General features: G+C 38.5%; 2 protein-coding genes across 7 annotated transcripts in view; both read left to right on the top strand.

Annotated features, from left to right (window-relative positions):
- The first annotated feature begins 29,723 nt into the window (after window positions 1–29,723).
- LOC107780458 (uncharacterized) lies at window positions 29,724–32,338 on the top strand. 6 transcript variants are annotated; one of them, XM_075225759.1, is made up of 6 exons: window positions 29,724–29,921; window positions 30,245–30,289; window positions 31,294–31,565; window positions 31,675–31,758; window positions 31,835–31,897; window positions 31,978–32,338. In XM_075225759.1, the coding sequence occupies exons 3-6, from the start codon at window positions 31,307–31,309 to the stop codon at window positions 32,028–32,030; spliced, it is 459 nt and encodes a 152-aa protein (XP_075081860.1). In that variant the 5' UTR covers window positions 29,724–29,921; window positions 30,245–30,289; window positions 31,294–31,306; the 3' UTR covers window positions 32,031–32,338. The 6 variants fall into 6 exon arrangements, with proteins under 6 accessions (XP_075081860.1, XP_075081861.1, XP_075081859.1 ...); XM_075225760.1 differs by lacking the exon at window positions 30,245–30,289 and having other exon boundaries at window positions 31,302–31,565; XM_075225758.1 differs by lacking the exon at window positions 30,245–30,289.
- A 35,749-nt stretch (window positions 32,339–68,087) lies between these two features.
- Window positions 68,088–72,089, top strand: part of LOC107782074 (dihydroxy-acid dehydratase, chloroplastic-like) — an 8,249-nt gene continuing 4,247 nt past the window's right edge. The window contains exons 1-3 of the mRNA XM_016602903.2: window positions 68,088–68,812; window positions 70,164–70,235; window positions 71,746–71,793. Coding sequence (XP_016458389.2) covers window positions 68,264–68,812; window positions 70,164–70,235; window positions 71,746–71,793 — 669 coding nt within the window. The 5' untranslated portion in view covers window positions 68,088–68,263. The remainder of the gene's footprint in view (window positions 68,813–70,163; window positions 70,236–71,745; window positions 71,794–72,089) is intronic.

Genomic DNA, 72,089 nt, shown 5'->3' with positions numbered 1-72,089 from the left:
TGACAGTGGAAAATCACTTCTACGTTGTTAAAATTTGGAAGATGAATCATAGGTTTGCTTGGTTTTGAACATGGCAGTATGAATATAAAACGTTGCCTTTGAGCTGATATTAGTTTCTGTCGAAATAGGCTCTCATGAGAAGTCTGCTAGAAATGCTAAAATCATTTTGTCTGTCTATGTGCGCTTTCCTTCAGCTGCTTACTTTTGTTTGAAACCGCAATTTCTGGAAACTTGGTTAAAAGCAAATTTCTCACATCTAATATTGCTTGGCTAAGGAATATTCACGGTTTGTCATTTTCCATGTTAAGTATAAGTTGGATGCAAGCTTAAGCTCTTAAGATTGACTTTGAAACTGTTGTCAGTCATCTGTTGGAATTCTTCCCTTAGCGTTCGAGTTCTCTGAGATGCTAACATGTAGTTCATGCGTGTCTATACAAGAATAGTCCAGAAATCCATGATACTGCTTTTACATGCCTTAAAGTGCTGAAACGTGATGAAATGGTTTTGCTAGATTCTTTTAAGATATGTTGCAACTCTTGGTTTAGAATGAATTGGAATGAATCAATCATTTCCTTTAGTTTACAACCACGAGCCAAGCTGTTCAGGTTTAGCTTAAGCTTCAGTTCTCGTTCATAGATTTTTCTTGATGTTGGTTAAGTTCTCTCTGTCTGGTTTTAATTGGGTGTAGAGTTCTATTTGCCTTATTCTGCAAAAAGGGGTAATGAACCTGGTGTTCTCATGTCCATATAGATAAATTGAAGGCTTCTGTTATAGTTTTAGGGGTCAGTATTAGCCTGTGTGCAGAAATGCAATTGGTTCGTAGTCACTGAATTTTGGGTTTGGGAGTGTGGTGACACAATGCTTGCTATTTAAAGTGCATGAGTCCTGTTGCTTGTCATGTTCTCTAAAGTCGTTTTTCCTGATTTGATTCGAACAACTAGTATGAATTGGTATTTGATGATATGCTCTCATGTACTGAAAGTTATGATTTCGTAGGGGCTGGGGTGTTTGAATAAGTGAACTGAATAAAGGTTGTCCTTACATCTAAGAGAGGAATTATTATGCTAATATCCATGTTAGGAGTTGGAGTCAAGTCAGATATTGCTAATTGTATTTAGTTTCAGATTTCATCTATCAAATCAATTTGTCCCAAACTCTTGAGAAATCGTGAATTCAACTGGACCGTGGGTCTGCTTGAAATGAATTGCAGACTTTGGTCATGCGGACCAGTACACTGAGCCTTAAAGATTATCTGTTGGGCCTTGCATTGAGACTAGGCCCTTCCCTTTTAAAATCTTTAGTCTATATTTTGTTATTTTCCAATTGTAGACTTGAGTTTTTTTTTAACAAATAGAGGTCTTTGTTCGTTTTCGGTTAATTTGATTTAATAGTTAGGGGTGTACCGTGCCGAATAAAATCTCAAGTTGCATGGCCCTTGTTTAATTAATCTTGTTTATCCTTAGAACTCGAGGTGTGCCATTTAGCAAATTCCATGGCCCTCGCAAAGTGCGAACGCATAGTTGCTTTAGACACGCTCTCAATAAAATTACCTTCCTAAACTCGGGTGCGCATTGATGTGACCCAAATCCAAATCTCGACGAAGTCGAAATGTGTTGACAACCACGGGTGCATTGATTGCGACGGGGTTCGAAACGCGTTTTCACGACGTCGCAATTCTATTAAAATAAATAACGATGAAAAGCGGTTTACGAATAAATGGCACATAAGCTAGCATGTACTGAAATCAGATAAAATCAAATACAACAGTTAAGCGACCGTGCTAGAACCACGGAGCCCGGGAATGCCTAACACCTTCTCCCCGGTTAACAGAATTCCTTACTCGGATTTCTGGTCCGCAGACTGTTAACAGAGTCATAAATTTCCTCGGTTCGGGATTCAATCGGTGACTTGGGACACCATTAATCTCTCAAGTGGCGACTCTAAATTAATTAATAATTAAATCCCATTCTGATTGTCCTTTAAATGGAAAAACTCCTTTATGCCCTTTGCGGGGTGTAGGCGAAAGGGAGATGTGACAAGTAGCAGATGTTTGGCAGTTTTAGCTTCCGCACTTCTTCATTATTTAATCTTAAACTGTTAAAAAGGATAAATTGTTCTAACGTTGGCTTGCCTAGCAAGTGAATGTTAGGCGCCATCACGGTCCCGACGGTGGGAATTCCGGGTTATGACAAGTTGGTATCAGAGCACTAGGTTACATAGGTCTCATGAGTCACGAGCAAACTTAGTAGAGTCTAGAGGATCGTTGCAGAGACGTCTGTACCTATCTTCCAAAGGCTATGGAGTTAGGAACAGTGTCACTTCTATTCTTATTTGTCGTGCGATTTTCTTCTATCATTGATGATTGAACCCTTCTATTCTTGTTCTATCGTAGATGTGGAGAACACGCACCGCATATTTAGCTGAACAGCAGCCGGAGCTCCCAGCAACAGCTCCTACGAGGGGCATAGGTCGAGGTCGAGGCTGAGGTCGCGCTAGAGGTCGAGGCAGGGGCAGACCTTAGCCCAGAGCAGCAGCACCAGCGGTGGAGCCTCAAGTAGAGTTTAATGAGGAGTTTCCAGCTCAGATTGTGCTTGTCGGACCAGCTCACGTACCGGAGGGGTTCATCGCCACCCTAGTGCTTTAGGATGCTTTGGTGTGTTTGGTGGGCCTTATGGGGAGTGTGGCCCAAGTCGATACATTTCCTATGCACTGGCTATCTCTCAGGATGGGGGAGGAGCACAGACTCCCGCTAATCACACTACAGAGCAGATGACTCCCCAGTATCAGACACCAGTAGCCCCACTAGTTGGGGTAGTTCAGCCAGTTATTGCGGCACAGGCCGGTGATGGTCATGCCATGTCTTCTAAGAACTTATTGAGATTGGATAAGTTTACCAAGCTCTTCCCAGATCACTTCAATGGAGCATCTTCTGAGGACTCACAAGATTATTTTGACTACTGCCATGAGGTGGTGTGAAACATGGGTATAGTTGATACCAATAGGGTCGATTTTGCTGTGTTTCAGATAACGGGTTCCGTCAACAGATGGTGGAAGGATTATGTATCTACTAGACCAGCTGGGTCGCCTGTTCTTACTTGGGACCAGTTCTCTCAGCTATTTCTTGAGAAGTTCCTTCCTATCACTCAGAGAGAGAGTTATCGCAAGCAGTTCGAGCACCTCCATCAAGGCGGTATGTCGGTCACCCAGTACGAGATCCGCTTTGTGGATCTAGCCCATCATGTTATTCTTCTGCTTCCTACCGAGAGAGAGAGAGAGAGAGAAGGGTGAGTAGGTTTATCGAGGAACTTTCTCATCCTATCAAGTTGTAGATGGCCAAGGAGACCGGGAATGAGATTTATTTTCAGACGGCTGCTAATGTTGCCAATCGCATTGAGGATGTTCTTTCACAGGAGAGAGGGCAGGGGTCGATAAGAAGCCTCGTCATTTTGGTGGTTTTAGTAGTGCCTCATCTGGAGGCAGGGGTACCTTTGGTAGGGGCCATCCTCCCAGGCCATATCAGTAAGTGCTTCAGGCATTCCACTGTAATTCAAAGAGTAGTGGTCCTTATATGCCTCATTCTGGGAAGCCAGTCTACAGTGCACCGCCAGCTCCTATCAATTCACCTCATATTCAGAGTTATTACCGTGGTCATCCGGACCGTTTGGGTCAGTCTCAATTTCAGCAGACACAGCACCAGGATGAATGTTATGAGTGTGGTGATTTTGGGCATATTAGGAGGAATTATCCGTGATTATTAGGCGTCACGCCACAACAAGGTTCCCGTGCTATGATTCTAGCACCGGTTTCACCACCGCACGCTCAGCCAGCTAGAGGTAGGGGATCAGGCAGTCAGAAGTAGAGGTCAGGTCGCTAGAGGTGGAGTTCAAGCTGTTAGAGGTGGAGGTTAAGCCGCTAGAGGTAGACCCTAGCCAGTAGGAGGCAAGTGGTCATCCTAGGGATGTAGTTCAAAGTGGTGGGGCCCAGACCCGATGTTATGATTTCCCAGCCAGGCCTGAGGCTGAATCATCAAACGTTGTTATCACAGGTACTGTTTCAGTTTTTCCATAGAGATGCTTCAATTCTATTTTGTTTGGACTCTATTTATTCCTATGTGTCATCCTATTTTGCTTCATATCCAGTTGTGCCTCATGATTCTTTGAGTGTGTAGATCATGTCTATCATTCGTGTGTGGTTACCATTGGTGGTCTTGAGACTAGCGTAGATCTTTTACTTCTCGATATGGTTGATTTTGATGTCATTTTGGGTAAGGATTGGTTGTCACCCTATCATGCTATATTGGATTGTCACGCCAAGACGGTGACCTTAGCCTTGTAGGGGTTGACTCGACTAGAGTGGAGAAGGACTCCTGGCCATTCTAATAGCAGGGTTATCGGTTATATGAAGGCTCAACATATGATCGAGAAGGGTGTCTAGCTTATTTGGCTTATGTCCGTGATTCTAGTGCAGAGGTTCCTTCTATGGATTTTGTGCTAGTTGTTCGTGAGTTTTCAGAGGTGTTTCCTGCAGATCTGTCGGGGATGTCACCCAACAGATATATTAACTTCTGTATTGATTTGGCTCCAGGCACTCAACATATTTCTATTCTGACATACCGTATGGCCCCGCCAAAGTTGAAAGAATTGAAGGAACAGTTGCAAGATTTGCTTGATAAGGGCTTCATTAGACCTAGTGTCTCACCCTGGGGTGCGCCTGTGTCATTTGTAAAGAAGAATGATGGATCGATGAGGATGTTCATAGATTATCGGTAGTTGAACAAAGTCACCATCAAGAACAAGTATCCATTGCCAACGATGGATGACTTATTTGATCAGCTTCAGGGTGCCAAGGTGTTTTCAAAGATTGAACTGAGGTCTGACTACCATCAATTGAGGATTAAGGCATCTGACATCCCTAAGACAGCTTTTCATACTCGGTATGGGCATTATGAGTTTCTAGTGATGTCATTTGGGCTGACAAATTCCCCAACAACATTCATGGATTTCATGAACCAAGTGTTCAAGCCTTATCTAGATTCCTTTGTGATTGTGTTTATTGATGATATCTTGATCTACTCTCCCAGTCAAGAGGAGCATGAGCAGCATCTTCGGATCGTACTTCAGACACCGAGAGACAGCCAGTTATATGCTAAGTTTTCAAAATGTGGGTTTTGGTTGAGCAGTCGCTTTATTGGGGAATGTTGTATTAGTAGAGGGTATTCAGGTGGATCATAAGAAGATTGAGGCAATTCAGAACTGGCCTAGACCCATATCAGCTACAGAAATCCAGAGTTTTATGGGATTGGCGGGTTATTACTATCGGTTTGTGGAGGGGTTTTCATCTATAGCAGCCTTGTTGACCAGGTTGACCTAGAAGGGTTGCCCCGTTTAGATGGTCAGACGAGTGTGAGGCAAGCTTTCAGAAGCTCAAGACTGCTTTAACTAGCTCAAGACTGCTTTAACTATGGCGTCAGTGTTGGTGTTGCCCGTAGGTTCAGGATCTTATACGATATATTGTGATGCATCTCGTATTGTACTTGGTGCGGTTTTGATGTAGGGTGGCAAGGTGATTGCATACGCGTCACGGTAGCTGAAGGTTCACGAGAAGAATTACCCTATTCATGACTTAGAGTTGGTAGCCAATATTCATGCACTGAAGATTTGGAGGCACTATCTTTACGGCATGTCGTGTGAGGTATTCCTGGATCATCGGAGTTTGCAGTATTTGTTCAAGCAAAAGGAGCTCAATTTGAGACAGAGGAAGTGGTTAGAGCTATTGAAAGACTATGATATCACCATTTTGTATCATCTTGGAAAGGCCAATGTAGTGGTTGATGCATTGAGTAGAAAGTCAGTGAGTATATGCAGCCTTGCGTATATTCTAGTCGGTGAGAGACAGCTTGCATTAGATGTTCAGGCTTTAGCCAAGCAGTTCGTGAGATTGGATGTTTCTTAGCCCAGTCGTGTTCTAGCTTGTACAGTCACTCGGTCTTCCTTGTTTGAGCTTATTAGGGAGTAGCAGTATGATGACCCTCATTTGCTTGTCCTTAGGGACACAGTGCGGGACAGAGATGCCAAACAGGTTACTGTAGGAGATGATGGAGTTTTGAGGATGCAGGGTCGTGCTTGTGTGCCTAATGTAGATGGACTTCATGAGTTTATTCTTGAGGAGGCCCACAGTTCCCGGTATTCCATTCATCCGGGTGCCACCAAGATGTATCAGAACTTGCAGCAGCATTATTGGTGGAGGAGGATGAAGAAGGATATATTTTCTTATGTAGCTCAGTGTCTAAATTGTCAACAAGTAAAGTATGAGCATCAGAGACCTGGTGGTTTGCTTCAGAAGATAGAGATTCCTGAGTGGAAGTGGGAGTGTATCACTATGAATTTCGTTGTTGGACTCCCATGGACTCAGAGGAAGTTCGATACAGCTTGGATCATTGTGGAAAAGCTCACCAAGTTAGGGCATTTCATTCATGTGGCAGTTACCTATTCTTCAAAGTGGTTGGCAGAGATTTATATTCGCGAGATCATTCATCTTCACGGTGTGCCCATGTCTAACATTTATGATCAAGGTATACAGTTCACCTCACATTTCTGGAGGGCAGTATAGCGTGAGTTCGGCATGCCGGTTGAGTTGAGCACAACATTTCATCCTCAGACAGACGGAAAGTCTAAGCGTACTATTAAGATATTGGAGGATATGTTTCGCGCTTATGTTATAGACTTCGGATGCTCTTAGGATCAGTTCTTACCACTTGTGGAGTTTGCCTACAACAACAACTACCAGTTGAGCATTCAGATGGCTCCCTATGAGGTATTATATGGTAGACGGTGCCGATCACCAATTGGATGGTTTGAGCCGGGGGAGGCTCGGTTGTTGGGTACAAATTTTGTACAGGGCGCCTTAGATAAGGTTAATATTATTCAGAATTGATTTCGCATAGCTCATACAAGGCAGAAGAGTTATGCCAACCATAGGGTTCGTGATGTTGCATTCATGGTTGGAGAGTGAGTGTTACTCCGGGTATCACCCATGAAGGGTGTAACGAGGTTTGGAAAGAAGGGAAAGTTGAGCCCTAGGTAAATCGGGCCTTTTGAGATTATTCAAAGAGTGGGTGAGGTGGCTTACAAGCTCGCGATGCCACCTAGTTTGTCATCAGTTCATCCGGTATTCCATGTGTCCATGCTCCGGAAGTATCACGGTGATCTGTCTCATGTGTTAGATTCCAGCTCTGTCCTGAGTTATCCTTCGGCTCGAGTGTAGTGGAGAGGTCAGACGGTTGAGTTAGCTACTTGGGAGTCTGAGTCGGACATGCGGAGTATATATCCACACATTTTCACCAACCCAGTTACTTTTCTATGTTCATTCGAGGATGAACAGTTATTTTTACAGGTGGAGAATGTGATGACTTGATAGGTCATCTTATGTTTTAGAACCTAATTTTGTGCTTTGAAGCCTTAAATACCTCATTTTATCCTTCCTCGATTTGTGTGCATAGTCCAGGTATTTTTTCGGAAGACTTATATGTTAAAAACTGATAAAAATAAGAATTTTGCCTTAAAGTTTTGACTTCGGTTAATGTTTTGAGTAAACAAACCCGGATCTGTATTTTGACTGTCCCAATGGGTCTGTATTGTAATTGGGACCTGGGCATATAATCGGAATCGAATTTCGAGGTCCCTACCTCGAGATATGGATTTTTGATGAAAATTAAAAGTGTAAAGGTTTAATAATTTTTAAGAATTCACCGATGTTTGAAATTGTTGATACCGGGTCCGTATTTTGGTTCCATAGCCCGGTATAGGTCCATTATTATATTTATGAATTGTCTGTGAAATTTGGTGAGAAACGGAGTTGGTTTGGCGTAATTCAGACATTCGGTTGTGAAAATAGAAGTTTTAAAGTTTTCTTGAAAATTTCATTTGATTTGGTATTCAATTCGTAGTTCTAGGTGTTATTTTGGTGATTTGATCATGCGAGCAAGTTCGTATGATATTTTTGGACTTGTGTGCATATTTAGTTTGGAGCCCCGAGGGCTCGGGTAAGTTTCGGATAGGCTACATGGTGAATTGAACTTAGAAAATCTAGTTTTTCTGCAGTTTCAGGTGCCTTCTGGTTTCCTTCTGGTTTCCTTCTTCATGTTCGCGAAGGTACTCTCACGAACTCGAAGTATGAACTGGGTTGGGTGGATTCTTCTTCTACGCAAATGTGAGACAATGATTGCGAACGCGGAGCACTGGGGGGCCTGCTCTAAGCGAACGCATAGTGTATTGAGGTGGGGGAAGGGAAATTAGGGGTGACTCTATGCGAACGCGAGCCATGTCTCACGAACGCGAAGGTGAGGTGAGATATACCTTTGAGAACACGTGAGCCTCCCGCGATCACATAAGCCATTAAGGCTTTGCTCTTCGCGAACGCGTCAGGGTTCACGCGAACGCGATGAACACTTGACGCTCAGTAATAAAACAGTCCCAATTATGGGATTTTTGCCATTCTTTCAGAATTTCAAAACTAGAAAACCTAGAGGCGATATTTCCAAGAGATTTTCTTCCCCAAATTGTTGACAAGTGATTCTAACCTACTTTCTTTCAATTACCCATTGCATTTCATAAGTTTTCAACCTAATTAGAGGTTTGGGTAGAATTAGGGATTTTTGAAAAATTGGAATTTAGACCTCGAATTGAGGTCAAATTTCAAAACTAACTACATAATCGAGTTCGGTATGTATAAATGGATTTTGGTCCGAACCTCGGATTTTGACCAAGCGGGCCCGGGGTCAATTTTTGACTTTTTAGGAGAAAGTTTGGGAATTCTAAATTTATGCATTGTAAGTGATTCTTTTAGCAATATTTGATATTATTGAGTCAATTGTGGCTAGATACGAGTGGTTTGGAGGCGGATTCTAGGGGAAAAGCCCCGATAGAGATTTGAATTGACTGCGGAGTGAGGTAAGTATTGTGTCTAACCCTGACTTGAGGGAATTAGGAACTCTCGGACTATGTGCTAGGTGAATTCCATGAGAGCGGCGTATATGTGATGTGACGAGTGCTTATACGCCGCCGAATTACTTGTTTTCCCTGATTTTTCATTTTTCCTTAATTATTTCTTTCCATGTCTTAATTGTTATACGCTCTAAATGCTTTCCATGCTTAACTGCTACCTGTTAATCAATATCTTCTCATATTAATGATGTTAGCTCTTTTCATAGTTTTATGATTCCCTACTATTTGATTAAATTGACTTACTTGCACCTCCTAATTTTTAATTACTGGATTGGTCTCACTGTGTAGTATTACTTGTGTAGATTCCTATATTTTATAAGATTTTATTTTTGGTATTTATTGATCGTAAAGGTTCATGGTTTGACTGTTAATTTGACTGTGCACATTGAGTATTTGGTACTTATATGGTGGGATCGGGTTGCATGCCGCAACAGGTGTAATAAGGGTGTGTTAATATGGTGGAATAAGGGAGAATTCGTAACCGTACGGTGGGATCGGGTTGCGTGCCGGAATAGGTGGAATAAGGGCGGATTATTACAGTGAAATAATGGTGAATTATGATATTGATATCGTTATATAGTTGGATCGGGTTGCGTGCCGAAATATATCTATATATTATTTGATGTTGTTAATGTTATTACAGTGAAATAAGGGAGGATTTTGTGTTGTCTGGTGGGATCGGGTTGCGCGCCGCAATAACCTATGTGTTTCCATTTCTCGAGTTGTGTTGTTTTTCAATATTGTTATTTGAAACTCTAAGGATTGGTAATTCTGAATGACACCGGTTTATTCCTTAAGGTTGTAGCTGCTATTTTCAGATTGACTTTTTTATCTTGTTCCATATTTCCTTTTCCTGCCTTTATTATATACTATGTACAGGTTTTAGTGCAAGTGACCCACCTCAGCCTCGTCACTATTTCGCTGAGGTTAGGCTCGACACTTACAGAGTAGATGAGATCGGTTCTACTCAAACTACACTCTGCACCTTTTGTGTAGATTTTTGATTTGGTCCCAGCAGTGGTTATTAGCATGCTCGGATTGGACAATTGCGGACACTTGAGATACGGCTGAACAGTGCCCGCAGCTCCTGGAGTCCCCTTCCCCTTTCTATTTAGCTGTGTATTTTCATTTAGACAGCTTTGTATTTATTTCATACCCTTATATGTATTACTCTAGTAGCTCATGCACTTGTGACACTGGGTTCAGGGATTTATAGCATATGTTTGTCAGTTTTAGCTTCCGCATTTATACTTTGGATTATTGCAGCTAAATCAATTCTTCTTCATTATTTAATTTTAAACCGTTAAAAAGGATAAATTGTTCTAATATTGGCTTGCGTAGCAGGTGAAATGTTAGGCGTCATCACGGTCCCAATGGTGGAAATTCCGGGTCGTGACAGTGCAAATAAGCAAGAAATTAAAATGTTATTTGAGCTTTTGATGAAGTATAGTATATGCTTGTCAAAAAATTTGTGTCCTTACAATGATGGAAGAGCTCACTATTTATAGCTCCACCTAGGAAACAAGATCCTAGGATCAAGCCCCACGTAAATGACAATTATGAGGGCCATTAAAGAATGTGTAATGGTGGGCAGTGAATGTCATGTTCTCTATAACGGATCATGCACTTAATGTTATGGAATATTCTTCATTTAATGATACCAGGCGGCAGACATTTATTTTGTCTTTATGAAGACCATTCTTTCCGAAGACAAGTGAGGTCATTGCCCTTGGGTTCAACTTGTCTTTGGTTCCACGTATCACTTTCTCATATGATCATTAAATATGAACATATTTTACCCCATAGAGACAGTTCCCTGCTTTCTGGTGGCATAACATTGTGTCACTGGAAAGTTGGTAGAGATATATTTCTTGGCGGGAAATTCTATGACCCTCTCTGAAAAGTTTCTGACGGTTTATTAGATGCACGTCTCTCTGCATTTAATGCACTGAAGAAGCGTCACCCCATGATTCAGTATCACTTTTGCCGGTTATCGAGGTAATTATAGACACAATTTTAGCCGTATATTTCTTTGCTTACACACATCAAACTCCTTCATTTACACTTCTTAATCTATCGAATTTTCTCAAACCCTCTTTACTCAACTTTGTACTTTGTCTTCAACCCTTATTTGATCTTCTTCTTGAGAGAACTTTCCTCCATTTTCGACAAAAAATAGCTTCTTTATCCAAACACTCTAGTTCCTCAAAAACAAAGGTAAAGACGATGAGGCCACTCCTCCTACGGTGAGCACCATCATCCCAAGAAGTCTTATCACAACCAAGGACTTCGAAGAGAAGTTCCCTACTTCAAATCCTCGCACTTGGGTCGTTGGCAGATACCCTTCTTCCATTTATCCTTCCAGTATTCCTGATGTGAAGGAAGACTGTCATTGCCAAGATCTAGACATTATCGCTCCTGATCTGGAGGAGCGGGTAACCTTACCCAAGAAGGGTTTATGTATTTTTATACGTATCTCTTCACTTTAGGGCTGTTCTCTTTAAGTGGAGAGCTCGACTCCATCATCGTGGAGTTCTGCATCTGTTACCAGGTATGTCTGGCGCAAGTAAGTCCTTCTGTATAGAGGACAATCGCTTTTCTTCGGTGCCTGTGCTAGGAGATGGGAAAGGAGCTAACCCTAGCTCGGTTGATGAATATCTATTCCCCCAAGATCTTACATAGGGGAATGATAAATTTCAACAAGCGTGGACACCGTGCTCTGCTATCTAGCATGGATGATGACAATGATCGTGGGTGGATGGAATAGCTCGTTGTAGTTGCTACAAATGACATCATTCCGACCACGACTTCATCCTTTCCGAAATTATGGAACTGCACTCGTAAGTTCACCATTTGTCTTTTCTTTCATTAAAGATAGCCTCATATCGTTATTAACCCTTCTTCTTTTTCTTATTTCAGCGACTTGGTGGGTACCACCTAGGGTTGAGGCTTGGACTAGTAGGTTCAAAATTTTTTGGATGTTACTATGCCCGACACCTGCACATGGAAAGATTTGGCCCTCAACTACGGGTGGAAGGCCAAAAATCATGGTAGGTTAAACTCAACTTGATGTCTTCCTCTCGTATAAGGAAGCTGATTAACCCATTTTCCTTTGTTGAATTCAGGTCTACTCCAGGGCTCGGTTGTCGTTCCTGGGGAGGATGTTTTGGATACTCCCGCTGATGCGGTGAGGCATTTACTTGAGCAGGCATCTCTAGGCTTTCTTCTGATGCAAGTGCTTCTTTTCGGAGTCCCCGATTGGAGAACAAGCAACCAAAAAAGAGGCATTCTTTTGTGGCCGGGGAAAAAATAAAAGGGCAAGGAGTGTCATGCTCGAGTCGTCTTATGGTGTTGAGCGTCATGCCCGAGCTGGCCATATACACCGTGGTTATTGATGATAATGGAGAATCTAATGATGAGGGAGCTTCTCTACATAGAAAATGACGACCTTCATCAATTCAATAGAATGCTCAATTTGTTGAGTTAGTTACATCAATCGAGGATGATGCCTTGGCCCTCTAGGGGGAGTTTGACATGTTAGAAAATGCCAAATCTCGTTTTTGAGTCCCAGTCACCATACCTGGTATTGTGATGCTGAGTATCGGGTCCTTGTCATCTTCGGTTAATGAGCAACCAACAACCAGTACTACGCTTGCCGTAATCACTTCTCATCCTTCAATGCCATCAGTTGCATCTCCTTCTTCACCAACTCCGTTTCTTCCACCAGCAACTGCTACATTATCTCCACCGGCTTTAGTTGCGCAAGATGATGACATTCCTCTTCCTCGGTTCATGGGAACCTGGGGAAAAATTATACTGCCCCTTCAGAAGATCCTCAAATGAGGAGGAGCGTTACTCTCTTGATTTCTACCGGATGTCATCTGTTATCCCGGCCGGTGAAACTTGCTAACTATCTAAAGCCTTTAGCTTCAAAAAAAGATAGGAATAAAGTGCAAACTCTTTCTTGAGACTGTTTGTTGAATAATTCTATGCACAACGATCTTGATTGTTTCTTCTATCTTGTTATGGCAGGTTTTTGAGTTTGCATTTTTATTTTGCAGGCCAATTTCCTTGCTTCCGAGGGCCTTCAGAGGTTGATCCGTGATAAGGAGGAACTTACCTCCGAGCGGGGTCAGCTGTTGGCCGATAGAGATCAAACCACCGCTCAGTCTCTCAGAACTAGAAGCACGGGCAGCTGAGGTTGTAGAGTTGGAGGCTCGGTTGTAGCAAAGTGAGCAAGATGTAGTAACCCTTGGAAAAGAGACCGCCCAGTTAAAGGTGCAATTTGAAGAAGCTAAGGCCCAATGGACTGAGGTTCAAAATGCCATTCTTTCTGCATTCGATCGTAAGGCTGCTTCCACAGAAAAATGAAACAACCTGGAGGCAGTCTTACACTCCAAAACTAAAGAAAATGATGTTGATGAGAAGAAGTATGCCCGGTTGGAGGAAAGGAATAAGAAGGTCATGGAACATAACAAGGTTTTTAGCTCAATTGTTCTTAACCTTGATATTAGCCTCTGGGCCACTAGATCCGCGGGGGACAATATTTCTGCCAAGGTTGACCAACTTAAAGAAGAAATTCAGTGCCGAGCGGCTTCCCTCATTGTTGAGAAAACACATTCTATGTATAGCATGAGGAGAAAAACCTTGGAAGAATCTAAAGTGGGTGTCATTGACTTTGATGCCGAAATCGCAAGGCCCAGTGAGCTGGAGTTAGCTGCAAAAAGAGGTCTACTGGCCCAGCATGATGCTACCGATTCTTATTGTTCCAGTTCTGAGTTCTCGGGAACTGAAGTGGAACCGAAAGGCTAAAATATTGAACCACCGGCGGATCTGCCCATTTCTCTTGGGGCGTAGGTATTTCTCTTTATCCGAGTTCCGGAGATGCAGCAACTTAGTTTATTGCTTTCCTTTTCGAACTTTTGTACTTGTGTTGTTTGGCACACCTATTGTAAATAATAACACTTTTCTGTATAAGTTATTCTTTCTGCGTACTTTTGTTTAAATATTTGCGCAAGTTTACTTTTTGCATCTAATTATGCAAGGTTTTGGGTGTATTTTCCCCCCGAAAGCATTTGGATTTCGGGCATAAGTTCTTCCTAAATCAACTCTTTAACGTGAGGGTTTTCATAAGATAGGGTTTGCGCATATTTGTTTTTTGTGTCTGATTGTGCAAGGCTTTGGTTGTATTTTTCCCAGAAAGCGTTTGGTAGCATAAATTCTTCTGAAATCAACCCTTTAACGTGAGGGTTTTATAAGAGAGGGCCCTCTTATGTTTACGGTGCTCTTGAAGAGGAAATCTCTTGTTCATTACGGCACTAGCATTTGAAGTACTTGTGTAACTTTCAAATAATAAAATTGATTCATCATTCAGACAAGAAACAAGATATAAATAAAAGGACTTTACTTTATTCTTTCTATTTTCAAAAGTACATAAGCATTCATTGTAATAAAAAGAAATTATCATTTCTTGTGGCTAACTTGTACAACCTGTTTATATAGGGCTGGTCGTGCAGTTCTCGGTCCCGATGATACAACTATGTTTCCGGTTTCGTATTGTTGTCGTATCCTCATATCATTTCCCCTAGTGTTCGAATGCGAAGAATGCGAATGTGAACACTAGAAGTTTTACACCTTCGAGGATTCCACTAGTGAATTTCTAGATAATCTTCAATTTGATTGTCACACCTCCTTTTTCCTCACCCCGAAAAGGGATTATAGGGGAGTTTTTTTCAATTAAAGTGACAAACGAAGCGGGATTATTTTATTTAAATTAAGAGTCGCCACTTGAATTAATTTATGGTGTCCCAAGTCACTGGTTTAGAATACCGAATTGAGGAAGTTGACTCTTGTTTATGGTCTGCGAATACAGAAATCTGGGTAAGGAATTCCGTTAACCCGGGAGAAGGTGTTAGGCATTCCGGGTTCCATGGTTTTAGCACGACCGCTCAACTGTTAATATTGGCCTATTTATTTGATTTTTAAAATATCCTTGAAACCTATGTGCGTTTTATCCCTTTTAACCGCTTTAATAAACCAATTATTGTACACTTGTTTGTTTGATACACATTATGAATCATGTCATGGGAACCGTACCCACGATCTACAACATGTTTAATTTATTAAAGTTATTATAAATTGTGGTGGGTCACATAAATGTACCCCCAAATTTTAGAAATTAAACATCATAACTACGTTACGGGAACTGTACCCGTAGCTATGATAATTATTTAATTAACGCGCCTAAAGCAAACTACGAGATTTCAAGGTATTTTCTACACTAATTAAGATATCGATGTGAGGGCCATAGACTAGGTGATTGTATATCACACCTAAATTTTATTAAAGGAAAACCATTCAACCGCGGATATTCATATTTAAAGCTATTTTGAAATTAAGTATCACAACTACGTCATGGGGAACCGTACCCATAATTGTGATGTTTTAATTACATGCCTAAAGCAAACTACAAAAATTCAAGGCATTTTTACACTAGTTAAGACAATTAATATGAGGGCCATAGATTAGATGATTCAAATGTGTGAATGGCACGCCTCAGTTTTATTAAAGGAAAAATATTAAACTAAAGAAATATTAAACTAAAGCAAACTAAGGATGTTCTTATTTAAAACTGATTTAAACTTAGTAAAAGCTATAGGCTTTGGTCGTTCCCCAATCCCACGACCCCAACAATTCATTCAATCATCCATACATATCAAAATAGGAACGAGCAATTAACACACATAGGAGAAAAGAAAATGAAACAAGATAATAAAAATAAAAGCAGAAGGGTGGACTAAAATATGATAAAAGTTGCATTTAAAATCCCGATTGTATCACTGACCCCCTAATGTCCCTATTAGTTCTAAGCTTCAAACAAACCAAAACTTATCACTGAAGTAGTAGCACATGGTTGACAATTCCAGAACGTTATATTACCCTTTGAACGAATAAATTCAGCCTCTAAATAAAAAAGAATCCAATTGAAACATCATGTCTTCAACAGAAATGACGTGAGATTAATTTATCAAATGTATCAAATGTGATATAACCTTAAGATTTGCCCAAAAAACTTTATGATTAACATTGAGTAAGAATGAATTTCTAATCGCCTAAATGCATGGAATCCAGCGGGAACAGACACACTTAAAGCAAACTAGCAATGAGAAACACTTAAAACTAACTAAGCATAAATAATGTCTTAACTTGGAGCACTCAAAAGTTAAACACGAAAAGGACTCTAATAATTCAAATGAGGTTCATTTTAAAACACATAGAAAAGTCCATCAAAGATCATACCAAACAAACCATTTAAATCAAACCAGATTCATCTCCAGAGATGATGAGCACAATAGCCTATTTATCTCAGAGGCAACACAAACCAAAGGGACCAAAGCTTAAGCGCAAATAACAAAATGCAACTCCGGCAAAGATCACAAATAAAGACATTGATAACTCAAATAACAATTCAACTGAGGTCCAGTTTAAAATATACAGAAAATTCATCCAAAGGTCATACCAGCAAGCCATTTAAATCCATTTGATATCTCTGTTTGAAAATAATAACACATTTGATTCAATGGCAACATAACCTAAAGGGATCAGATCTCAAACAGAAATAATAATATGTAACTCCGGTATCTTAAACCAAATGAATGAGGCTGAGACCAAATAGAAAATATTACGAAGAAAATTCCGAGATTTAACTCACTCTTAATCTCAGCAGGGCAAGACGTGCCCCAAAGGACTTAAAACAGAGCACATTCATCATTTCAAAAGCTGACAGATTCTAGGCATTTAGTTTGTTTTAATCCAAAAATTTCATTATCATTTTAATAATACATCAAACGGGAGGAGAAGATAAGACAAGAACCTGAAAGATGCAAACTTCTTCCTAGAAATCATCGACAACGCTTCGACTACCAAACTCCAAACAAGAAAAACAAAACAGCTAGATCACAATAGGAACCACGAGCTCGATATCGAACAGCAACCAGAAATTCAAACGACCACCATTTTTGGAACCAAAAAAAATCCCAAACTTGCTATCCGAAAAAAAAAACAGTCAAAGAAAGAGTTGAACTATTTTTGTTTTATTTCTTTTCCTCTTAAATGTGAAATCGGAAATCAAAAACTAGAATAAATTTTTGTTTCTTTCTTCTAATAACCAACTAGAATCCAAGAAGGAAAGAAAATTGGAGTTAAAATCCAGAACCCTAATTTCCTTTCCAAAAATCTCTTTCCCAAAATCTTTCTCCGAAAAAAAACCTAAAAATTCCCCTTCAAAAATTGTCCTCCCCTTAAACAAAGAAAACTTACCTTATATACCAAACTCAAAAATCTCTAAGCCTCTCTCAAAAATCCAAAAACCTCCTCTGTTTGTAAACGATTTTAGGGACAAATGGAAGGCGTGGATTGATTTTCATCCATCCATGGCTCCCATTCATCCAACAAATTGTCCAGAATACAAAAATATCGTGCAAATTTGAGGGAATATTCTCATTTTTTGTCAGAAATCCGTTAGGATTAGGGTGACGTGGAGGGATGGGACTCGTGAGAGTGAACTCGTCTGAGTTTCATGCAGTTAGAACCAAGTTCGGGCGAGGGAGAAGGTGTGCAGTGTTGGAGCGCCGCTGCTGGTTTTTTTAGGATTAGGGTTTACTTTAGGGAAATATTATAAATGAGCTTATATATTAAGGGGGAGTAGGGCGGGTAAGACAGGTCGAGGCGTGGGTTTTGGGCTGGAGAAGGGCAGGTAAGGGCTGGTTGAGGGGGCTTGGCAGGTTTGGTAATTGCGCTTGTTGGGGAATTGGGTTAATTTAAAACATGGCCCAATTGGACTTAGACCCCCCCTTTTCCAATTTCGAATTCCTTTATTTTTTTCTTAATAAAAAATCCTAAATAAAAAACCTAAATTAATCTAAATTTTAAAAAATAACCAACTTCCTAAACTTTATAAAATTCCTAAGTCCTAAATCAAAAAAGAAAAATCAATAATCTGATAATTAAAATGTAAAATGGGTCATTTTTCTGATTTTCCTTTTTAATAACACAAATAATTAACTAATTAATCCTAAAATATAAAACCACAACCTAAATGCAATGCATGGTATTTTTGTATTTTTATGATTTTAATAAAAATCAAACATGCACAAAATGCAAACAATTAATACAAATTCTCAGAAAATCCTATAAAATTGCAAAAAATTGAGAAAAAGTTATTTTCTTAGATTTTATGGGAGTAATTCCTATAGGGCAAAAATCACGTGCTCACATTGGTAACAAACTTTGCTTCCTCTTAGGAATTTATGCTATCAAGCCAAAGATTATCTAACAATCCCCCATTGGCTTTCACTTATGAATGGTTAGGTAATCTCTATTCGATAGCAAACTTAACTTCCCAGTAGGAACTTTGTTATCGAGTAAAAGACTAACTAATCGCTCTGTAGTGGTTATTTGCTTGTGTGTCTTGTCATTTAAAGGTCTTATTTGTTATTGCTGAAACTTTCTTCGTAGTATGTTTTTCGTTGCTGCCTCATTAAAAACCTTACCAGAAAAACCCAATTGGGACAAAAACTGGACGAAGGAAAAAAGAGTCCAGCACATATTTTTAGTGTAGGTGATGTTCATCAGCAATAGTATCTTTTGAGGCGTGCCACATTCCAATTGCTTGGCAACTTTTCTCCATCTTGATTCTCTAACTCGTATGACCCTTTTTCGGTGATAGCTGAAACCCAGTAGGGGCCTCTCCATGTTGGACCTAGCTTCCACATGTTGAGTTCCTAGATGTTTTGAGTCACTTTCCTTAAAACCAAGTCTCCTACTTTGAAATAGTGGAAGTTGGCTCTTCAATTATACTATCTCTTTATTCTCTGTTTTTTGGGCTGTCATCCTTATATGCGCCAAGTCCCTGCATTCGTCGAGCATCTCCAAATTGACTAACATTCCTTCATTTTTTGCTTCTTAGTTTGATCGGAAGTACCTTAGGGTAGGATCACTTACTTCCACCGGGATCAAGGCTTCTGCCCGTACACAAGATAAAAAGGAGTCTCCCCCGTGCACGATTTGGTTGTTATTCGGTATGCCTATAGTACACCTGGCATCTCTTCATTTCGTTTTCCTTTAGCTGCTCCCAATCTCTTTTTAAGATTTTGTATAATCACCTTGTTCGTTGATTCTGCTTGGTCGTCTGCGTTGGATGATAGGGTGATGATGTGATCCTCTTGATTTTCAAGTTTTCGAGGAACTTTGTGACCTTTCCTCCTATAAATTATGGTCCGTTGTCGCAAGCTATCTCTTTTGGTATCCCAAATCTGCAAATAATGTTCTCCCACAAGAAGTATACCACTTCATGTTCGCCAATCTTCTAATAAGGACCTGCTTCAACCCACTTAGAAAAATAGTGAGTTAAAATCAAAAGAAATCTTACCTTACCGGGGGCCGGGAGCAGTGTATTGATGATATCCATTTCCCACTTCATGAACGGCCATGGTGACAGAACTGAGTGCAATGGCTCTGCCAGTTGATGTATCAATGGTGCATAGCGTTGACATTTATCACATTTTTCAACATAAGCTTTGGTGTCTTGTTCCATTCGGGGTCATTAGTATCATGCCCTTATTAATTTTAGTACTAAGGAATCTGCGCCTGAGTGATTTTCGCAGATCCCTTTGTGGACTTCTCGCATAACATAATTAGCTTCGGAAGATCCCAAATATCGGGCCAACGGGCCTTGGAAAGATTTTTTGTATAGTTGACCCCCCTTGAAGTTATATCGAGTTGCTTTAGAGCACAGTGCCCGAGATGCCTTAGGATCTTTAGGCAATTTCCCCTGTTCAAATGTAGTCAATAATTTCATTTCTCCAGCCCCAGACCAAATTAGTCACGTTTACCTCGTAAAAGCTATCTGCGTCGGGTGCATTAGCTGTATGACCCTACCGGAGTCCAATCCTTTCATTTCGTAGATGAGCCAAGGTTAGCTAGTGCATCTGCTTCGGCATTTTCTTACTTCGGGATGTGCATGATCAAGCACTCCTAGAACCGAGCGAACAGAGCCTGAACCTTCATTATGTATTGTTACATGTGTTCCTCCTTGGCTTCGAAGATCTTGTAGACCTGATTTACCACAAACTGGGAGTCACATTTGATTTCTATGACCTCGAAGTCCACTCCCCAGGCCAATTAGAGCCCTGCAATCAAAGCTTCATACTCTGCTTCATTGTTAGTTAGAGGAACAATTCTTATGGCCTGCCTTAGGGTTTCTCCTGAAAACGTGGTTAATACTATTCCGAGCCCAGAACCTTTTACATTAGAAGCTTCGTCTGTGAACAAGGTCCACCCTCCTAATGTCGATTCTGACACCATTACTGCTTCTTTAGCAGTCAGAGGTAAAAGTCCTGGACTGAAATTAGCCACGAAGTCGGCCAAAACCTGTGACTTAATTGCAGTCCTAGGTTTATATTCTACGTCAAATTCGCTCATTTCGATGGCCCATTTGGTCAGCCTACCTGAGATTTTAGGATTATGAAAAATATTCCGCAGGAGAAAAGTGGTCACCATAGCTATCGGGTAACATTAGAAATAAGGCCTTAGATTCCGAGCGGTGACTACAAGGGCTAAGGCCAATTTCTCCAGATGTGGGTAGCGAGTTTATGCTCCCATTAAAATTTTACTAACGTAATAAATAGAAGATTGTGTACTTTCGTCCTCATGGACAAAAATGGCACTTACCACTACCTCCGAGACTACTAAGTAGATCAACAATTTTTTGCCTTCCACCGATTTTGATAGTAATAGAGGGCTTGACAAATACCTTTTCAAAACCCTCAAAGCCTATTGACATTACGGGGTCCATTCGAAGTTGTTCTTCTTTTTGAGAAGTGAGAAGAAATGATGGCATTTCTCAGAAGACCGGGAAATGAATCTACTCAAAGCGATCAGTCTCCCTATTAGCCTTTGAACCTATTTTACGCTTGATAGCTGGTCCGGGATGTCATTGATAGCTTTGATTTTATCGAGGTTGACCTTAATCCCCCATTGTGACATGAGAAATCCTAGGAATTTACCGGAGCTGGCCCTGAATGCACACTTCTCGAAGTTAAGCTTCATGTTTTGCTTCCTTAAGATGTCAAAACTGTTTTGCAAGTGTTTGAGATGATCACCCCCGTTCAAAGACTTAACAAACATATCATCTATGTAAACTTCCATGGTTTTCCCTATTTTATTTTCAAACATTTTGTTCACGAGCCTTTAATAAGTGGATTCAACTTTCTTTAGCCCAAAGGGCATCGCATTGTAACAATATATGCCGAAATTCGTGATGAACGAAGTTTTTCCTGATCTTACGGGTTCATTTTGATTTGGTTGTACCTGGAGTAAGCATCGAGTAAACTCATTAACTCGTTCCCGGACGTTGCATCAATCATTTGATCAATGTTTGACAATGGGAACGAGTCTTTTGGGCACGCCTTATTTAAATCCTTATAGTCTACGCACATGCAAAATTTATTATTCTTCTTTGGAACTACTACTACGTTAGTTATCCAATTAGGATACTTTACCTATCGGATTGAACTGATATCAAGCAAACGAGTTACCTTTTCTTTGACAAATTTGTTCTGACCTCGGCAATGGGACGTTTTTTCTGTCTTATTGGAGGGATGCTAGGATCCAAGCTTAGTTTGTGTATGGCCACTTCTGGTGGGATACTTGTCATATCCGCATGCGACCACACAAAATAGTCAACATTAAATTTAAAAAATTCAATAAATACAGACCTGAGTTCGGGGTGCAGTCCTGTCCCCAAGTAGAACTTCCTCTTCAAGAACTTTTCTAATAACGCGACTTGCTCAAGTTCTTCCGGTATGGACTTTGTTGCGTCAACTTCATCTGGTACCTGGAAATACCTTGACACCTGATAAGATTCCAGCAAACTCCCCCCCTCCCGAATGACTTCGCTTGACTTGAGAGCAAGTGTTGGTTCCTATGATTGCTATGCTACATGCTCCTTCCTTTTGCTAATAGAGAATGAGATTGCATTCACCTCCTTTGTTGTCGGTTGGTCACCTCTTATTTGCTTAACTCCCTCGGGAGTTGGGCATTTCAGCAGTTGATAATATGCCGATGGCACAACCTTTATTTCGTGCAACCATGGTCTCCCCAGGATGATATTGTAACCCATATCGTCGTCCATTACCTCGAAAAAGGTCGCCTTCATCACCCCCTTAACATTCGTAGGCAGCAGGATCTCTCCTCAGGTTGTTATGCATGCCAGATTGAACCCGACGAGGAGTTTTGTGGAATGATACTTCCGTTGATCTTGGATTTCTCCAACACTCTCCATTGGATAATATTGGCCGAAATTCCTGGATCTACCAGAAAACATTTAGCTTTAAAATCTAGGAATATAGAGAGATTACCAGGGCATCATTATGTGATAGAAACAGTCCATTCACGTCTTCCTCCATAAAAGTAATATCATTTTCAGCGACTTTCCGGAGTGTCTTGTTGTGGTTCACTGATACCTTTGTCTTTTTTGCCACCAAAAATATAACCTTTTAATCTCGTTCCCCCCAAAAATAATGTTGATCGCCAGGCGCGGGGGATCTCTCCTGCTTTCAAAGTCTCCACGTTGTCATGATTGTGACCGTAGTTGTTTTTAGCTTGGTCACTTAAGAGTTCCCTAAGATGGTCATTTTTCAATAATGTTGCCACCTCTTCGCATAGATGCCGGCAGTCCTCAGTTTGGTGACCGTTTGTCCCGTGATATTCGTACCACAATTTAGGGTCCCTTTGACTGGGATCAGACCTCATTGGATTCGGGAACCTTGCTTCTTTAATGTTCCTCATAGCTGACAATAGCTCCACTATGTTGACATTAAAGTTGTATTCGGAAAGAATGAGGTAGGAAGTATCTCGAGAACCTAATGTTTCCTTATCATGTAATGACCTGATGGTTCGGTCGCGATCAGCTCACCTATTGGTAGCAAATCTATTCGCCGATCGAAAACCTCTGCCACGTCATTCAGCCCATTCATAGGGCAAAATTGACTCCTCGAAGACCGTTGATCTGTGTTGAAATCTTCTTTCGAAAAACCGAGCTGATCATCCTTAATCCTTATCTTTGACTCATACCGATTTTGAGCATCCGCCTAAGTTGTTGCCTGGAACTCGAGCAAACTCTCTTTCAATTTTTGGGAAGCGTCGGAACTTCTCGGATTCAAACCTTTGTGCTTCAGCCGCCCATTCATCTGGTATGGCCGGTTGGAACATCATTTCCTTCTAGAACCTGGTCATAAACTCCCACAGCAACTCAGACTCTCCTTGTGCAATCCTTAATATATCGACCTTTCGGGCTTGCACCTTTCTGGCCTGGTATGGGCCTTGATGAAAGAATCTGCAAGTATCTCAAATAAGTTAATGGAATGCTCAGGCAACAATGAATACCATATCAGAGCTCCCCTTGTAAGAGTCTCCCCGAATTTGTTGAGCAAAATTGATTCAATCTCGCGGGGAGCTAAATCGTTCCCCTTTACAACCGTTGTATAGGTGGTGATATGCTTCTGAGGATCTGAAGTCCCATCATACTTCGACACGTTTGGCATTATGAACCGTTTCGGGATCAATTCTGGTGTCGTGTTTGGTTTGTACGATAATTGCGTGTACTTTTTTGAGTTCGGCCCTTTCAACACTAGTGGGATGCCCAGAATTTGATCCATTCGGGCATTTACTTTCCTCATAAACCGCATGGGTTTGATTTTTAAGGGATCACTCTCATTGTTGTGATCGGATCCGCTCCCCCAGCCCCATCGGAGTCGACCTCGCCCCTCGGGTATTGTTGTTGACCCTCTGTGATGTTTGATTCGCGGGAGCACCAAGAGGAATTGGACCTTGTCCATTTGCGTTGTTAGAAGCCCCTGATAACGCATGTTTTAGCTCCGTCATGACCTTATCCTGTCTTGTGAGATGACCTATAATGGCCTCCGGTTGCTCTTGCAAAACCCTGACTACTTCGACGACGTGCTCTTCTTCTATGTCATTAGGAGTCGCCTTCCGAACATGTCGCAGATATCGGCTGCCTTGGATCGGTGTGACCTCGTTCCCCTCGTTATGGGTATCACTGATAGAATCTTCGTGCTGAGGATGATTTACTTGTTATTGTAACACTTATATCTTCGATTAACCGCCTCTTTATAAAGAGTATAGTTTATTTTCTTGGCAAAGATTACTTTTAGCCTGCAGTCGAAATTATTTATATTCGGTAGCCGTAAAAGTGTATAAATTTTTTATATTTTTTACAAATAATATTATATATATTATGCTGGAATATTTTTCGGATTTTGAATAATAATTTTTCATTCAAATTTATCTTTACATGAAAAAGTGGCTAAATTTTGATTATTTTTGAAATTACGGCTATTTTGCAATTACCGCTTGAAAATTTGGTTATTTTTGAATTTTACCCCTTATTTTCTCACCGAGATCTATTTATTTGATGTAGTTTGGAATTGTTTCTAGTGTGTTTCTAAGGACTGTAAAAATTGCAAGGGCGCCTCTTTTTAACCAGTAGCCGCTTTATTTTTCTGTTTGCACTCGTACCCATTTTTTTTATTAAAAGCCTTTTAAACCATTCTTTTATAGCCGTTACGAAAGCTCCCGAAGAGAAAGAGGTCTTTGCTGCTTTCAAGCGTGAACCAGGTCCAGGTCTTGCATTTGGCATTCCCGCTGTTGACGTCCCGTCGAGTTAGCTAGTTAAGGGTGAAAGGGATTTAGGAATGAATAGCACGCAAAGTCCTTGCTAGGAATTCCGGGTAACTTTCTGTATTCCTTAAGGTTACATGTGAAGCTGACTTCCTACGGTAGCCCCTTGGACCTTAGCCTCTTAAGGGTTGGGTTCTAGTGGCGGGCTCCTGGGTCGTCCGGACCCATATATGGTAAAAGTGGTGGCCTAAAGACTATTTTGCCCTTCTTTATTAAAAGACTACTTTCTCTTCAAGTATACGCTAGTCCTCTATGTTAAAACTAGAATTTTCTAAAAGGAAGCTAATAGTACACCTATGTTATTTCAAGGAACAATGCAAATTCGTTAAGCACGTTTTAGGACTTTTCATAACCAAAAATGGGAGAAAAAGTTGATTTCATCACCAATAAATTCACTTTCAAATTTTTCTTTTCTTCTAGCACTACAGAAGGATGATCTTAAAAAGTCTTTGCCATTACCTCTTTATAGCGAACATGCATGGAAGAATTCACTAGAAAGAGAATCTTCATCTTTTTCATGATTGATTATACCTGTGATTGCACGTTCCCACGATGTCAAAATATACTGCGAGCCGTTTTGTAACTGGTGAACTTCAGCTTTCGGAGTTGAAGTTTTTATTTTTGTAACTGGTGAACTTCAGCTCTAGAGCTGAAGTTTTTGTTTTGTAACTGGCGAACTTCAACTCTAGAGCTGAAGTTTTTGTTTTTGTAACTGGTGAACTTCAGCTCTAGAGCTAAAGTTTTTGTTTTGTAACTGGCGAACTTCAGCTCTATAGCTGAAGTTTTTGTTTGTAATTGGTGAACTTCAGCTCTATAGCTGAAGTTTTTGTTTGTAACTGGCGAACTTCAGCTCTGGAGTTGAAGTTTTTGTTTGTAACTGGCGAACTTCAGCTCTGGAGCTGAAGTTTTTGTTTGTAACTGGCGAACTTTAGCTCTGGAGCTGAAATTTTTGTTTGTAACTGGCGAACTTCAGCTCTAGAGTTGATGTTTTTTGTTTTTGTAACTGGTAAGTTTTTGTTTTGTAACTGTCGAACTTCACGCAAAACTTCAGCATTCTAGTAGCCGGGCCTGAAGTTCAGCTCTAGAGCTGAAGTTTTTGTTTTGTAACTGTCGAACTTCAGCTCTAGAGCTGAAGTTTTTGTTTGTAACTGGCGAACTTCAGCTCTAGAGCTGAACTTTTCACTGACTTTCCATATGATTCGAACGTTGAAACTATTAGATGGAAATACAGGTGCTCACTAACTTATGTAATCCTCTTGGTCAGAATCCTCCAATTTTGTATACTTCTTAAATACCAAATTGATGAACTAAAAGGTTTCTATCTCCACAGCCCATGTCAATTACTGGAACATTTTCATAATCAACGACTTCATAAAGGAGTGGCCTATTGGATTGAGGACGGATATAACTTTGAGGGATAGTAGAGTGGCGGATTCCGCTAGATAGAACTTTTGTTTCCATGGAATATATCTGGCTATCCACATCATATTAAAAAAAGGTTTTTTGTTTTGGAAGGGGTATAATGGTCATATTATTACGGTTTTTTTGTTAGTTGGCTACGAAATCAATAGTTTTTAAAAATATGGTACAGGTTAAAAGGTGACATAAATATAGGGTATGGCTGCAAATCGCCCCTAAGGACTCACCAGTACGTTAGCCCATTGCTCAGAACTGGCCGACGGACCTTTGGACTTCCTTGTATTGGGCTTTTATTTCAGAAAAATTGTAGCCAAAATAAAGGGGGTATTATCATTTATAGCCCGCGCTAGAAACTATTTACATTTGATAGCCAAAAAAGTATATTAAATTTATATATTTTTTATATATAACATGCGTAATGTATGTGTGTATATATATACAAATAATATATTTTTTTTTGGCTATTATTTTGATAACGGTTATACAGTGTCATTTTTCCAAAATAAAGTAACTCGACGTGGATAATTGGAAAACTTGCGAAAGAATGAAGAATTAACATAAATCGCTGCTCGCTCAATCGCTTAAATTATAGTAGTTGACAGATGTATAATATATGTATTATTTATGAGAAAAGTAAATAGTGAATTATCGGCTATTTATGCAAAGATCCCAAAAGGAATCTTTATACAAATAGCCGGTTGAATTCGCTAAGAATCATGAAGAGGGCCTAATAAAAGGAGAACTTGAACTATGTAACCAACACACATCAATAGGATCTTCTAACTTCCTCGTTAGAAAATTTTCTAAATTCTAAGCTCCACAATTTATTTATTTTTCAAAAGAGATTAGTTTTTTTTTTTAAGAAAGTGAATTAATCCACCCCTCATTTTCCTACTCCGAAATGTGAGGAATATTATAAAAATTATTAGAGAGTGAAATGAGATCTTTAGAGTAATAAAATGTAACTGTATCATGCAACGCAATAAGAATGGAAACCAAGACTTAGACCTTGTTCTCGTATATGCCTAAAATTATTATGAAAATACTATGGAAAAAAATCATAATGAAACCAAGCTAAAATGTTAAGAGTTGTTGTCGTGTGATTAGGAGGTCGCCAAGTCATGAAAATAATTTTTTGCAAAATGCAAGGTAAGAAAGTTGATAATAAATATAATATGATTTGACATTTCTCTCAACCCCGCATATAATAAACAAGAGATTAATGTATCGAGTTGCCCTTTTAATGAAGGTGTTTTAAGTTTGAAAGATTTTATAATGTGGTTAAACAACAACATAAGTACATAACTAACTGGAAAATTCTTAAATCTATAAATTTCACTCAAGGTTCAAATCTTGAAATTATAGTCATACAAAGCCACACAAATTTACAATATGAACCACATCTTATCATCGTAAAAATATTTTTTAACTCATATAACAATAGAGTAGCAGTAACAATAGCCCCTCTCATTAATATCCAACTTATATGTACACCGAGGCGGACCTACGTTGCAGGTTGAGGGGTCACGGGACCCCGTTACCCCGACAAAAATTTTGTATATGTATTTTACATGTGTTTGTTCATACGGTTGGGACCCCTTAAATATTTTCTTTGTGCTCCATGCACAAAAAGACAGACAGAAGGAATGGTTATGGGGGCACGCTATGGTTTCCTCCTTTTGCTGAAGGACGTGGTCAAACAGGTTTAAATCACCTTCCTATTCCTATTGTGTACACTAATTCTTAGCATATTAGAGAACTTTATTTATTATTTTTATATTTTGTTGAAGCCAATTATAATTTAGTATTACTTAATTAATTTTATTCTCTTCAAATTAGTCCCTTAAAATTAAAAATCTTCAAATTGCAACTTATTGCTCCATAAATAAAAAAATACAAATTATTTTGCCACACCTTCTTTTTTCTCCCGAAGAAGGTTGTGGCTTTAATTATTACTTTTATATTTTATTGAATTCAAATGTAGTTTAGTATTCATGCATAATAGTCAAGTTAATTAATTTTATTCTTTTTTAAATTCCTCCCTTAAAATTAAAAGATTCAAAGTTCAACTTATTGCTCTACAAATAGAAAAATATAGATCATTCTGTCACAACCTTTTTTAATAATCACTTTGACAATGTAGCGGATATCCAAAAACTCCGACTCGGCAATGGAAACTAAGAGTTGAGACTCTTTTTTAGTTCTTTGTCTATTAATATACCCTTAATCTTGATTTCTTTCGTAAGTTTTTGTTGATTTTGAAGTTTGAACACCTTTTTGATCATTGACCCTTTTTTATTTGAGAAAAAAAAATCAAAAATTTAAAGTTTGAAACAGATTTAAATCAAATACTTTTCCTTCCCGTAGCACCCATTTTGCGAAAAGAATCTCTCTCTTTCGTTACTTTCTTTTTCTTTAGAACTTCTTTTTGTTTATAATTGGATGATTAGTCATAATACTTGTTAAGATTTCAAAGAGTTGTACATCAAATTTTATTGCTAGTAATTAGTATATAATGGTGCCCCCACTGTGCTAAAATCCTGGGTCCGCCTCTGTATGTACATACCAACAAGGGTTGTAGTGGAGTTGTAAGTTCTCCACCATCCAGTGATATCGGATTCGAGCCATAAATATAAAGTCACCTTTGTTAGAGAGCGTTTTACTCCAATATAGGAATTTTCGATACAAACCCTAATTTCGTTGAGTCCTAATGGCAGTACCGAAGGCGAATACCGGTGAGAAACCAAAAAAAAAATTATACTATAATTATATACATTAATTGTACACTATAGCTTGATCTGCGTACAACCTCCTTTAATAAGCGTATAAATTAAATACATAGCTTGTAGACACAACTATAGGAAACAGTAATTAAGTATTAGTGTTAGGCATAGTACATTCACTTTAATTAAATAGCTACTTACCAAAGTATATTAAATAATTAAATGCTTGAATTTTAGATAAACGCAAATATATCATAAACTGCCTCATCAATATGGATAACTTAAAAAATGATTTTTTATAAAAAAAAAAAACACTAATAGTATTTGTATTAAGCTGTCTAAATTACACTTCAACAACAATCATATTCAAGTTATTTCACTCTGCCAAGACAGATTAAAGCTTTACTGAAGAATGATCACGATGACTTTTTTATTCCAGAATCAATTCAAAGAAAGGATTTCTCCTAATTTTAAAAATATTGCCGTTTGTTTTAAGGGATTATCTCGGTATAAATTTTGAGATTAATATATTGTTTGATGTATTTATTTTCTTACTACATATTCAAGTTTTTTATGGAATAACCCTAATTAGTGGTTTACATTGCTTATTGTAATTATGTAATCTAAAGGGAAACAAGAGCAAATAATGATATATCTATTCTTATACTATAAATGGGGATAACCAGGCAGCTCGTGGTCAACATGTCTGCCTGGCCCAAAATTATTTCATGGCTGTATTTGCAGCCCAACACGTGTAGCCCAATTTTAATAGCTATCAATTCACCGTTTGATTTCTCTTATTATATCCGACACTTTCCAAGTTTATCTGCTAAGCCCTCTTCTTCAAACGCCTCTTTACTTCATATTTGTGCTCTCTTGCTCCTTCCCTTTGATCTTTGTGTAACCTGCTACTGCAAGCTGCTATGTAAGCTGCTACTATATCATATATGGATAATCTTCTATTGAGAGTAATGTTTATCCATAACAGAGTACTGAAAGGATAGGCTCATTGTACCAGGTATAGATAATCTTCTACTGGGGTAATATTTATCCATAACGGAGTACTGAAAGAATAAGCTCATTGTAGCCGGTATGGATAATCTTCTACCGGGGATAATATTTATCCATAACGGAGTATCAAAAGGATAAGCTTATTATGCCCGATATGGATAATCTTCTATCAGGGGTAATGTTTATCCATAACGGAGTATCGAAAGGATAAGCTTATTATACCCGCGTTATCCCCATTTATAGTATAGGAACAGATTTTCTATTGGGTAATCTTCTTCTCATCTTGTGTTTTTTGTATTGATTTTGTTTCAATCCTTGATAATATTGCAGGTATTTGTATTTTCCCCTGAATAGCGAATAAATTTTGTTCTCAAGGTGTTTGACAAAATTCTTCCCTCAGGATTTCTACTAGATTTGTTATACATGTTCCTGTCTGTAGTTTTCTTTGGTTTCATTATTTGGTTGCATTTTGAGTTAGAGCTTTCATGTACTTCTTTAGTGCCTGAGATATATCAAAGGGCAATGGCTGAGGTTTATGCTAAATTGATCAAGAAAAGGGTTATTTCTTGGTTTTGGTTCAGAGAAGAACAAATTTATTTTCGTATCTTTGTGTTTCCAAAACCCAAAAATTGATTTTGAAACCAAATAACTTCGTTTGGTTTTGATTTCTGAAAATGTCTTGTACTGCATAGAGCAAATGGTCCCCATGCAACTACTTTGTACTTTAATTTTCTTGAGTAGGAGAACTTCTTCTTAAAAGAAAGTGAACACTGTTTAGGACAACTAAGAGTACACAGTAGTAATTTTCTGTCGCAAAAGTAGGACAGAAAATTGACTTGGAAGTTCTTGATTCAGCTTCTCTTGACAAGTATATTTCCAAGATATCAGGCATAAGTCAAAAATAAGTTTGACTGAGTTAATATTGTAATTAACAACAACAAAAAAAAGTTAAATATTGTATAGTTGGTGACAACAATCTTATTACCAGTAAAAGTGAGACCGAAGATTCACTTTGTAGATGAATTGATTAATATCATTTCCCTCTTAAAGAAACATAGTGAATACTTTGTACAAGAATTGATTAATATCATTTTCCTCGTAAAGAAACATAGTGAATATACTCTTTCAGTTGAGTTGTATAAGTTGCTCCATTTATAGCTATTGTAGTTCTCGTGATTGAGGAGTATCTACATGTTCAATTAAACAATCATTAGATGTTGTTACAATTTTTCTTGTATGTAGTGGTCAGAAAATAAAAGTCACATATATTTGAGTCTCAGTAATACTTTTTATTAATCTGATGCTATTCGCTTCAGATGTTACCTCTGCCAGCAAACTATTTCTATTTACTTCGTGTGTTTTAATTTCTATAATTGCAGTTTTGTAGGAATAATGGGTTCTGAACAAAAAAACAAATATGTTTGCTTCGCAAAATTAGAAGCTGAGATGAAACTTAGGCGACATGAAACGTACAAAGTAATATCTGCGGAAAAAAAAGAAGCATTGTTACTACAACGACGAACAAAAAGACGAGAGTTAAAAAGGAGTAGTCTTTCTGAGAATGTTGCTTTTCCTGACGCTACTCCAGCTGCAACTGAGTTTCAACAACAAAATATTCCTCTTAGGAGCTCTTCTTCTGTTTCAAAAACAGGTTAGAATACATCCTTTGTTATTTTATTTTTTTAGAAATGTCCCTTCACGCTTTTTGCATGTGAGTATAATTGAATGACGGTAAATGTGTGTTGTGTTTCCCCTATTAGCCAACGAGCGTCACGTTGATGCTTTAGAAGTTACATTTGACAAGCGAAAGATTATAAATTATCCCTTCTACTCATTTGAAGTAGGTAAGTATCAAGGATGCAATGTTGACTTTTACATAATGTCTTTATTTATTCATAATTTATTACTTTTTGGCGTTAGGGTCAACGTCACATGCATCTAATGAAAATAGTAATATGAGCTCAACAATGGTTGGGAAAAAAGGTTTGCACCAAACTTTTATTATGATACTGTTGTATATTACTTAATTGGTAATTTTATGCTAATAATACTTAAATATACAGGTTATAACTCAAAAAAAAAAGAGTTATACATACGTAGGTCAGTTATAATCTGATTATGTTCCCTTGAAGACTGTTCCTAACTGTAAATTTTGTGGTGCAAAAAAATTTGAATATGAACCACCTGGATTCTGCTGTAACAATGGTTTGATAAAGTTAGTTTCACATGAGATGCCTGCTGAACTACAAAATCTATATTTAGGGACTACTGAAGAATGTAAACATTTTCGAACATATATCAGAACATACAATAATATGTTTGCATTTACATCACTTGGTGTAAATATGATAAAGAATTAGCAAAAAGAAATCGTGGTATTTATACATTTAGAGTTCAGGGAAAGATGTACCATTTTATAAATGATTTGCTGCCTCCGAATGGAATAGCAAAAAATCTACAACTATACTTCTATGACAACGATAACGAATTAGCTAACAGAATGGCTTGCTCTGAGAAAATTCATGAATCAATAGTCAAAAAGCTAATGAACATACTGAGAATTAATCCATACTCTATTTTCTTAAAATCCCTAATAGATGTTCCAAATCTATCGAACTACAATATTGCACTTAAATCTGACTCAAGTTTGGATTAACATGTATACAATCTTCCTACTACATCAGAAGTTGCAGGGATATGGGTTGAAAAAGAAATCACCGAAGTTAGTTCTGCACCTCATATTCGAATCTACACTCATAGCAACAGATCTCAAATAGTGAATTACTATTACGGATGTTATGATCCGCTATAATATCCACTATTGTTTCCATATGGTCAAAGTGGATGGCACTGTGGCATTAAAAAAATTATACAACCAAAAGATACTTCTAAACGTCGAGCTTATTGTGAACACGAAGAATTACCAAGTATTAGAAATATGTGTTCTGTTGATGGATATCTTGACATGGAAGCTCAAAATCTTGAAAAAGGAAAACAAAAAAAATAATATCTTTGTTCGTGAATATTACTGTTATAAATTCCAAATGAGAGAAGATGAAATAAATGAAACTTTGCATTCTGGAAGATTATTTCAACAATATTCAGTAGATGAACACATAAAACTTGAAACACAGAGATTAGATTTTTTTTCATTTAACCCAGATCTCTTTAGGATAGAAATGCTACAAGGACTCATTGATATTTTAAGACTTGGAGAAAGAGACGCTTCAAATATAGGAAAACAAACATTCCTTCCTGTTACTTTTATAGGCGAACCAAGAGACATGCGTCGATGCTACATGGATGCTATTTCTTTGGTACGACAATTTGGAAAACTTGATCTATTCATAACGATGACTTGTAACCCATCTTGGCCCGAGATAAAAGAGCACTTGCTACCAACTGACGAAGCACAAAACAGACCTGATTTAATTAGTCGAGTTTTTAGGGCAAAGATAGAAGAACTAAAAACAGATATATTAAAAAGAAATATCTTTGGAAAAGTTGCAGCTTTTATGTATAGTATAGAATTTCAAAAACGTGGTTTACCACATGCTCATTTCCTTATTATACTTACTAATGAATACAAACTACTCACTCCAGAATCTTATGACAATATTGTTCATGCTGAATTACCTGATTGTAAAGCTGAAGAAACCTTATATAAACTTGTTCTTCAACATATGATGCATGGACCTTGTGGTAAGTTAAATCTTACAAATTCATGTATGCAAAAGAAAAAAGGTGGTTGAAAATTCAAATATCCAAGAAGCTTTGTTGATCAAACATCAAAAGGGAAAAATTCTTACCCAATTTATAGAAGACGGAATACAGGACTTGTGAAAGTCAAAGATCACTATTTCAATAACTCATGGGTTGTCCCTTATAATCCATTCTTACTTGGAAAATTCAATTGCCACATAAATGTTGAAATTTGTTCAGATATTAAAGCTGTTAAATATATTTATAAATACATTTGTAAAGGACATGATAAAATCGCATTTCACATACATGACAATGACGCAAATGTTGAAGTAGATGAAATAAAAGAATACCAGTCTGCTCGATGGGTATCACCACCTGAGGCTACATGGAGTTTATTTGGTTTCCCTATTAATGAAATGACACCAGCTGTTTATCATCTTCAGTTACATCTTGAAGGACAACAATTTATTTCTTTTAAGAGTGCATCGAGTATAAACTCAATTATGAATAATCTTATGATTAGAAAAACAATGTTAACAGAATTTTTCGCTATGAACAAAACAAATAAAGATGCAATAAATCTCAATCTACTGTATAAAGAATTTTCATAATATTTTGTATGGTCAGTACAATATAAAATGTGGACCCGTCGGACAAAGGGTAATGTCATTGGACGTGTTGTAACATGTCATCCAATAGAAGGTGAAAGATATTATCTGAGATTATTATTAATGAATATAAGAGGACCAAAATCATATGAAGACCTACTAACTATAAATGAAGTACGTTGTGATATATTCAGAGAATCAACTCAAAAAAGAGGACTACTTCATTGTGACAATAACTTAGCTGAATGTATGCTAGAAGCTGAGAGTTATCAAATGTCATGTAGCTTGAGACGCTTGTTTGCTATTGTCACACCTCCTTTTTCCGCGTCCGTGAGGGTGCGTGGGAGTTTTTCCAATTAAAGGACAGTCGAAACGGGATTTATTTCTTTATTTCAGAGTCGCCACTTGGGAGATTTAGGGTGTCCCAAGTCACCAATTTTAATCCCGAACCGAGGAAAAGCATGACTCTGTATTACAGTCCGCGAACCAGAAATCCGGATAAGGAATTCTGTTAACCCGGGAGAAGGTGTTAGGCATTCCCGAGTTCCGTGGTTCTAGCACGGTCGCTCAACTGTTATATTTGGCTTGATTATCTGATTTTATACAAATATGGACTCATGTGCAAGTTTTTTTTATTTTTTACCGCTTTCATTATTATATTTTTTAAAGAATGTGAACATCGTTTAAAAAACATGTATTTGGATTGGGTCACATAAAATGCATCCACGATCCGGAACATATTTTTATTCAATGTTTTGGGATTTGGATTTGGGTCGCATAAATGCATACCCGTGTTTAAGAATGTATTATTATTATATCGCGCCTAAAGCAATTAGCGATTTATTACTTTGGGGTAGGGCCGTGAAACTTGCTAAAACGACTCCTCCTTAATTCTAAGCAATTAAATGTACATTTATTGAGGGCCCCGCAATCTATACATTTTATTAAGCGATGCTCATCTCATTTATTTTCCTAAATGGATAAATCTTAAAGCGACTACATTTTGCTATTTAAAATTAGTCTCTAAAATGAATAAAGAAAATCCTAATTAATTACGTTTTTTTTATTATTATTATTTAAGAAAACATGACACGCTAATTGCTTGATTCATACAAATATTGATGAAAAAGGAATTTTATTCTTAATTTCGAAAATTATAAATTAAATAAAATTTCAACAACTAATATTCAAAATAAACAAATATAGCTAGATTAAAACTTAGCATTGTTATTTTAAAAAAAATATTATTGAGATTAATTATTCACAATCATTTGAAACTAAATTTAACCATAATTACTAAAGCTTATTAGAAAGTTTATTAGACTTAAACGTTCTTCTAATCTTGCTTAAGCTCAAGTCATGCCTTAATGCCTAATTTACGATGTTTAATTTAAATTCGTGTCTTAGCTAAATTTAGCTACTTGTTCATGATCAACCTATAATCTTGAAGCCTTCATAACTAGTGAATTAACCTATTTTTGCCGAACCGATTTATTACAGACTAACTTATGATATTATTTTCTTATTCCAGTTATTATTTAGTAATTCATGAAATAGCTTAAATACAATCAACAAAAGGAACAAAGAAAAAAAACGAAATTAAAACTTCAAATTTTCATTCTTCATATGTATTCACACTTCATATTTCGGATTACAATAACCAGCTTTTCAGTTGTGTACCTGATATTGGAAGCAAAAGAAAATGAATATGAGAATCAGCAGCAGCAGTAAAATCAGTACAACACAGCAACAATAGCCCAGCAACAGTAACAACCCAGTAACGGACCGGTGGAGTAGTAATCTCAAAAACAACAAAAAAAAACTTCCAGCTTTGATGAAACAACAATTAATTCTGATTTCAAACAACAAAAGAAAGCAGAATATTTTTTTTTTAGTTTTTTTTTATTTGAAAGCTTAAATATTTTTCGGAATTTTCTATCTCTTAAATGTTTAGCCTTTTTCTCTCTCTTATTTTCAGATTTGTTTCTCTCTCTCGTATCTGTGTATTTTTTCTATCTCTCTGTCTATTCTTCTTTTGATTTCAAGACTTCACATATATAACCCATCCCATAAACCTTTCAATTAATTAAAATCAATACTTTTTCTCTACCCAACCCATTATCTTTCCACTCATCCCCATTACATTAAATAAACATATCACACCACCCCATTTCATTTTGTCCCCCATGCTTCATTTAAAATAATGCAAGATTCCCCTTTAAATTAAATCTTGTCCCCCCTTTATATTAAATAATCATATCACAACCCACCCCATTTTATTTTGTCCCCCATGCTTCAAATAAACAATTACAAAATGTACAATTCCTAAACTACCCCTTCCGACCTTACTGAAATTACCAAACTACCCCTGAACGTATTACAAATTTACCAAACTACCCATCAGCTATAACACATCAATTAATCAAACTTAACCAAAATATAGACAATATGATCAATTTCTAACAAGGTTCAAACAACAATATGAACACGGATGAACATCATAACAACAATATTACATGAACATGATTTTAACAACATTTCAACAACAAATCACATGAACACAAATTGAACAACCAAGAACAACTAAAGTTTGATTGAACAATATTTTTAGCAACAACAAACCTATTTTTCGGATTTAAACAACAACAACAATCAAACAAGTATATTTAGATTCTTAAATTCAATAATATTGAACTTAAAATCAACTCTAACAACATTACAACAAACAATTCTTATATTAAACTTTAAACAAGATTATGAGACCAATTCAAGAAATAATCACAAATGATAAACAAGAAATCAAACTATACAAAATTCGGATTCAAGATCATCCAAACAAAGTATGAACATGAATGAATCTATTTTAACACAACAAACATGACGGATTAAACGATTAAATCAATATATTCCTTTAACACAACTAAATTCTTTAAACAAATAACAAGATCGACGAAGAAACAATTATGAACTTAAACTTGAACTTAACAATACTAACAATTTATAACAATACATAAACACATGAAACAAATTGAAGAAATAGTTAATTAAATTTCAATTTGAATCTAACAAACAACAAACTAACAAATATTCACTTAAACAATAATACAAACATGAAATGAATATGAAAACAACTAATTAAACTTCTATTTTGAAATCTGAAAATTAATTTTAACAAAGCACATGAACATGAACAAACTAGAAAAATGATTTCAACGATGAACAACGAACAAAACAAGAATTGAATTCTTTAACGATTTTGGATCCGGAAAATATCAAACAAAAATATGGACAAAAATAAAACTCAAAAACAACTAACCGGAGATGAATCAATGACGAACTTTGATTGTAAACAAATCTGTCCGAGAACGAATCTCGCACCAAGATAACTTGACGTCGAAGACGACTACGAACGGATGACCAAAGAAAGTGGTCGTTTGGCATCGTTTAAAACGAACAATGGCAGCCCGCCACAAGCAGAAGGCAGCAGCAGCAACACTGCTGGAGCAGCAACACGAAACAGTAGCAGCAGCAGTGTCGGAGAAGATGCAACGACAGCCATGGGAGCTCGAGTTCGAGCTCGATGAAGCTCGTCCATGGCTGGACGCGGCGGGCAGCAGTTGTGGTGGTTTGTTTGGACGACACAGCAGCAACATGAAGGATGAAAAACGCAGCAGCAGCAGTGTTGGAGAAGAAGAAAACGCAACAGCAGGAGGAGAAGCAACTACGGGCAACAATGGTGGCGTAGAAGTTGCTCGACGAACTTGAAAAACGCAGCCATGGCAGCGAGGGGATGTCGTGGGGGTGAGAGTGGTTGTGTTGTGTGTGTGTTGACGTGAGGGGGGCAGGGGTGTGAGGGGGGAAGGTCTGCCATGGGAGGAGCTTGGGGAAGCTTGAGGAAGAAGAAGAAGATAGGAGGGGGCGGATGGATTTCTTAGGGTTTTCTTCTTCTTCTTCTTTTCTTTTTGGTTTGTTTTTGTTTTGTGTTTTGAAAAATGAAGAAGGGTGTTGGGTATTTGGGTTAATGGACAGGGGCGACCCAGTTCGAAATGGACTGGGTCGTAGGGAAGATTGGGCCATTTTTTTGGGCCTATGGCTTGAAATCGAAGAAGAGGCCCAATTCCGACTTTCTTTATATTTTCGCTCTCTTTTCTTCTTTTATTTCTCTAAAACTAAACTATAAAAATACTTAAACTATTATTAAGAATTAAATTAAGTTATAAAAGCGCAAATTAACTCCCAATAACAATTAACGCACAATTAAGTAATAATTAAGCATAAAATTGTATATTTGGACATTAAATGCTAAAAATGCAAACGATGCCTATTTTTGTAATTTTAATTTTTTGTAAAACAAATTTAATTACTAACAATTGTAGAATTAAATCCTACATGCGAAAGGCGATATATTTTTGTATTTTTTATTAATTTAGCAAATAAACATGCACAAACAAATACAAATAATTATTCAAAATATCACAAAAATGGCACACCAAGAAAAATTATTTTATTTTTGAATTTTTTGGGAGTAATTCTCATATAGGGCAAAAATCACGTGCTTACAGCTATATTGTTGGTATATTGTGATCCGCTAATCCAAGAGAATTGTGGGAGAAATTGGAGAACTCTATGTCTGAAGACTTCAAAGTTTTACTAGATATCGGAACAAAAAGTGTTCGATATAAAGTTTTAGATTGTCTCAGTGACATCTTACATTCGATGGGACATAACATTAATGAATATAAACTTATCACTGAAAATTTCAAGGCTTCAAAGGCTGCCAAAGAAGGAAGAGAAATATTCTTCGAAAGAAACATAATCGTTACTGAAGAAGAGCTATTATTGCGACAAAAGTAGAACCCTGAACAACAAATGGCATACAATGTGATTATAGACAGAATATCTTCGAACAGAGCGGGAGCTTTTTTTTGTTGATGGTCCTAGAGGAACAGGTAAAACTTTTTTATATCGTGCCTTATTAGCTACTGTGTGATCTAAAAGATTTATTGCTCTAGCAACAACAACCTCTGGAGTTGCGGCTTCGATTCTTCCAGGTGGCCGTACAGCTCATTCCCGTTTTAAAATTCCCATTGACATTGATGAAAACTTTAGTTGCAATATTAGCAAACAAAGTTCACTTGCCTGTTTGATTCAAGATGCAAATTAATTGTATGGGATGAAGTATCGATGGCAAAAAAGAAAATGATTGAAACTTTTGATCTACTTTTGAAAGATCTCTTTAATACTAATGTGCTTTTTGGTGGTAAAGTTGTTATCTTTGGTGGTGATTATAGACAAACTCTACCAGTAGTTCGAAACGGAAAAAGAGAGGATTTTATTCATGAGAGTTTATTATATTCTGACATTTGGCCCCGACTTGAAAAATTGCAACTGTCAGAAAACATGCGTGCAAAAACTGATCCGGTCTTTTGTGAATATTTGATGAGAATAGGAAATGGAAAAGAACCTCTTACTTCTGAAAACAAAATTGAAATTCCAAAATTATTTATTGTCCCTTATACTACTGAACAAGAATCTTTGAATGCATTATCTGAAACAACATTTCCAAACATGCATGCTTTCTTCTGTGATGTATCTTATGTAACTTTCCGTGTTATTTTGATGACGAAAAATGATTTTGTAAATGAAATAAATGATATGCTTATAGGCAAATTTCCAAAAGAAGCCAAAACCTTCGTTGCAATTGATGAAACATGTGAATCGAATGATCAAAGTCAGTATGAAGATTTTTTGCATTCTTTAAATCCTGTTGGTTTACCTCCTTATAGATTAACTTTGAAAGAAAATTGTCCAATTATATTACTGTCACACCTCCTTTTTGCGCGCCCGCCCCGAGGGGTTAAATGCGCGGGTGGGAGTTTTTCCAATTTAAGTGACAATATTCGAAATGGAATTATTTATTTAATTCAGAGTCGCCACTTGAGAAAGGTCTGGCTTTTGGTGTCCCAAGTCACCGGTTTATCTTGAATCCCAAATCGAGGAAATTTTCGACTTTTCCAAATGAAGTCTGCGAACCAGAAATTCTAAGTAAGGAATTCTGTTGACCCGAGGGAAGGTGTTAGGCACCCTCGAATCCCGTGGTTCTAGCACGGTCGCTTAAATTGTTATAATGGCTAAATATCTGATTTAAATACATGTTGTGTCTTATGTACTTTTATTAAGTTTTAAACCGCTTTTATTATTATCATTTATTTTCATAGAATTGCAACGTCGTGAAAATGCATCTCAAACCACGTCACAGTCAATGCACCCGTAGTTGTTAACACATTTTGACTCCGTTGAGACTTGGATTTGGGTCACATCAATGTGCACCCGAATATAAGAATATAATTTACTTAAAGTCGCGCTTAAAGAATCTAAACGCGTTATTATCTTTGAGGGAGGCAGTGGAATTCACTAAAATCGTCCCTCCCAAACTCTAGATATTTATCATTGTCAATTATTGAGGGCCCCACAATTTGTATTTTTGTTTGGCGAGGCTCGTCTCATTATTTTAGAAGGGCATCCTACAGTGACTACATTTCTATTATTTCGTTTCCAGAGATAGAAGAACGAAGAATAATATGCTAGTTGAAGTATATGTTTTGGCCTAAATTGAACTCCTATCAATTTCTGATTAATTACTTATAAAGTAAGAAATCATGCCTTAACAAAAATACTTTGATAGAACATAAGGTTACATATGAGATTGATGAAATGCAATACTTAATCCGAATATTACATACGAAAAGATTTCTTGTTGAACTTAACTGAACTTATTTAGGCTGGATTAAAGGATAACTGGCAAAAATAAAATGTTTTAATTTGACAAAGAATCATGTATGAGTTAACGAAATATGATACTTAATCCGAACACTTCTCGAGTTGAACTTAACTAAACTTACGTGGACTAATCTTGACTAAAAAAAACTAAATGAAACAGGAATAATATTGTATAAGGTCGAAATATACATGCCCATATTAACAAACAAACTACCGAGCTAAAACACAACAGGATAAACTTAGTCGAATATCAGTACATGCTTTCGAACTGCTGAATTATAAACTAATCAATTTTCACAATGCCTGTTAATGTACTATGAATATTACAGCAAATGCTTGAACTTCTTCAACCTTTTTCATTTCATGCTTTCAAACTGTTTCAATTACATCAATATGGGACTTGAAATGTGTACCTGAAAATGCTGAATGTGCAAAGGAGAAGAAGAAGAAGATGTGGAAATCAGCAGCAAAAGAAACAGGACTAGCAATAGCAGCAGGACAGGGCAGCAGTAAACAAAACAACACAACAGAACAGGCTCAAACACAGAAATGCAACTATGGCCGATAGAAAGAAGCAGCCAAATGACAGCAACACCCAGTGGAGTAGAATCAGAACTCTAAGCAAAACAAAACAGTAGTAACCAATGAAAGGCACTCCACTAATAGACACAACTGGAACTCCAAAGAATCAGAATTGATTTAACAAGTTGAACAACTGAAAAAGCCCAAATAACAACAGGAAGAAACAGTTTCTGAAAGTTGATTGTATACTTGCTATCTCTTAACCTCCCTCTATCTGTGCAATCCTATCCTTTTTCAGCTCTTAAGGTTCAATTTTTTTTCCCTAATTCTGTATGTCTCCTTTTATAAGCCTCAGAACTAACAGCCTGTTTTCAGAATATCACAGTACCCCTCCCATGTGCCTTCCATTTCAATTCCAACTTTAGCTAATTAAGTATTAAACCCCATCAACATTCCCTGACAGATTTCACTTTTAAAAGGTTTAAATACTTCTTTAAACTAAAGCCAGGCATGGGCAGTATAATATATCTGACAGCATATGCTGTCAAATTGTTTAAAACTTAAAAGCCTTCTTATGCAGAAAAACAGGCTGTGCACAAGGCACATGAGGTGCACCAATGCACATGCTGTGCACGAGTGCACATGCCTTCCAATTCAGAATTTAAGCACTACTGATCCAATTCAACAGCTATAAGTAAACAAAACTGGTTCTTAATGGATCCAGGCAAATGTTCATCAGAAGCAAATCGATTTACTTTGTTCAGACAGTTGAAACTAATTGACGACATATGTCGACTCGACTATATTAGCATTAACATACACAATCGTAGCCAAAAATCAGACATTTAAACAGTATTGATACATGGTTTGAATTATACTGACTAAACAGAAATACCCTCGAGGAGTCAACTAATCAGTACAAATTTGAAAATCAGCTACTTGCACAACATACACATTATCAGAACAAATGGAAAGACTCACTCAAACAAACAGAAGTTCAGGCAAAGTGGACAAACCAAAGTTGGTAAAATTAAAACAAATATGAACAGACTTTTAAAACAAATCAACGGACTAAAACAAAAATAAGAAAAGCAGAACAAGACTCACCTCAAATCTTTGAAAAATCAAAACCTTGACTTGGATTTGGACCAACCTTTCTTAAGGCTGAATGGACTTTAAACGAAGTGTTTCTCAGATGAGAAACACTTTGATTAAAGTCCATTAGACCTTAATCTCTTCGGTTGAACCAGTGAAGGAGGAACAAAACTTTCAAACTTAGATCTGGGATTCAGGCTTCCCTGATCAGATTCGGACCAAACCAAGTATGGTTTGGTCACGAGGGGGTCTGGGGAGTGTCTGGTATGAATTTGAAGCAGATCGGTGTAGATCAGGTTCCGACTCGAATCTTCAAATGAAGATTCGAGAAGGTGGGATAAGATTCGAACTACAGGGTTAATGGATTCATGTTCAGGAAGGCAAGGGGATTCTAGGGTGTTAAGGGGAAGGTCACCGGCATCCATGCCGCCGGCTTTCATGGCGAAAGTACGTAGGGGCGGCTAGGGTTTTAGGGCTGTTTGTTTGGGGACGAAGGTTGGGGTTTAGATAGGGGGGCAGGGTAGGATTATGGCCTTATATAGTTAATGGGTGGATTGATCTCGACCGTTAGATCAATCTAGATCTACGGTCTGGATCTGATAGCTTAAGTGGAACGGTGTCGTTTCAAGGGTAAAGGGTTGGGGTCGGTCCGGGTGAGACGGGTCGGGTTTATTGATGGGTTATGGGGAATTGATCTTGGCCGTTGATCACTCTGAGATCAACGGCCCAGATCAGGCACGACTCAAACGACGTCGTTTGGACGTCCTGGGCATCAGGTGGCCTGGACCGGGCAGGCCTGGGTCTTGGGCTGTTTGTTTGGGCCAATTTTGTTAAAATTGGCCCAAGTCCGGAAGGGAAGGGGTCCTTTCTTTATTTTTTTTTATTTTTTTATTATTATTTTTTTATTTATTTCCTTTTTCTTATTTATTTTAAAACAAAACTAAGCCAAAAAATCAAATTAAAATTAAATACACACCCAATACAATTATTTGCACACACACTAAAATATTTCAAAACAGGTAAAGTCAAACCAAATAAAATCACGGACGAAGATGCCTATTCATGATTTTCTATTTAACGACCGGATTACGGTTCGAATTATGCAGGACACATATATTTTTTTTGAATTTTATTTTAATAAAGTAAATAAATAAAAATGGGCCGAAGTCACAAATAAATCAACAAGGTGCCGCACAGAAATCCAAAATTATACAGTAGGGCCAATTATTATTTTTATTTCTTTTTGGAGCGATTGTCATGCGAAACAAAAATCACGTGCTCACAGCTGCCCCTCTTTGTTCGGAAACACGAAGGGTTTTCGTGCAAAGATAAAGTGAGCGTGTATGAGCGATTTTTGCCTATAGACCACTCCGTATGAAGCATTTTTTTTGAAAGATCTGACCGAATCTTGCTTCAAAGATTTCCTACATATCCTGGGCTAAACAGGAATCAGGTCAATGTAGTTCGGGAAGTTTTGGTAGCTGGGACTACCATGGGATTGCAATGCTTGCTGCTACTGCTGCTGCTGTTGTCACTGCTACGTTACTGACTGCCTTATTACAACCAAATGGAAATTGGAAACTGAGCTAACTACTTGTGTGTATGTCAACTGCTAGTTACAAGATTCCTATCTATGATTCTTTTACGACTTGATCTTGGGTCTTAGCTGATTCTGCTTGTAGACTCCGATCTGAATCTTGATGCTTGCAAGTTGCGGTGACTTGTTTAATCTCCGGGATACCGAATAAAATGTGACCGGCAGAGTTCAGGACCTTAGTCAAATGTTGGAGTCGATCTGCTTTCCCTTTACTCTGATATCTCGGGATATCTTCTTTTGTCTTTTTCTTCTTTGATTCCGAACTGAGATTTATCTCGTGGGTCATTTCGGTCCATGTGGCTCGAGGTCAGACCTGCGGGAGAAAACAAACAAACGAACGAAATTTTCTGCCCCAGTTTCACTAGGAAAATTTCATTAATTATTCACCAGGAAGTTCATAAAATTGATGAAAGAGGATATGCATGCTCAGTTCAGGGCTGGAGCCCTAACACCGGCTAGCTGGGGAGAGGTTCGGTTTGGGGTTTAAAACCCTAACGCCAAACAAAGGAAAAATTCAGTTTAGGGTTTAAAACCCTAATGCTGATTGCATGGAAAAGCTCAGTTTAGGGTTTTAAAACCCTAATGCTGGCTGAAAGGAAAAAGTTCAGTTTAGGGTTTAAAACCCTAATGCTGACTAAAAGGAAAATTCAGTTTAGGGTTTAAAACCCTAATGCTGATTGCATGGAAAAGCTCAGTTTAGAGTTTAAAACTCTAATGCTGGCTGAAAGGAAAAAGTTCAGTTTAGGGTTTAAAACCCTAATGCTGACTAAAGGGAAAATTCAGTTTAGGGTTTAAAACCCTAATGCTGACTAAAGGGAAAATTCAGTTTAGGGTTTAAACCCCTAATGCTGATTGCATGGAAAGGGCTCAGTTTAGAGTTTAAAACTCTAATGCTGGCTGAAAGGAAAAAGTTCAGTTTAGGGTTTAAAACCCTAATGCTGACTAAAAGGAAAATTCAGTTTAGGGTTTAAAACCCTAATGCTGATTAAAGGGAAAATTCAGTTTAGGGTTTTAAAACCCTAATGCTGATTGCATGGAAAGGGCTCAGTTTAGAGTTTAAAACTCTAATGCTGGCTGAAAGGAAAAAGTTCAGTTTAGGGTTTAAAACCCTAATGCTGACTAAAAGGAAAATTCAGTTTAGGGTTTAAAACCCTAATGCGGATTGCATGGAAAAGCTCAGTTTAGAGTTTAAAACTCTAATGCTGGCTGAAAGGAAAAAGTTCAGTTTAGGGTTTAAAACCCTAATGCTGACTAAAGGGAAAATTCAGTTTAGGGTTTAAAACCCTAATGCTGATTGCATGGAAAAGCTCAGTTTAGAGTTTAAAACTCTAATGCTGGCTGAAAGGAAAAAGTTCAGTTTAGGGTTTAAAACCCTAATGCTGACTAAAAGGAAAATTCAGTTTAGGGTTTAAAACCCTAATGCTGATTGCATGGAAAAGCTCAGTTTAGAGTTTAAAACTCTAATGCTGGCTGAAAGGAAAAAGTTCAGTTTAGGGTTTAAAACCCTAATGCTGACTAAAAGGAAAATTCAGTTTAGGGTTTAAAACCCTAATGCTGATTAAAGGGAAAATTCAGTTTAGGGTTTAAAACCCTAATGCTGATTGCATGGAAAAGCTCAGTTTAGAGTTTAAAACTCTAATGCTGGCTGAAAGGAAAAGTTCAGTTTAGGGTTTAAAACCCTAATGCTGACTAAAAGGAAAATTCAGTTTAGGGTTTAAAACCCTAATGCTGATTGCATGGAAAAATTCAGTTTAAGGTTTAAAACCCTAATGTTGATTGCATGGAAAAGCTCAGTTTAGAGTTTAAAACTCTAATGTTGGCTGAAAGGAAAAAGTTCAGTTTAGGGTTTAAAACCCTAATGCTGACTAAAAGGAAAATTCAGTTTAGGGTTTAAAACCCTAATGCTGATTAAAAGGAAAATTCAGTTTAGGGTTTAAAACCCTAATGCTGATTGCATGGAAAAGCTCAGTTTAGAGTTTAAAACTCTAATGCTGGCTGAAAGGGAAAAGTTCAGTTTAGGGTTTAAAACCCTAATGCTGACTAAAAGGAAAATTCAGTTTAGGGTTTAAAACCCTAATGCTGATTGGCTGGGGATAAAGCTCGAGAATACTACACGATCTATTTTTGAGTTTTCTTGTTTTAATAGAAGATAAAAGGGAGTTTTGCGGGAACTTACCTTTTGAGTGAATTCCTTATTGCCAAAATATTTCGTGTACCCGTGTACCTTCTTCTTTGGGCGACACCTGCTTCTTGCACGGTTGTCTTGGATTAAAACCTGTTTCAACTTCTCAGACAAAGAACAACTGTTAGTTCGGAAATGACGGTCGGTTCGGTGACCTTGATTGTTCTCAATTGCTTCGTTGCGTCTTTACTTCTGTTGCGAAGTTCCGCCATTGATTCGATTCGAATGGCGAAACCTTTAGACTACACAGGCTTGTATTTCCGGATTCTGTGATGACTTGCTTCGTAAGGAAGCTCTGTACAACAAAGGAAGCTCTGTGGGGAATATTTTCAAAGTGGATTCTTTGTGTGGATTTTTGTACAATGGGGCTGGGGATTTATTTCAAAAATGAGTTTCCCAGGGTTTGTTGGGGTAAGCTTGTTGGGGAATATTTACAAAAAGACTCGCTGGGGATGTGCTGATGAAATTCCAATGGGGATTTTTTTTTTATTTTTTTTATACTGGGGAGACTTTGTGGGAGATTGTACAAAAGAGAAACTCTGTGGGGTTCTGTACAGGGGGAGACTCTGTGGGGATTTGTCCGAAGGTGGACTTGCTGGGGGAGATTTCAAGATTTCTCTCTTTTTCTTTACTCCGGGACACCATCAAACGTCATGATTCATCATGCTTGGGCAATCATATCAATGAGATGAGGCGCTTTCCTTCATGAGACGGGATTCCGTGCAAACAAACCATGCCACATGTCCTTTCCGGTGTGTCCTGAACTCGGGGTTAAAATGCAAAAGGGATTCGAAAAGAAACAAAGAAAGGGGAAAATAAATCAGAAAAGGAACACCTTTCTCGGGACGAGGAAAACTTATCTGAGGAAGATAACGCTGGCTTTAAATGACATGACATGCTCTTTGGACTGGACGTCTGACCTTCTAAGAGCTTGCGTTTTCCTGAACCAGAACGGATCTGTGATTCCAAACTGGTGGTACTCTGCCGAAACTTTCTTGGAATGGAGTCATTCTTTTCGGCCAACAGCGCCCTTTTGCGGGTTTTCGCTGGCTGACCTCTCTCATTTTTCTTCCTGTCATCGCTTGATATCACTCTTTGCGAATTTTTACTAAACAAGCTCTCTCATTTTGGTTTCTCTACTCCCGTCGCCTCGTGGTGCCCGAAGGTTTTCACCGCCGAGACTCTCTCATTTTATCTTTCTCAATTCAGAGTGTGCTGGTCTCCATTTGTGACGCTTATTGGTCCCCCGCCATATTTGGTAATTGATTTGAAGGCTTGTGCTTGGTAAAGAAAAGGTAGATGATACTAACTTCTAAACTGCTCGACGTGCCCCGGTTTCAATTTCAGGGTGAATGGGATTTTATTGTTGGTGTGACTGAACCTCAGGGAGAGGCTACCTACGTATCCTTTCGGAATCAAGTCAAACGTAGTTCAGGCCTCAATCAATGTTTTGTTTTGTTTTTTTTTTTTTGTTTTTTTTTTTGTAAACGACTCAGAAGTTGGTAGGGAGAATTGGGTAGTGTTTGGGGAGTAGTGGGGAATAAAACCTTCGCCATTTTCAAGCGTGTCAGGACCACTTGGAGTATGATCTAGACGTAGTATCTCATGACTGCATCTGCATTTACTGCTGTGTCGGGGTCATTTCCTTCGATATCACCCAAATACAATGCTCCTCTCGGCAATATCTTCCTTACGATGTATGGGCCTTTCCAATTTGGGGCAAACTTTCCTTTTGCTTCTTCATGATGCGGCAAAATATGCCTTAGTACCAGCTGACCTACTTCGAAATTCCGGGGTCGGACTTTCTTGTTGTAAGCACGGGCCATCCTTCGTTGGTATAACTGTCTGTGACAAACTGCGGCCATCCGCTTTTCATCAATCAACGTCAATTGCTCCAGTCGAGCCTTGACCTACTCGCTGTCTTCGATTTCTGCTTCGACAATGATTCGAAGCGAAGGAATCTCTACCTCTGCCGGTATTACAGCCTCGGTCCCATAAACCAAAAGATAAGGAGTCGCTCCCACCGATGTGCGTACCGTAGTGCGGTACCCCAATAATGCAAAAGGTAACTGCTCATGCCACTGTCGGGAACTTTGGATAGTCTTCCTCAAAATCTTCTTGATGTTTTTGTTTGCTGCTTCCACAGCACCATTGGCTTTAGGCCGATAAGGAGTGGAATTCCTATGCGTTATCTTGAATTGCTCACATACATCTCCCATCAAGTGACTGTTCAAGTTTGCTGCGTTATCTGTAATGATAGTCGCAGGAATACCGAAGCGACAGATAAGATTTGAGTGTACAAAATCCACCACAGCTTTCTTGGTGACCGACTTGAGAGTGACAGCTTCTACCCATTTTGTGAAATAATCGATGGCAACCAGTATAAACCTGTGTCCATTCGAAGCCTTTGGTTCAATTGGTCCAATGACGTCCATGCCCCAAGCGACAAATGGCCAAGGTGCGGACATGGGGTGCAGTTCCGTGGGAGGTGCATGAATCAAGTTACCGTGCACCTGACACTGATGACACTTCCGAACAAAGCTAAAGCAATCCTTTTCCATGGTCATCCAGTAATAACCTGCTCTAAGGATCTTCTTTGCTAAGACATACCTGTTCATGTGAGGTCCGCACACACCTGCGTGTACTTCGTGCATGATCTTTCTCGCTTCCTCGATATCGACACATCTTAGGAGATTGAGGTCCGGAGTCCTCTTATATAACAATTCACCGCTCAAAAAGAAACCACTTGCATGTCGCCTAATGGTCCTCTTTTGATCTCCGGTAGCGTGCTCGGGGTATTCTTGTGTCTTCAGGAATTTCTTGATGTCATGGTACCAAGGCTGCGTATTTGATCCCGCCTCGATTACACTGCAGTAACCGTGTCTTTCCTTGATTTGGATTTCCAAAGGATCGGCGTGGGCGTTGCCCGGGTATGGTAGCATAGAAGCCAGAGTAGCAAGTGCGTCTGCCAGTTCATTGTGACACCTCGGAATATACCTGAACTCTATTGAGGTAAAGCGCTTGCTGAGGTCCTCCACATGTTGTCGGTATGGGATAAGTTTGACATCCCGAGTTTCCCATTCGCCTTGAACTTGTCGGATGATCAGGTCAGAATCTCCCATAATCAGTAAGTCTTCGACATCCTGATCGATTGCCATATGCATGCCCATAATGCAGGCTTCATACTCAGCTGTATTGTTTGTGCAAAAGAAACGCAGTCTAGCTGTGGCGGGATAATGCTGACCGGAAGGCGAGATCAAAATTGCCCCAATCCCTACACCCTTGGCGTTCACGGCTCCGTCAAAGAACATCTTCCAAACATGAGCTTCCTCCGAGATCACTTCTACGGTGTTTACTTCTTCATCTGGGAAGTAGGTATCCAATGGCTGGTATTCCTCATCGACCGGATTTTCGGCCAAATGATCTGCTAACGCCTGGGCTTTCATTGTCGTGCGAGTGACATAAACTATGTCGAATTCCGTAAGCAAGATTTGCCATTTAGCCAGTCTCCCAGTAGGCATTGGTTTCTGAAATATATACTTCAAAGGATCCAACCTGCTTATGAGGAATGTAGTGTGGGCTTGGAGATAATGTCTCAGCTTTTGTGCAACCCATGTGAGAGCGCAGCATGTCCTTTCCAGCAGAGTGTATTTGACCTCGTAACCGGTGAATTTCTTGCTCAAGTAGTAGATTGCTTGCTCCTTCTTTCCGGTTACGTCGTGTTGTCCGAGGACGCAACCGAAAGAGTTCTCCAAGACTGTCAGATACAAGAAAAGTGGCCTCCCTGATTCTGGAGGGACCAAGACCGGGGGATTCGAAAGGTATTCTTTGACTTTATCAAAGGCTTCTTGACACTCAGTTGTCCACTTAATCGCCGCATCTTTCCTTAACAGCTTAAATATGGGCTCACACGTGCTTGTCAGCTGGGCAATAAACCCACTGATGTAGTTCAACCTGCCCAACAGACTCATCACATCTTTCTTCGTTCTTGGGGGAGGTAGATCTCTGATAGATTTTATCTTAGTTGGATCTAACTCGATACCTCTCCTGCTTACGATGAAACCCAAAAGTTTGCCCGACGGAACTCCGAAAGCACATTTGGCTGGGTTCAGCTTCAAGTCATACTTCCTTAGCCTCTTGAAGAACTTCCTCATGTCTTGGATGTGATTATCCTGCGTCCTGGACTTGATTATCACATCGTCCACGTACACCTCTATTTCCTGGTGCATCATGTCATGGAAAATGGCAGTCATGGCCCTCATGTAAGTAGCCCCAGCATTCTTCAGACCAAATGGCATGACCCGGTAACAGTAGGTTCCCCAAGGCGTGGTGAAGGCAGTTTTCTCGGCGTCCTCTTCATCCATCAGTACCTGATGATACCCGACATAACAATCTACAAAAGACTGTATTTCGTGCTTGGCGCAATTATCAACAAGGATGTGGATGTTGGGCAGCGGGAAATTATCCTTAGGACTTGCTCTGTTCAAATCTCGGTAATCTACACATACTCGAGTTTTCCCGTCCTTTTTTGGTACTGGAACCACATTCGCCACCATGTTGTATATTGGACTACCCGAATCACTCCCGTTTTTAGTTGTTTGGTGATCTACTCTTTAATCTTGTCGCTGACCTCAGTTTTGAACTTTCGTTGCTTTTGTTGAACCGGAGGACAGTCAGGATGAATCGGCAATTTATGAACCACCAGATCAACACCAAGTCCCGGCATGTCATCATATGACCAAGCAAACACGTCTTTGAATTCAAAAAGAAGTTGAATTATCGCCTCTCGCGTTTTCTTGTCCGTGTGAATGCTTATTTTGGTCTCCCGGATTTCTTCCGGGGTTCCTAAATTTACCGGTTCAGTGTCATTCAGATTCGGCTTAGGTTTATTCTCGAAATATTCCAACTCTCGATTTATCTCCCTAAAAGCCTCTTCCGCATCATATTCTGGTTCTGGGTTCATTAATTCGCAGTTAAATAACTCATTGTGATCTGGGCGTGAAGTCCGCAAGCATGTCATATTTAAAGCCGCATTATTAGGACTGAAAAGGAAGAGAAGAGGAAAAGTAATAAAAATCAGAACAAAAGAAAGAATAGGAAAGCAATGGTGATTTTTTTTTGTATATTTTCTTTGGAAAATTGGAAGACAACAATGTTTACAACTAGGAGTTAAAAACAACAATTGAAAAGAAGGAAACGTTCAAGTTATGTCCCGGAGACAACTTGTGATACAGGAAAGGTGGCAGGACAGGTCTACCCGGACTTCCGTCTAGTTGGGAATGGCGTGATCTCCCAGTTTTGGAGTTTGGCGTTTGGCCCCATGTACATCATCTCAGCAGTGCTTGTGCCTTCGCCTGGTTGAACCATGTGGACCTCGTAGAGCATTTCCCTCATTGCCCCACATATTTCCTCGATTTCCTCAGCTGTGAAGACCTCATCATCTTCTTCTTCAGCGTACCTTGGCCTGACGAAAGTCGCATATAAATCCGGCAGTGGTTGAGGCAACTTCCAGCCCTCATTTCTCCTTTTCTTTGCCCATTTTTCGTCCGCTGGAGTAGGTTTGAAACCTAGCCCAAAAGGTTTCTTGATGACTGGCAAAGTAATGGGTTCTGTTATTCCCTGAAGGGTTCGTCCAAGTCCCTTCCCTGGCCTAAATCCGTGCCGGATCATCTCTTTGGCCACCATGACCGAGGCGTTAGACAAGAAAGGCTGGGGGCAAGGTACTCCCTCTTCGTGCTGCTCTGCCAGTACCACCTCGAAAGCTTGATAGACCGTATGTTCGCTCCCTTCTCTCGGTTCAAGATACGGGATGGATGGGTCCCGATAAATGGCATGTTCGTCTTCCCCATGGACCACGATCTCTTGGTCTTCGTACTCGAACCTCACCATCTGGTGAAGAGTGGAAGGCACGGCTCCTGCCGCATGGATCCAAGGTCTGCCGAGGAGAAAATTGTAGGATGTGTCCATGTCGATCACCTGGAAGATTACTCGAAATTCGACTGGTCCTATGACCAACAACAGGTCTATTTCTCCCATTGTATCTCTCTTGATGCCGTCGAAAGCTCTCACGCAGACAGTGTTGGGTCGGATTCTTCCTGCCCCAATTTCCATTCTTTGTAGCGTGGAGAGCGGGCAAATGTCAACACCTGATCCCCCATCCAGCATTACCCGCTTGACGTAGTAGTCCTCGCATTTAACTGTTAAGTGCAAGGCCTTGTTGTGTGCTGCTCCTTCCGGGGGTAAATCATTCTTGCTGAAAGAGATTTGGTTGACGGCGAAGAATCTTTCTGTCATCCGCTCTAGTTGCTCCGCCGAGGTTTCGACCGGTACATATGCTTCATTCAGGGTTTTCAGCAGGATCTTTTGATGCTCGGTTGACCTCATTAATAATGACAGCATGGATACTTGCTCAGGGTGCTTGCGCAGCTGATCTATCACCTCGTAATCCGGCATCTTCATTTGTTGGAAGAACACTTCCGCTTCTTCAACACTCACAGGCTTCTTTGGAGGGAAGCGCCTTTGTGTGGCGTTGTTCAGTTCTTGGGTATTTGAGTACCCTCCAACGAAAGTATTTTCTGGAAGTTCTTCCATGACCTCCTTACCTTTGTACATTACCAAAGTCTTTTGATAATTCCACGGCACTGTGGACGGGTTGGTCATTGGCTTTTGTGGCACGCGTCTGATAACCACTGGCTCATTCAGCCGAGGTGGTTGAATCGTCCCCCGGACCACATAGGCCCCTTTCGGCACGTACATAGGCTTTGTCTTTTTGATCCCGAAGTTCTGCGTCTTCTCGGCTTGACCTCGCGGTATGTAAAGAATTCCACCCTTTGCTGGTACTACTTCCTTCTCTACCTTCTTTTCAGGCTTGCTCTTTACAGCCTTGGCCTCCTTCCCCTTTTCTGATTTCTGGTCTATTTCAGGCCTTTTCCCTGTGTCGACAATGGCAATTATGGCTTTCAAAGCAGGGTCGAACTCTTTGTCTTCACAAATCATGCCGATCAGCGGCCCATTATTGTGAGCGGGCAATGGATTGTTAGTCACATTTGGGATCTCTTCGTCCCTTAGCACTATTTTCCCCTGCTCTATCAAATTTTCGACCACTCTTTTCAATGACTAGCAGTCGTTTGTATCATGTCCCTCAGCTCCTGAATGATAGGCGCATCTGACTCCGGCTTTGTAAGAAGGAGATGTCGGGTTTTGCCTCGTTTGGGGAATTGGTTGCAAGAAACCCAACTGGACTAGCTTAGGGAACAATGTAGAGTATTGTTCACCGATGGGCGTGAAAGTCCGCCGTCGAGGTGGCTCCTGGGGGCGGTAGTTATTCTGCGGGGGTTGTGGGTTATAGTGGTTGCGGTAAGGAGGCTGATTTCTGGGAGGTGGAGCTGGGCCTCGGTTGGCTTGTTGTGGTGGATGGTTATAAGGTTGGCCATTCATGACCATATAAGGTTGATGAGCATATGCCAAATTTGAGTGGGGGTAGTAGTGTTGTGGGGCTCTTTCCGGAAAATGGGGCCTGGGATGACGATACTCCCTTGCTTCAGAGGCTGCCATAGCCGTTTCTTCATTCTTCTTTCCCCTTGTCGTTCCTCCAGACCCGCTTTGGACGGCCTGGGAAGTTGCCCTTATGGCTGCTTGACTCAGAATCCTACCCGTTTTCAAACCATTTTCCACCATCTCTCCAATCTTGATCGCTTCCGCGAATGGCTTACCCATGGCCGTCATCATGTTTTGGAAATAGTCAGACTCTTGAGCCTGAAGAAAGGTAGTGACCATTTCCACTTCGTCCATGGGAGGCTTCACTCTCGACGCCTGTTCACGCCACTTAATAGCATACTCTCTAAAGCTTTCCGAAGGCTTCTTCTTCAAATTCGACAGAGAGTTTCGGTCTGGCGCAATGTCGATGTTATACTGGAATTGTTTTACAAAATCTCTGGCGAGATCATCCCATATATGCCATCGGGACATTTCCTGATCCATATACCATTCCGAAGCTATCCCTACTAGACTTTCCCCAAAGTATGCCATTAGCAGCTCTTCTTTTCCGCCGGCTCCCCGCAATTGGTTGCAGTATTTTTTAAGATGTGCAATGGGGTCACCGTGCCCATCGTATTTCTCAAACTTGGGGGTCTTGAAACCCGTTGGCAGGTGCACGTGAGGAAACATGCACAGGTCGGCGTAAGAGACGCTCTTTTGCCCGCTTAATCCTTGAATATTCTTCAGACTTTGTTCAAGGCTTCTCATCCTTTTGGCAATCTCATTTTGTTCTACAACTCTGGGGTTCTGATCCTGTCCTGGTGCGAGCTCGCACAGAGGCGGTAGAGGATTAGTACTGGTAGCGAACATAGTTGGTTCCATTGAGAACGATGGTGCTTGGAATGTAAAAGAGGATGAGTCAAAGCTTGGCTTGTACGTGGCAAGCTGTGCCGTAACTGGGCAAGGCGATGCAGTAAAGATGTTCATGCTTGCATCAGTGGCCGAAATTCGGGGATGAGGCTCAGAAGGCGATCCAGCAGAGAAGGCTGAGGTTGCTGGGTACCCAAATGGGGTAGCAGGATAATTTATGGGGACATTAGAAGTCCCACTTGACTTGGAGAATAATTCAGGGAATCCGGGGACGACACTTGGCGGCTCTTTCCCATTATTCCAGTCATCCAGCATTTCCAACATGCGGAGCCGTAGGATTCTATTTTCTTCCGCAGTTGCGGATTCAGGTGTGAGGATGGCTGAGATTGAGCTTTCCTCGGAGACGGGGACTGTTTGCAATGGGATTTCCGAAGACATTTCCACACTTCCTTTTTACCTGGTGAAGTAAGTGTGAGTACTGCTTCTGGTCCTAACAACAGGTAGTTGAACACCTCTCCTTGACCTCGTGAAGTATGAGTGCGAGGCCAGACTTTCACCAAACCAACCGTCTTTTCAAAAACCCTAAAAAAATGCTCAATGACAAACGCACGGTTAATTTGCAGCAAATAACAGATAGTTAATCTCACGTTGGGCATGATGCACCTATACAGTTAAGTGGATTACTATATGTTTGCTATGAGAGCACGCGTCATTCCGACATTTTTTCCTCTTATTAGTTTTTCCCTTTTTTCTTTTCTTTTCTTTCTCTCTTTTGTTTTCCTTTTATTTTATTTATTATTATTTTTTATTTTGCAGTAAAAGAAATGTGACCGGATCCGATGAGGATTGCCTACGTATCACGATGCCTACGTGAATCAGATCATTACGTAGTTCGAAAAACACAAATGATCGTAAAAGAAACAACCTTTTTATTGTTGAAGCAGTCTATTACAAACTACATTTTGCAAAAGAAAAAGCAAACTTTGAAAATAAACCTAGACTCAAAAATAGACTAAAAATCACCCCGATGGAAAAACAAACAGGAGATGCTAAGATACAGGCTTGAACTATGAGTGCATTATGGTTTTGAAAATTGGTGTCCGCGGGGCATCGTTCGGCCTTGCCGCGGTCCTAGGTGTGAGATCCCTCTCAAGTTGCTCCAGCTCATGCATAGTCTGCTTGACATAACCCATTACTGCCGAGAGGACGGTAACGCTGGACATGTTCTCACATCGTAGACATCGTCTGGTGATGGCATGGGCAATGGCCTTGATCCTATCTCTGGTTCGCTTCCTTTCTATGAGTAGGCGTTTTATCTGATCGCTACATATCTCGAATACCTGAGTATCCTGTATATACTGATGCTTCAATCGCCGTACTTCCAACTTCATCTGGGCTATTGAGTCATACCAGTATCTGCTCTTAATTTGGAAATCCTTGGCCTGCTTAACTGTTTTAAACTCAAGTGTAGCCATCTCCCTTTTTATTTTGGAAACAGCCTTCTCGTGGTCACGTTTCAATTGGTTCAAACATCGGCGATGCTTATCTACTCTTGTTTCCCACCGTGCCTTGAACTCTGTCATGACCTTTTCGGATTCTTCTAACCTGTCTCGCCATTCCGTGATCTCTCTTTTCAAACCCTTTATCAACCGCTGGTCTGATTGACTTCTGGGTTGCTCATCAAGAGACAATCTCAATTTTTGGACTTGGGCCTTAAGTTCTTCATTCTCTTGGATCAACCTATTCTTTTCGCTTCGATCCGCCGCGATTTGTATGATGTTATCGAATTTCAAACTATCTATTTGTAGCTTCAAATCGCCAATCTCTGCCCGATAACCCTTCTCTTTTGCTAACCAGTTCCATTGCCCTTGGGATGATTCTACGAAATCTTTGAGATGCGGCCTTTTAGCCGGTCTTTCGTAAGACAGGCTACCTCTAAGCCAAGCGTGATATCCTGGGGCGACCTCCCCTTTTGCCGTATCGATCACACAAGTGTTTGCTGTCAGATGTTGGCATTCACTCCAGATTTGGCGAACTTCTTCTTCAGGGAAATGACCGTTCGGACTGATTTCAATCACCTGGGTACTCAAATCTTCATCTTTCGGTACCACTTGGTACCTCCCAAGTTGCCTCAAAACCCGATACGGTGCATAGGGTTGGATACTTTTCAGTCCCATCAACAGAAAGTGAGGCCGGGTTGCCGGCATGTATATGATTTCCTCGATAGGTGACCATCCGAGCGTCCATTGGACTTGGCTGGCGGTGAGAGTTCGGAGAAAGGAGGTCCATGATGTGACTCCCTCAGGTAAATTGAGCCCTTTGATTCTCGTGTAGAATTCTCCAATACAAGTTTTCTCTGGCGAACCATAACCCAAAAGTGAGGAGCGATGACATAAATGATCGGTCATCCACACTTGCAACAGTAGGTTACATCCTTCGAAAAAGTCACCCCTGGCTCGACAAACAGTGAGAGCCCGGAAAATGTCAGCCATAATCATAGGCGCCAGAGTACTTTTATCTTGGGTAAGCAAAGTACTGACAACCCCAGTTATTCTTAGATCGATGTGGCCGTCCTTCCTTGGGAACACTATAAGACCTAAGAAGGCCGTCATGAAAGCCAACTGCCTGTGTTCGTCCCATTTTTGTCGGTTGCCTTTACTACATAGTTTGAAATCCGGCTTATTGAACCCGCCCTCATGACCGTATCTAGCATACATGAGATGGAGACTGCAGAAACCTTTGGCAAGATCTGGATGGTGAAATGTTCGGGGTATTTTCAGAAAATCCAAAAATCGGTGTACCGTGACGGCCCTAGGTGCAATCAAGTACTTGAACCTTAACGGAGCTTCATCACCCCCAATGTATCCCGCTATTTCCTCCAACGTCGGGGTGAGTTCGAAGTCTGAAAAATGGAATACGTTGTGCGCCGAATCCCAGTAAGTGACCAATGATCTGATAATATCACCCCGAGGCTGAGTGTCTAGTAAATCCGGGAGATTTTTCAGATATTTCCTCACTTTGCCTTGCCCTTCTTTGCCTAAGTCGTTCCACCATAATCGCAACTCAAAAGGGATCTTGGTCATTATTGAAAACGATTCAATTTGTATCGTGCTCATCCTGCACATTTATTTAAGGCGATAAACTTTATTAGACTCAAAAATTAAAATTATCTAGATTTTTTTTTTAATAAAAACGGGAGGTTGGACCCGCCGAGGGTTGCCTACGTATCTCACCCCGTGCGAGAATCAAACCGGCGTAGTTCGGTCATATCGTGAATAGAGAAAATCAAATAAACCTAGCAATCAAGAATAAGTATTATTTTTGGAGAAAGATAAATACTAAAAAAAAGTATTTTTTTTGCTTTTTTGCAATATTTGGACTATTAGTCCGAATTTATAAAAAGGGTACTACAAAAGAGACAACACATTTTTAAATTTTTTTTTAAAAAATAAATACCCCTTTTTTCTTTTTCTTTTTTTAAAAAAAGAAAAGAACAATTTTTATATGTTTTTTTAATGAATCAAACTAAAAGACAACTTTTGGTTTTATATTTTTTTTTTTTTTAGAAAAATTCCGACGAGGTTTCGACACTACTTGGACATTGGTTTCATTTTTCCAAAATAAGTAATTATCTCCCTACGCTGCTATTTATCTTTTTTTTTTTTTAGAAACCGGTCAGCATGCGGAACCGAAGCAAATAAATGCGCAAAACAAATAGGATGCAGCAGGGTGGCCTTTTCATTTCAGGTTGCTTGTCCTAGACGGACCCAACCCCTGTGTTGAGCCCCCTAAGTCAAATGCAACATGATGCAAATAAGCGTTCCTACTAGGGATCTGGCATGAAGTCGAGTTATACTAGGTTTAAACCTTGGTATTTGTTCTAGACTGTGTACCCGAGCGGACAACTCGAGTCGAGGAGGGGCAACTTACCGGGAACCAAAAGGCCGTCCGGCTTCGTAACTTATCCGTCCTCTTTCTTATTTCGGGCATTGACACTAACAGAATAGGGAGTCTCGACCAGCGAGCTTCTCCCCGGAGGTAAGAAGAGAAGGGTTTCGGCACAGTTTATATACAGTTCAGATAATATCAAAGCGGTAAAAGACAACATTTAGCACGTTATGCAAAAAACATGTAATAAAGATCAGATAATAAAGCCAAATATAACAATTATTCTAAGCTCGAATTCTTGAACCCTGAACCAGTGGTTCTGGGTTCAATCATCCCCCAGCGGAGTCGCTAGAGCTGTCACACCTCCTTTTTGCGCGCCCGCCCCGAGGGGTTAAATGCGCGGGTGGGAGTTTTTCCAATTTAAGTGACAATATTTGAAATGGGATTATTTATTTAATTCAGAGTCGCCACTTGAGAAAGGTTTGGCTTTTGGTGTCCCAAGTCACCGGTTTATCTTGAATCCCAAATCGAGGAAATTTTCGACTTTTCCAAATGAAGTCTGCGAACCAGAAATTCTAAGTAAGGAATTCTGTTGACCCGAGGGAAGGTGTTAGGCACCCTCGAATCCCGTGGTTCTAGCACGGTCGCTTAAATTGTTATAATGGCTAAATATCTGATTCAAATACATGTTGTGTCTTATGTACTTTTATTAAGTTTTAAACCGCTTTTATTATTATCATTTATTTTCATAGAATTGCAACGTCGTGAAAATGCATCTCAAACCACGTCACAGTCAATGCACCCGTAGTTGTTAACACATTTTGACTCTGTTGAGACTTGGATTTGGGTCACATCAATGTGCACCCGAATTTAAGAATATAATTTACTTAAAGTCGCGCTTAAAGAATCTAAACGCGTTATTATCTTTGAGGGAGGCAGTGGAATTCACTAAAATCGTCCCTCCCAAACTCTAGATATTTATCATTGTCAATTATTGAGGGCCCCGCAATTTGTATTTTTGTTTGGCGAGGCTCGTCTCATTATTTTAGAAGGGCATCCTACAGTGACTACATTTCTATTATTTCATTTTCAGAGATAGAAGAACGAAGAATAATATGCTAGTTGAAGTATATGTTTTGGCCTAAATTGAACTCCTATCAATTTCTGATTAATTACTTATAAAGTAAGAAATCATGCCTTAACGAAAATACTTTGATAGAACATAAGGTTACATATGAGATTGATGAAATGCAATACTTAATCCGAATATTACATACGAAAAGATTTCTTGTTGAACTTAACTGAACTTATTTAGGCTGGATTAAAGGATAACTGGCAAAAATAAAATGTTTTAATTTGACAAAGAATCATGTATGAGTTAACGAAATATGATACTTAATCCGAACACTTCTCGAGTTGAACTTAACTAAACTTACGTGGACTAATCTTGACTAAAAAAAACTAAATGAAACAGGAATAATATTGTATAAGGTCGAAATATACATGCCCATATTAACAAACAAACTACCGAGCTAAAACACAACAGGATAAACTTAGTCGAATATCAGTACATGCTTTCGAACTGCTGAATTATAAACTAATCAATTTTCACAATGCATGTTAATGTACTATGAATATTACAGCAAATGCTTGAACTTCTTCAACCTTTTTCATTTCATGCTTTCAAACTGTTTCAATTACATCAATATGGGACTTGAAATGTGTACCTGAAAATGCTGAATGTGCAAAGGAGAAGAAGAAGAAGATGTGGAAATCAGCAGCAAAAGAAACAGGACTAGCAATAGCAGCAGGACAGGGCAGCAGTAAACAAAACAACACAGCAGGACAGGCTCAAACACAGAAATGCAACTATGGCCGATAGAAAGAAGCAGCCAAATGACAGCAACACCCAGTGGAGTAGAATCAGAACTCTAAGCAAAACAAAACAGTAGTAACCAATGAAAGGCACTCGACTAATAGACACAACTGGAACTCCAAAGAATCAGAATTGATTTAACAAGTTGAACAACTGAAAAAGCCCAAATAACAACAGGAAGAAACAGTTTCTGAAAGTTGATTGTATACTTGCTATCTCTTAACCTCCCTCTATCTGTGCAATCCTATCCTTTTTCAGCTCTTAAGGTTCAATTTTTTTTCCCCTAATTCTGTATGTCTCCTTTTATAAGCCTCAGAACTAACAGCCTGTTTTCAGAATATCACAGTACCCCTCCCATGTGCCTTCCATTTCAATTCCAACTTTAGCTAATTAAGTATTAAACCCCATCAACATTCCCTGACAGATTTCACTTTTAAAAGGTTTAAATACTTCTTTAAACTAAAGCCAGGCATGGGCAGTATAATATATCTGGCAGCATATGCTGTCAAATTGTTTAAAACTTAAAAGCATTCTTATGCAGAAAAACAGGCTGTGCACAAGGCACATGAGGTGCACCAATGCACATGCTGTGCACGAGTGCACATGCCTTCCAATTCAGAATTTAAGCACTACTGATCCAATTCAACAGCTATAAGTAAACAAAACTGGTTCTTAATGGATCCAGGCAAATGTTCATCAGAAGCAAATCGATTTACTTTGTTCAGACAGTTGAAACTAATTGACGACATATGTCGACTCGACTATATTAGCATTAACATACACAATCGTAGCAAAAAATCAGACATTTAAACAGTATTGATACATGGTTTGAATTATACTGACTAAACAGAAATACCCTCGAGGAGTCAACTAATCAGTACAAATTTGAAAATCAGCTACTTGCACAACATACACATTATCAGAACAAATGGAAAGACTCACTCAAACAAACAGAAGTTCAGGCAAAGTGGACAAACCAAAGTTGGTAAAATTAAAACAAATATGAACAGACTTTTAAAACAAATCAACGGACTAAAACAAAAATAAGAAAAGAAGAACAAGACTCACCTCAAATCTTTGAAAAATCAAAACCTTGACTTGGATTTGGACCAACCTTTCTTAAGGCTGAATGGACTTTAAACGAAGTGTTTCTCAGATGAGAAACACTTTGATTAAAGTCCATTAGACCTTAATCTCTTCGGTTGAACCAGTGAAGGAGGAACAAAACTTTCAAACTTAGATCTGGGATTCAGGCTTCCCTGATCAGATTCGGACCAAACCAAGTATGGTTTGGTCACGAAGGGGTCTGGGGAGTGTCTGGTATGAATTTGAAGCAGATCGGTGTAGATCAAGTTCCGACTCGAATCTTCAAATGAAGATTCGAGAAGGTGGGATAAGATTCGAACTACAGGGTTAATGGATTCATGTTCAGGAAGGCAAGAGGATTCTAGGGTGTTAAGGGGAAGGTCACCGGCATCCATGCCGCCGGCTTTCATGGCGAAAGTACGCAGGGGCGGCTAGGGTTTTAGGGCTGTTTGTTTGGCGACGAAGGTTGGGGTTCAGATATGAGGGGCAGGGTAGGATTATGGCCTTATATAGTTAATGGGTGGATTGATCTCGACCGTTAGATCAATCTAGATCTACGGTCTGGATCTGATAGCTTAAGTGGAACGGTGTAGTTTCAAGGGTAAAGGGTTGGGGTCGGTCCGGGTGAGACGGGTCGGGTTTATTGATGGGTTATGGGGAATTGATCTTGGCCGTTGATCACTCTGAGATCAACGGCCCAGATCAGGCACGACTCAAACGACGTCGTTTGGACGTCCTGGGCATCAGGTGGCCTGGACCGGGCAGGCCTGGGTCTTGGGCTGTTTGTTTGGGCCAATTTTGTTAAAATTGGCCCAAGTCCGGAAGGGAAGGGGTCTTTTCTTTATTTTTATTATTTATTTTTTTATTATTTTTTATTTATTTATTTCCTTTTTCTTATTTATTTTAAAACAAAACTAAGACAAAAAATCAAATTAAAATTAAATACACACTCAATACAATTATTTGCACACACACTAAAATATTTCAAAACAGGTAAAGTCAAACCAAATAAAATCACGGACGAAGATGCCTATTCATGATTTTCTATTTAACGACCGGATTACGGTTCGAATTATGCAGGACACATATATTTTTTTTGAATTTTATTTTAATAAAGTAAATAAATAAAAATGGGCCGAAGTCACAAATAAATCAACAAGGTGCCGCACAGAAATCCAAAATTGTACAGCAGGGCCAATTATTATTTTTATTTCTTTTTGGAGCGATTGTCGTGCGAAACAAAAATCACGTGCTCACAATTACTACGAAATTTGAATCCTTGTGAAAGTTTGTGCAATGGCACAAGATTGACATGTTGTGATTTTAAAACACATGTTATAAGCGCAAAAATTACAAGCAGTGACTTTAAAAATACACATGTGTTTATTCCGAGAATACCATTGATGTCATCAGAAGATGAAAAATCCCCAGTGCAGTTTAAAAGAACACAATTTCCAGTAAGACTTTGTTTTGCTGTGACTATAAATAAATCACAAGGTCAAACATTAGATTTTGTTGGTATATATTTACGAGAACCAGTATTTTCGCATGGCCAACTTTACGTTGCATTGTCGAGAGCAAATGCTTCCAATTGTCTCAAGATATTAATTCGGCCTCCAAACCCAGATAGTGATGACGATCATTCTACATACAATATAGTTTACGATGAAATTATTCAAAAGGCTTTTCTGTGAATCTTTTACATGTTACTGTATAGCGTCTGTTGAACTAAAGAAAGTTGAGCTTACAGTTTAAACACAAGAACACACGTCTTGTTTGTGGAACATGTACTTAAAAGGTTAGGTTGTGCTTCTATTTCTCCATTTGGGTCTCTCATTTATTTTTTATATTTTGTTTTTTATATCTTAATGCTTGATTTTGATCTGATGTGCATATTTGTTTGTTTTATCTATGTATATTTTTTTTGGTTATATTCGTTTTGTTGTCTGTGATTTTGGGTATCCTTATAATCCTACAAAGCAGAGGAGGTGGTAGGGTAATCGCTAGGTTTGGTATTGAAGGGTTTAATCATATTTCAACAGCTTTAGTACTAAAAAAATTTGCAAACTTCAATATTCAAGAAAGGTTGAAAATGAGTATTTTACAAGCACTGGAAACTCTTGAATAAAATATGTTGAAGAAGAACATTTGAGAAGCACTAGAAGATATGAGGTTCTAATGAGTTGGTTATCATTACAGCAGCATTGTGCACACTAATTTACGCAATGTGTTTGATATATGGCTGAAAATTGAGATAACTGAATAATGTTTTTTTGTTTCTTTTGTTTTTATTTACCATTTTGAAGCTTATTGTTCTTCCTTCTTCGGCATGCATATATGTGAGTTTTTTGCCAAGTAATGTCAAGCATGTTATTTTTTCCTCGCAAATTATTGTTATTATTTTCTTCTGTTTTGGTTGTCTCTTCTTGTGAGTGTATTGATATATTTTTTCCCATTTTGTTGCCCAGTCCTGGGCACATGTTCTGATGTTGCACATTTTCATGGATCTTGAGTTTTTTTTGTAAAGGTAAAGAAATGGATCTTGAAATTACTGAGATATGCGGATCAAAATAGTGTGATCGGAGTTTTCATTTTAGTGTGGTCGGAGTTTTCATGTAAAGGGTAACATGTTTGTCATCAATAGAGATGTGCTTGAAGAGACAACAAGCAATTTATTGCTGCTTGGCTAAAGAAGTTCAGTTATTATCTCAGCCTCTGTGACACATCGTAAGTCCGAATTCGTCATAGCATTTTTCGCTAATATGTGTTACTATATTTATTTCAATTTATGTAATTCTTTCTAACTCGAGTTTCATTTTAGAGGGCTGATTATAGTGAGTTCAAAGTACATAATTTCCTGTGCGGGTCTTCAAAGCTTAATCATTTAAGTACTCCAGACAAAATCCTCAGGCTACAAAGGCTTACGACAACAGTAAAACTGATTGAAGCCACGTTTAAAAGCTTCCGTCTACAGCCTGATTCCATACATGACGGTAGCATCAACTACCAAATAAACGTATTCCTTCAAGTTACTGAAATCTACCTGCAAATTCCATCCAAGGTATTGAAAGAAATATCAACAGATTTTTTTGTATTATGCAGATTTTAAAAAAATTGTGACGAGGTTTTCGAAAGAACATCAAACCAATTAGATTTGAGATTTATTCCAGACTCTGTGGAATTCAAGCATCAACCACGTCACGTTGCAGCAGAAGTAATTTATTTTCTTGCACTTAAAAAGTAATAGTAAAATTATTTGCTTTGGATGATGAATTGTTGTTTTTTTGCTGTAACATGAAGTTATGCTTTCCTGCTGCCTGGGGTGGGTGTAGGGGTGGGTCGGGTGGGGATGGTCTGAGAGGCACCAAGCTCAAAAGTTTGTTTCTTGTATTATCTTAGAAAAATCTCTTGTTTATAATTTTTACTGAAAATTGGGGAGAATATAGACTTGAAAATTATGTTTTTACATTGAAGTACATAAAAAAATGATTTTATAGGATCCCGACTATTTCTTTGTCATAACTGCTTTGTTATGCTTTCATTGAGCTGGGGTCTATTGGAAACAACCTCTCTTGTGGGATTACACTGGGTATGTTGTTGTTGTTGTTATTGTTGAACCTGGAAAAGACATTAATCTTGCCCCTTTATGTTTCTATATTATCATGAAGATTTTCGATGCATTGAGATAACTATATCGACGTGAGAATGAAAGGAATCCATCCAATGCTGTCGAATATTAAGAGAAATATGTGCTACTAGGACAAGTATAGTACTATGAAAGTAAAGCTTATAGGATTTAAAAGTCCAATAAATGGATCTACAGGTAATCAAGATAAAGATGGATCAAGTTGTTTTTGATTGACTGCATTGGCCATTGTATGCCTTTAACTTGGTGCTCCTATTTTATAGGATCATCGTACATTTGGACAGAGGTACTATGAGTTTCTTGACTATTTCCGAATTCTTGGACCCATATTTTTGAAAATTTGTGGAGAATCTGCTCTCAACGGGATACCGAATGATTACCTCAGTGTAAGTTGTAATCCTTACTACTGATACTCTATTCTATTCGTGAATGCGTTTTTATAATTCTTGTTTCGTCTTTTTACTTTATTTATCAAGACAGTCAAGTCTTTTTATGCCGCTTCCCCTCTTTTTCTCCGGTGCCCAACTCGCTTTCAGTCTCCCCTTTTGTCATGTGTGGGGTAACATGGTGGTAGGAATTGGAGAAGGAAATGGGAAAGAAATTGATCTTTCATTTTTATGACCTAGGTTCAGTTACTTTAGGCAGCATTTGAAGGAGTGATTGAGCTATATAGCTATTATATCTGGTTCCACACGCATTACAATCGTGGTTTATATGCTTTAGGATCGTTTTAGCACTACTAAAGTTGGTCAAATGTTTTGTATGGGTTTTAATTCAAGTATCTCAGTTCATATCTATTTGAATCTGCTGACGTACTTTATTTAGTTAAAAAGATCAATAAGTGGCAAAGTACAAGTTTTACCTTACTGATAAATTCAAAAATTAGGAATTCTTACTACCTGATACTGTCATGATCATAGTTTTTATAAAGATCCACAATTGAATACAAGTAACTGCCTTCTAGTTGCATTATATGCTAAATACATGCAGGATAAAGTACTTGAAATGTCTTATTCAAAATTTGTATATTTAATCCGGCCAAGTGATTCCATCTTACTACTCAGAGATCTATTTTGTTTTGAGTTATTATTACATAGGCCTAATAAGTATATCTTTTTCCTCTGTTCTTTCAGAGTCCTGAAATCTTCAGAAACGGTTATTTTCATCTGCTTGCTACTATTTTATTTGGGCAATTCATACATTGGTCTGTTTCTTTTTCTATTATAGTTTTCTGTTGATTGTGTTTTAGAATTTCAATATATAGTTTAGATACGTCAGTTTTATCATAACAGTGAACGATATTAATTGCGCTCAAAATCACATAGAAAAAGATCCTTTCTTTTTGGTATTATGTTAGGCTTATTGAATTGACGTTGTGGGTCCACAACATTACTCATTGTTCTACTAATAAGTTTCATGTTTCCCCGCTTAAAACATAGTAATGCTAATGCTCCTTTATTTATGTTTCGCTCTTAGATAAGAATGTGCACAACTCAACAAAAGCCTATCAGCTCTAACACGTGCAGGAAAATGAAGAAAACCAAAGTTGTTCAGTAGCTGGCTTGGCACATAGAGAGAAATTTCAAGCAGTTCTATGATGTATAGGAACAAAGATTTTGTTGGTGAATGGTGATCTCTTATGCATAGTTAAAGTTATATGATGTATAGGAAAAAAGATTCTGTTGGTGATCTCTTGTGCATAGTTAAAGTTTAGCTTCAGTGACAATGACATTAAATACTATGCTTTTGCAGTACACATTAAATTAAGTCTTCTCAAATACTTGATTCAGAAGAAAGATAAAATAGCTACAATATTTTTCATTATAGCTAAAATTTAAAAACTTAACAAGTTCTTTGCAATTTGAATTATGTGTTAAGCTAACAAATACCTCCTAATAAATTTTAATGTTGTCACATTTTGGTTCGGACTCTGCGTGTAATTGTTGCTTCTGCTATTCCTTTTGTGAATTTCGACGAAAATAAAAATAATCATGAATTTGCTAATGTGAAGCTTCATATAGCCATTGGGCCCGGGCTTAGCCCGAGTATAACCTCACTAGTACAAGATATATTCAACTTTTTGAGGAATTTTGTCGAACACATGAAGGGGAAGGAATATGCTTTGGCCCTTGATATTAGTGAGATGTGTCTAAGGGGTCGTTTGGTAAGAGGTATAAGTATAGTGTTAGATAGAGTGTATTAGCAATGCTGATATTAGTAATACTGAAATTAGTTATGATAGCATTAGTAATGCTGAGATTATTTCTTATTCACTTCTTGCTTTGACGTATTAAAGCATTACATAATTTTTTAAAATATTAGTTGCTTGCAAAAATATCCTCTACATTCTTTAACTTTGCACACTTTATTTGACGAGTAATTATGTCTTTAACCATACTTATGCAAGTATTAAAAACCATTGCATCACTAATACCATAGTTTGCTATATATTAGCTATACATAGGTTAAAAAAATATATATCAAACAAGGAATTAATAATGCACAAAGTTAATACTTGCATTGTTTTTTCTAACACCTCCTACCAAACGATGCCTAAGTGTGTTAAAATTTAAAATTAAAAATTAGTGCATGATAAAAATGTTATTTAACTCGCTATTTTTGATGAATTTAAAAAATAATGTTATTTATATTAATAACTTTTGGAAAAAGACCTAGAGTGTATTTTTAAAAAAAATGTTATAATATAAAATAACACTATGATAAAATTACGTTTTAGTAAAGATGAGAATAACACTGAATATATTAATATGCCACCAATTTCGATATTTCTTATGAATTTAGTTCCCTTCTCCACCTTTACTCTGTGTTTTCATTCTTATCTAACTCAAAAGAGTCCAAGATTAAGACACGATCCCTTAAACATATCTCTATATTTTGTCGTATACTCTCCACTTTCTCTATTGTTTTGTCCTTCTTCTACCCTTTGCCAGATTTCCACCTTTAAACCTTGATACAGTAAAACCCCTTCACTCTCCTCCTCCTCACTCCGCCGCCACAATGCAAGCTCAATTACTTTCCCCACCCACCTACCGCCCTACCCCCACCACCCTCACCACCACCCTTTTCCCAAAATGTAGACCCCACTTCAAGAAACCACCCACCTTCACCATCAAAGCCACCACCACCACCTCAACACCCCCACCCCCACCCCCACCACAAACCACCACTCAAAAACTCAACAAATACAGTAGCCGTATAACTGAACCAAAATCCCAAGGTGGGTCACAAGCAATTCTATATGGTGTAGGATTAACTGATGAGGATATGAGTAAACCCCAGATAGGAATTTCTTCAGTTTGGTATGAAGGAAATACTTGTAATATGCATTTGTTGAAATTAGCTGAAGCTGTGAAAGAAGGGGTTCAAGAAGCTAATATGGTTGGGTTTAGGTTTAATACTATTGGTGTTAGTGATGCTATTAGTATGGGGACACGTGGCATGTGTTTTAGTTTGCAGTCAAGGGATTTGATTGCTGATAGTATTGAAACTGTTATGTCTGCTCAGTGGTATGATGGGAATATTGCTATTCCTGGCTGTGACAAAAATGTAAGCCTCTTTTTACCTTTTTTCTACAAGAATTTTTTAAAAAAATGGACACCCTTTTGTTCTATTTGTTATTTCTTGAATAAAAGATGCAAACTTTACTATTGTTGTGTAGAAAAGATGCTAGCTTTGTTATTTTATAGGTATATTTCTTGAATCATATAGACGACCCTATCTTGTTTGGGATTGAGATGTAGTTGTTACAAAAATGTGAGCCTTTTCTTTTTGTTTTTTCTACAAGAATTAAAGACAAAACTCCTTTATTGTTTTTTGATATTTGGGGAAATTCTGAGTTTAGAGGGGAGCCTTGGAGCAACGATCAATTTGTTTCTGTGTGACCTATAGGTCAAGGGTTCGAGCCATGGAATCAACCACTAATGCTTGCATCAGGTAGTCTGGCTACCTCGTACATCTTGGGGTTCGGCCTTCCTGAACATTGCGTGAACGCGGGATGCTTTGTGCACCGGGAAATTCTGAGTTGGTATTTGGGCATTAGGAATTATTTCTTGGATAAAAGATGCAACCTTTGCTATTCTTGTTTTGGTAAAAGATTCAAACTTTGCTATTCTTGTTTTGGATAAAAGATGCAAACTTTGCTATTATTATGGAGAATAGATTTCAGCTTTGCAATTTTATAGGTATATTTAATACATTTGCTGTTTTACTTTTAAATAATTTACTGTCTATGCTGTACAGGCTCACAATCTCTTGTCTAGGTCCAATCTCTTATGCTCCTGGTACTGTATGGATAAGATTCCTGGTTGATTTCCGGGAGTATTGGATGTATATGATTCTTGGAAACATAACACTTTCAGTTAGAAGTGTATAGAAGTATGATATTTTTAAGATTTTGCATAAAAGTTTGAGGATTTTTCTCAGTTTGAGCAAGCAAAAATATGAATTCCAGCATACTAGGTGACTTTCTGCTGTGAAGATTTATTCAGTTATGCAATTACTTCAGAATACCAAATATTTTTATTTGACATGTTATATGTTTTTTCAAAAAAGTTGTTTCTTTGACATGCCCTGATTATAAAACACTCAAGCAAAATGTAATCTGTTTCAAGATTTCATTTAGCAATTTAAGATTATGTAAATTCGAGCATGTTTATGATTTCTCGCAACTTCCTTATTTCGTGCATTTGCGGTGTTCCTTTTCACTAAATTTCTGCCTATCTATATGCACATGCTATAGTATTATAGTTTTATTTTTGATGGAGTGAAAAACTTTGAGATTGTTCTGAGGACCCAAACCATTGAGCTAACCCCCTAATCGTTTCCTACTCTTGCCTACAGCCGCTGCAATTTATGCTGTATCTCTTCGAAAGAATAACTTGTTGTTGTTATATGGCAGATGCCAGGCACAATTATGGCGATGGGAAGACTAAACAGGCCAAGTATCATGATATACGGTGGAACCATTAAGGTCAGACGAGAACACTCATGTTTTAATTCTTTCTCGTGCATTGAAAGCCTCTTTTCATGTAGAGTAGATGTTATCTTCTGAATTATTGCTGCTTGATACCATTCCATGGCTTCCAATATTTAGTTAAGAATAGTTAAGTTGAATAATTGTGGTGAATAAACCAAAAGAGAGAGAACTAGGATAATATGTGTCATTTACTCAGAATTCCCACAATTCATAAAAGAATAAGGAAAAGTAAGACTTTGACTCCATCAAAGAGAGGTGGAGTAGAAAGGTAGCTTGACACATTTTTGGAGTTTTTTTTTGGAGGTTGCTCGAGTCCATCAAGGAAGACTTAAATTTCAGGTAGGAGTATGGAAAAAGAAAAGGGAAAGGAAAGCGGAGTAGTATTTGATATCTACATTTTGGTGTATCTGCATTAGCCACATGGTGTAGTGGCTCTTTTGTACCTTCCATTACATTGTCTTTTGCACAGTGTATGCAGCAGAACTTGTTTGGTTTATTTGAGGTTTTTTTTGGTCTTTCCTGCTAAACTTTGGGATTTGTTATTAAGATTGATCAAATTCTTTGGAAATCCTTTATGTTGATTTTAGGAGATGATATGCTGTTTCCACTATGACTTGAGTGAAGAAGTTGTATATTTAGTGAAAAAGAATTCTTCAAGATGATTATGGTCTGCTGTCTGGTACAAAGCCACAAGACCATGTATCTTTTTCAATCTAATCATGACAGAGCTCCTTATCCGTCTTGTAAATTTCTCGTATATCACTAACAATTTATTTTTTTTAAATCCCAAAAGCATTTCCTTCTAAAAAAATAATATCCCAAAAGCTTTTTTACAAATTATTATGAGATTTTCTAATAAAATGTGTACATAGTTGCTAAACATTCGATAAACTTTAACAAATTAAACATGAAAAGAAATACATGTATTTCTTGATTGTTCCTTAATTTTCCATTGCATCAAAGAGAATTTTCGTTGCATAAAAAAATGCAAATGAAAATGGAAGAGAACTTGTTATAGATGGCATAGGAGACAGCAATTCAAATAGCGCATTGTGGAACATGTTAAGCTGGACCAGCCACAAATCTATATAGTCTAAGCTGTCTTGCTAGGAAAGAAGGTGGAGGATCGTATCAGAATATTTGGAGGATAGGAATTGGAATAAGTGAATGAAATAGGAGAGGTCACTTTCGTAGGATTAACTGCTAGAAGGAGAGAAAAAGAGTGGGAAAGATTAGAGATGACATAAGCTGCTTGTAAGCTTCTAAATGTCTGCTGTATGATGACTATAAAATGCCAACACGTCAATTACATCATTGCTTAATCATAAGGGCGACCAACTCTCAAGAAATAATGCTAATAGAAAATGACATAGAAGGTTAACAATTCTAGACTCTTACTAACATAATGACAGGTAATGTTATTTCAAGAGCATTTCACATGTTGATCTCTTGTTCTGTTTTCGTCTGAGTTATTTTTGATCCTTTACCTTTCTCTGATTTACAGCCTGGTCATTTTCAAGGGCACACATTCGACATTGTATCCGCTTTCCAGGTATGTCTGCTGAATTGCCAGTTTGATGTTCTAGTGTTTTCTTATTGCTCCCTTTAGCAATTCTTCTTTGATGATTATTGTTGTTTAATAAGTAAAGCATTTACTTGGAAACACAGTAAGGAGTTATGGCAAAAGCTTTACTAGATTACTATTCTAATGAAAATTAGGAAGGCTATGAAAAGTTCTTAGCCATTTAAATTTTCTACTCTAACCCAATATAAAGTAGTTAGACACATACATGTTAAACATTTCCTAGCCTGTGTCAATCCCTCTAAGCATATCCTATTTGTCTTCTG

The sequence above is a fragment of the Nicotiana tabacum genome, chromosome 11 (assembly GCF_000715075.1).
Source record: "Nicotiana tabacum cultivar K326 chromosome 11, ASM71507v2, whole genome shotgun sequence".
Lineage (NCBI taxonomy): Eukaryota > Viridiplantae > Streptophyta > Magnoliopsida > Solanales > Solanaceae > Nicotiana > Nicotiana tabacum.
Note: the sequence above shows the minus strand (reverse complement) of the source record. Positions and strands in the feature narration are given on the sequence as shown.

Coding starts and splice junctions, on each gene's coding strand:
- LOC107780458 (XM_075225760.1), top strand. CDS start 31,307: ATGGGTTCTGAACAAAAAAACAAATATGTTTGCTTCGCAAAATTAGAA. Junction 31,566..31,674: donor TTCTTCTGTTTCAAAAACAG/GTTAGAATACAT, acceptor TTCCCCTATTAG/CCAACGAGCGTCACGTTGAT. Junction 31,898..31,977: donor AACAATGGTTGGGAAAAAAG/GTTTGCACCAAA, acceptor TTAAATATACAG/GTTATAACTCAAAAAAAAAA.